The 71,894-nt window shown below is 47.8% G+C and overlaps 1 long non-coding RNA gene across 1 annotated transcript; it reads left to right on the top strand.

The window, feature by feature from the left end:
• The first annotated feature begins 23,963 nt into the window (after nt 1-23,963).
• On the top strand, nt 23,964-50,080 carry LOC147828263 (uncharacterized). Its single transcript, XR_015451056.1, has 4 exons — nt 23,964-24,069; nt 27,991-28,203; nt 29,518-29,608; nt 49,091-50,080. It is a non-coding gene; the product is annotated as an uncharacterized LOC147828263 (long non-coding RNA).
• Nucleotides 50,081-71,894: the final 21,814 nt, after the last annotated feature.

Raw genomic sequence — 71,894 nt, 5'->3', positions numbered from 1 at the left:
AAGCAGCACACACAGCTGGCATCTGGGACTGGAACCTTAGAGTGGCAGGTGGGCTTGAGCCAGTGCCCAGATCTTCCTGTGTGTTGGCGACACCTACCTCATGGCCTCCTGTGGCCTCACCTCTTCCTCATTTCAGACATCTGGCTATCTTCACTGTCACCACAGAGGCTTTTGGAGAGAGAAAAGGGCATGGGCTTGTGGCTGCGATGGCCAGTTCCAAGATGGATCCTGGGGGAAAAGAGGCTGGGGTTCGTCCATGCACAAGTGCAGGTGCAGTGTGTGCTCACGGTGGTGTGTGTGTGTTTGTGTGTGTGTGTGTGTGTGCGCGCGCGCGCACACATGCATGCGAAACTTACTGGACAGCGTTCTGATGCGTGGTGCGGAAAATGTCCACTAGAGGGCGTTGGCTGCCTGTGCAGAACCATCCATGCCCTAGGTGGGCCTCGTTCGCGGCAGCAGCCTGCTTTCAGCTGAGAATCTGTGGCCCTGCTCTGTCACGGGTCACGATTTCATGGCCAGTCAGTGAGCTTCAGCTGGAAACTGAAGCCATCAGACTCTAGCTGTGGTGCCCGGAGGCCTTTGTCACACCCTATCCCTGAGGTGGCAGCTGGGAAGCCCACGTTAAGGGCTGCCCTATTCTTAGAGGACTAGAGGTCCTGGGGTGCCTGGAGCCCTGCCAGGCCCCCTTCTTCCTGCTCCTGCCCGGCCTGTGCAGTAGGCTGAGTCTGAGTCGGGCCGGATGGGCTGGATCTCTGGGCCATTTCCCCTGTACTGCAGCCTGGTGATTGGTCACAGGGAGAGTGGCCGGACTCAAGATACCACCATTCCGCAGCTGCCTGGGGACCGGAGGAGCCACGGCTGGACAGGAGTGCCCATAGGTTGCCCTGTGCTCAGGTAGTAACTTTTGGGGCAGGGAGGTCAAGGTCAGCAAGGAGCAGGGCCCTTCTTTGGGGCAGGGCTAGATAGCTCCGTGCCAGGTGTCACCAGTCCCCAGGTCACTGCTGGTCACCGTGCCCATCTGCACATGGCCCTGTAGGACAGCTTGAGGTGGGGACAGTCCATGCATTCTGGTTGCACCAGACCAGGCCTGATGCCAGCCAGGGAGCTCGGGGACTGACCATCTCAGAGCCTCAGTTTCTCCTTCTGTACGGTGGGGTTCATCAGCACTTACTTCAGTGGTGAATGTAAAGATCAGGTGAGAGCCAGGCGTGATGGCTCATGGCCTTAATCCCAGCAGTCTGGGAGGATGGCAAGTACAAATCCAGCTTGGGCAACTTAGTGACTTAGGGAGACCTTGTCTCAAAGTAAAAAAATAAAAGAGAACTGTGGATATAGCCTAGTGCAGAGGCCCTGGGTTCAATCCCAGCACTCAAAAAAAATCACATGGGGCTTGAGCTTCAGATGTTCCTGTGCCTGGCAGGGATGCCTGGTGTCACACATTGGCTCCCGGCTCCTCTTGCACCTCACCCAGCAGCCTGTACCCTGCTGTTCTCAGGGCCAGTGCCTGTGTGCCATGTCACCCACTCCTGGAGCCGGCTGGGGCCACCTGCACACTGTGCCCTTCCTAGGCGTCCCTAGGGGACTCTGCCCACAGCTTCCACTGGACCCAAAGGCCTCCAGCAGCTCCAGGGGCCTCCAGGTCAGTCAGGTTGGGGTCTGAGCAGCTGCTGGGGCCCTGGGCTTACAGGGTGGCAGACCCAGGGACTACAGCTCTCCAGGACCCCGGCTGTCTGGTATTGAGCCTTTCTCTTGGTCCCCCAAGGGGGCCACAATGTACAGGTCACTGTGGCTGGGAAAGGGGACAGAAAGGGATAGGAGAGTCACAGGTGTCCAGTCTCCCTGGTGCCCAGGCAAGCAAGCCTTTCCTATCCCCAACTCATCATCCCATCTGTTTTCTTTGCAGAGAAGGGATCTGAGGCTCCCAGAGGTCAGGGCTGGCCTAAGGCTGCCCAGTCCAAACCAGAAGCCCCCATGTCTCCACCACCGGTTGCTGCCACACACACACCAACCGCTCAGCACTTCCTGATCTGCAGAGGCTCTACTGGGAACAGGGGACAGAACCACAGGAAGGGGCTCAGAGGACAGCCCCAGTCTTGGGGGGGGGGTCACTGGGCCAGCCTGGACCAGAGGTCCTGGAGAGAGGGATGGGTTGATAAGGAAGAAGCCCCCTACCAGGAACCCACAGCAGCAGTCACAGTCAGGAAGCCCTGGGACCCCCTGTGGGGGAGAGGTGAGCAGGGCCCACACCCCCCAGGGCAGGGAGAGGAATGAGAAAGGGGAAACACCCACAGAGTGCTGCTGTGGAGTCCTGGAGCCCACCCTGGGGTCAGGTGACTTCTCGAGCCCTGTGGATGGAGCACGAAGTACAGGGCAGCGCCTCCTCTGGGAAGTGTCCCCTGGGGGAGGCTGTGGTACGACTCTGGGAGAGGCTCATTCAGGTTAGAGAAGAGCTTTCCTGTAATTTCTTTACAGGACCTAGGGGACAGAGGCAGGACGCAGCACACCCTCCTGGCAGCCCCAGGAGCTTCAGCACCACAGGAAGCTGGGTAAGGACAGGGAGCACCGGGCTCCATCCGCAGTCCTCCAAATGAGTGAACCTTCAGTCACGAGGCTTAGGGTGCCCCGTGGGCAGTCACGGCTGGGTGCAGAGATGCCCAGCAGGACCGGGCTGCAGTCTTTCCCACGGAAGGGCATTGAGGCTGCTGCCATAGGGTGCAGGGACACTGGCGTCTCACTGAGCCCTGTGACAGCCTGCTCCTAGCCCTGCACCTGGGTGCATGGGCTAATGCTCCTGGCCTGGTGAATGCTCACCAGCTGCAGGACATAGTGCCCCCGATCATGGGGCAGCTTAAACAGAAGCTTCTGGCCTAACAGCTCTCAGGACTGGAAGGCTGATGTCAAGGTGACAGCAGGGCCAGTGTCTCCTGAGCCTTCTTCCTGGCCTTGGCTACTGTCATCTGTCTGCCACAGTTGTCCTTTCATGTGTGTCTGTGTCCTGATCTCTTCTCCTTAGAAGACACGCGTCATGTTGTGTCAAACTCCAACTGATAACATCATTCTACCCGATCGCCTTGGTGAAAACCTTCTCTCCAGTTACACTCCAGGATCTTGGGAGTTAGGACGTCAACATCTGGATTTTGTGGGGGACCCAATGTGGCCCATAACAGCATTCCAGAAATGGATTTCAAGGAACTGGGGAGAAGGGCTGGGATTTCCCCTTTCAGCCTGGTGGGACCCCAGAATGACCTCCAGGTCTCTCCTGGCTCCACTGCAGTGGCAAAAGGAGAGCAGACAAACGGGGTGAGAGGAAGGGTATGACTCCCAAGTTCTATGGCTCAGGCCTCAAGGTGGCTTAGGCAGGGTAACTGTGAGGCCAGCTTGGCTGTGCTGAGCACTGTGGACTTCTTTGTGATGATCACAGCTCTTGGAACATGTGGAGTCTCCATGGTTACTACCTGGTCAGTGTAGCCTGGGGTGGCATTGCCCCCTGGCATCTTCTGGGTCTTTCACTCTGGGTTTTATTCATGAGAAGGAACACATTGTGTGCAGGCAAGAGCTCAGATGGGTGTGGGGCTGTGTCCACTGCCTCCACAGAGGCCTGGGAACAGGACATGGTAGCGGGAATGAGGGCTATTGGGAAATCATAAAAACATGTGTTCTGATGATGTGGACTCTCCGCTATAAAGAAATCCAAGTGATGTAAGCGGAGTGCAGTCACAGGTCCAGGCCTTGCAATCCCACCTCTTCAAGAATGCTGACCTCTCACAGTGCCCAGCCAGGCCCAGCCATGGAGATGAACCCGATGCGGGGTGGAAGGTCCTTTTAACTTATTCTCCAATTGCATGCAAGATCGCTCATATGCAGGGAATGCAATCAGCATCTCAAGGATTAGCTGCAGAACTTGGTTGGTCAGAATGTAGGCCAGCTGTTCCCTTTTTGAGGGAACATCCTTTCTGAGAGCTTACTGAATGCCCCAGGTATGCTCTGAAGAGGGCCCCAAGACCAGCAGCATCAGCACCAGTAAGAATTTGATGCTAGGAGATGAGCCTGATGGTGTGTGCCTGTAATCCTAGCACTCTGGGATGCTGAGCCAGTAAAGGATGGAAAGTTTCAACCAAGCCTGGGCATTGTAGCAAGATCCTGGCTCAAAATTTAAAAATTAAGAGAAGGGCTGTGGTTGTAGCTCAGTGTGGAGGTCCTGGATTTGATCCCTGGTACTGTCCCCCACTCCAAAAAGGAAAAAGCATTTGATATTGGAGATGCACCATCTGGACCCATCCAAGAGGACACCCCCCACCCATCAGCCCCTTCACAGCTGATCCTGGCAGATGCTCAGATGTGACATCCACCATCCCACAGCCTGCTCAGGGCTGGGGATGGAGGAGCGAGCAACTGTGAATATACAAGTATGGCGAAGTATGAGGAGTGTGGCATGTGTGGGAGGGAAGGTGAGCAGGTAGGGAGGCAGGAAGAGCAGGTCACTATGTCTCTGAATACAGCAGCATGAAGTAGGGGTTTTCCTTGAAAGTTATGGGGCTCGGCTAGGGGTTTCGGGCTGAGTGGCACCATAACCTTGGGCCTTGAGGAGGACCATCCTGAGACCATCTTGGAGACAGGTTGAAGGGTCCAGCTCATGAAGGGGCTGGTACAGGGACAGTCTAGACTTTGAGGCTGAAGACCTGGGCCAGTGGACCATGGTAGGTGGGGATGAGCCGAGCTGGCTTTGAGCACCACTAAGCAAATGCAACCCACAGTGCTAACAATCAGTGGGGTACAGGATGAGGCTGGAGGCCCCTCAAATGATTCCCAGGTTTCTGGCCTGGGGACAGGAGAAGTGATGTCATTCTTTGGCTTGGGGGACGGAGTTTGGAGGAATCCATGGGTTCAGTTCGGGACATGGGGAGTGGGAGCGGGTGGAAACTCAGGTCTGGAGCCAGGGTGGGGGCTGGAGGTGGGGAGGCAGGAAGGGTCCCCAGAGACTGCGGGGGAAGCAGATGGGGCCCTGGCTGGGCCTTACACAAGCGCAACTCTGGAATCATCTACTCCACAGAACCGAGTCCGGCTTGAGGACAAGGACAGCAGAGAATCTGCCAGAGTGTCCGGGTTCCCCCACATGGCCACAGGGTGGGCAAAGGCAAGGCTTAGTGTGATCCAGGCGGCTGGGTGGCCAGAAGTTCACACCGAATCCCTAGGAGGGCATGAGGTCTCCTCCCTGACACCCCAGACCCCACGAAGGTCCTTGGAGTGGAGCAATCTCTGTGTAGGAGGGACCTAGATCCATGCACAGAGGGGTCATTCTCCCATAAAGGCAGGTGAAGGGAGGAGCATGGGGCTCCTAGGGCAGGTGGCCTTCATCAAGGGGTGTGCCAACACTTAGGGGGCTTTCGGACCATCCCTGAGCTCTGTAAGCTACCTTGGGGAAGTTGGGCTGTGACTTAGGGGATAACACAGAAGGGCCTGTTTTATCTGATTTCTCTGGCTGTAACAGAACACCTGAGACTGGTAATGCATAAAGAATAGAGGCTCCTTTGGGCTCAGGGCTCTGGAGGCCAGAAACTTGGCACTGGCATCTGCTGGGCTTCTAGTGAGGGTGCTATGGCTGGAGGGCAAGTGGGTGCATGCAGAAGAGACCAAGTGCCAGGGGCAGCCTCACTTTCTGATGGCCCATCCTCGTGGTAACTGATCCAGTTCCCTGAGGGCAAGAACTCCCTCACTACCATGAAAACTAGCCTAGTCCCACAAGATTACTCCTACTGACCAGGTCACCTCCAATGCTGCCACAGTGGAGTTAAGTCTCAGCCCAAGTTTTGGGGGAGACAAAGCACCATCTGGCTCTGATGGACCTCTAGGGACCCCTCTGCACCGATGTGCACCTGTCCAGGCCTCTACCATGCAGGAGCCAGAGAGGTGGGCAGTTGACAGATGCCTCGCCACTTCTCTGCAGGCAGCCCTTTCTGGACCAGGCATTGGGAGGGTTGCAGGCCCGATGACTTTTTCTTCCATCCACCTGATTTTGGACTACAGCTGTGGATCTTGGTGGCAGCTGCAGGGTCTTTTATGAGCTAACTTTGCACACTGGCCTGTTTGGGGATGAGGAGGGTGGTGCAGGCTGTGCCATCACAGGTACAGCTCGGAGAGGTAGCTGGCTGGAGAGACAGTGCATGGTCCAAGGATGGCCCAGTTTAAGGGCCCTGCAGTGGCCGCACCAGGACAGCAGTCCAGACAAAGTCTGAGTGTCACCTGATGGAGTGGGAAGGGAAGACCCTCCAGGCTGGGGTCCCCCAGAAGGCTTGGAAGTTGGGGCCACCACGACTGGCAGAGAGCAGGGCTGGGAGAGACAGGCTGGTGCTGAGCTGCGGATATCTGGCCTGGACCTCAGGGCAGCTCTGCTCAGAAGACACAGAGACCTGCAGGGCTCTATGCTGGAAGCAGCCCTCTGTGCAACCTAGCAAGATTGCTCTGCTGACCTGATGAGGGGCAATTAGGCCAGAGGGATGGGGCTGGAGAGGAAAGGTAAGCTGGGGGCAGAGGAGGTGGCGGGAGTTCAGGCCCACTGTCCTCGCCATGAGTATCTCAGCTCTGTTCTTGGGTTCCCTCACCATCTTATTTCCAAATCACAAAATTGAAAATAAATAAGCTTGTGGTTAAAACCCCCCAATTCATTGCTCTTGTTTTTAAAGAGACATTAAGTCCCCATTTCTCAGTCCTCCAAATAGCCTTTAAGTTCCTGTTGAAAACTTGGACAGGGACTCCTAACATCCTTGTCACCTGTCCTCATTAACTCAGCATTTTATTTAAATTGCACTTAGCACCTGTCTCCAATTACTCAGCCCCGGAGAGAGCAGAGTCTGATTAATTGAACCACTGGGCTTCTGCGCAACATGATCCTGGGTGTAAGCATCATCCATCTTCATCAAACCATGTCCTCAGCAGATGACAGCCATATCTGGGAGGAGCACAGTGGCAGCCCATGGTGCCCAGGGACCATTTGTACTCATCACTGTTCTTCCTGAGCACTCTCCAGGCTCACGTGGGCCCCTGGTGCAGGCACTGACAGCAGCCAGGCTGTAAAACCGAGGCAGTGGAAGGTGAGCCTGGTGGCGATGCTGATGACAGTGACTATGAGCTAAGGTGGCAGCTGTTGCTCCTGATGTTGATGGGCCCTGCCACCAGTGAAGCCAGGTACCATGTCAACCACATACCCTGGTACTTCCTGTCCAGTTTGTCCCCATGACAGTTCCATGAGGTCATCAATCAGTCTCACTTTTCTCATCACAGAGAGGAAATGGAGACCCACTCATGGCCACTTAGGCTCAGTGGCACCATACGGTTCGGATGCCACCTCTCAGATGCTGGAGACAGCGACTCCCCCAGCTGGGCCAGTGGCTTCCTGGAGACAACCCCTGGCCCAGCAGTGCTGGCTTTTGTGGGTCACATGGAAGGAGGGGCTGTGCTCAGGGACTCTGCGGTCATGAGTGGTCATCTCCCCTGACTCCGCTGGGAATGGTCTCTTGGCTATCAGGTGGATTAAATGTAACCAGGTGTGTCAGTGCACATGCGCATGCATATGTGTTCTTACGTGCATGTGCATGTGAAGCCAAATGGTTAGAAATGGGATGTGGAAAGGCCAGGCATGGTGGTGAACACCTGTAATACTCAGGAGGCTGAGGCAGGAGGTTTGTTTAGGGCTCAAGGCCAGCCTAGGCTACATAGTGAGTTCTAGGCCAGCCTCCTCTGCGTAGTGGGGAAGAAGTAGAAATGGGATGCTGGTAGGGCGGACCCTGGAATAAGGGGGAAGCCTCAGAGTTCCACTGCCCAGTGAGGAGAACCTGATACTCCTAGAAAGGGGCCCGTGGGGTTTCGGGCACAGCCTTGCATGCCTGGCTCAGCTGCATGATGCCCAGATCAGAGGGAACAGGAAGAGGTTCATTGGCTAATGGACATTAAGCCACAAACCCAAGGAGAAAAGGAAGGAGCCAGTTGCCTGGGTGGGTGATTTGGGGGTCTTGGGAGATATCAGGGAGAAAGTCCTTTGGCTTCTGATTTGCACAGAGATTTCCAAGGAGAAGAGCTGGACTCTGCGTCTCCACAGCCTGCTGGTTTGGGAGTCCTAGAAGTCCCAGTGGCCCTGGCAACAGAATGAAGATGAAGTTTCACTGCCAGTTTGCTCTAAAACCTATATAATTTTGTAAGCCTCCTAGCAGGCAGGAACTTTCTGTACAGAGCCAGCTGGAACATGTTTTAGAGTTTGTAGGCCCTAAGTCCTGTCATAGCTATTCAATGTCAACTCTGCCCTTATAGCCTGGGAGCGGCCATAGTTGAGAAGAAATAAGGAGACATAGTTGTGTTCCAATAAAACTTTACTGAAAAGAAGACAACAGGCTGATGGTCAGGGCCGTGGGCCTTAGGATTTTAACCCTGTTTCAGAAAACAGTAGGCACTCATTTAATGTGAGGCTTTGTCAGAGGAAGCTGGGAAGGGTGATGAAGATGGGGAGAGATATGTTCAACAGACATGGGCAGGGAGATAGATGAGGGAGAAGCTAAGAAGGTCTCTTAAGAGAATCATCAGATGGCACCATAATGCATTTGCTCCTGGGTGCTGCACTGGCCACAGACAGGGCTGTCTCGAATTCTGCCCCCCACTCTGGGAGGCTGGTGTGTCCTGGGCCTGGGGTGTGGGGTGACCACAAGAGTGCACTGAGTGGGATGCTGCACTGTCTTGGGATGTGGCTATAATTATCTCCCTGAGCTGGATGCCACAGGCTACCATGGGAGTCCTGACCAGGGACAGTGGATGGGGCATTGACTGCTGGACTGTCACAGGATGCTGGCCTTGCAGTGATCACGCTTATTCTGGAAGAGGCTATGCACATTGCTCCCCTCCCTGGGCCACGGGAAGCTTCAGGGCAGTCCTCAAGGGCTGAAGCCATGCAGAGCCTCGTTGTGCCCAGTGAACAGCCTTTACTGCTGGTGCAGCAGTTGGAGTCACAGACCCAGCTGAGTGCAGGGCAGGGGAGAGGTCCTCTGTGTCATGAGAGGGACCTCAGTGAAGGGGGAGGGGAGCACGTGCCCCATGCCTGGACATCACCATGCGCATGTGCAGGGAGTGAGCTCTGTCACTCACCTGGCCCCTGCCCTGTGGGGGACACAAGCAGAGACAACCCCTGCGCTAGAACTGAGGCCTTCAAGATGAGAAGGCCAGGAAGCAGTGTGGCAGTAAAAGCTGTTCATGTTCTGCTCCTTTCCCTGTGTGCTTGGTTTTTCCTATTTCTCAGAATCATCATTGAATATGAATCTGCTTATAACAGCAGAGATGTAGATGCTCAGAATTGTTCTGAATGTTCCCCTGGCCATAAGTACTTTCCCATCAGCAGGAGCTGTTGCCTAAAGCCCCCTCTCTCAGTCCCTGAAACTGGGGGACTGAAGACACTGGTGCTGCGGTGCTCAAAGCGCTGCACCTGCACCTGGCTGGGCAAGACTTGTCACTGCCCCTGTCCATCCTCTCAAGGGCAATGCGCGGCACTCACTTTCTCAGCCTGCACCCTGTGCTATGCTCTCCATGGAATGGGAACAGTCCCTGTCCTCTCCCTGGTCCCTGACCCCAGCATCTTTAATTAGCTCATGACACCAGCACTCCATAATTTCCGCCCAAGCCCTGCTTTGATTTCTGAGCACAAACATTACTCCAGGCCCATTGATAAGGCAGAGATGGGCTAGGCACAGAGCCCGACAGCTATGGAGGCCATGGTCAAGGCTGTGCAGGGCCCACACCACTGATCCCCTAATGAGGAATAGGGTGACCAAGGGCAGGGGCCAAGGGAAGTGGGGGCCGCAGAGGCACAGCCAGCTGCACAGAAGCCCCAGGAATGCTTTACACTAACAAACCACAGCGATCTCAGTGCACATGGAAACTTGCACTAATTATGGGCAGAGCAACTCGGCTCTGAAAAGGATGCTCCTGTAGTCTTGTGGCCACTGGTGATATGTTTTAGAGCTGTGACATTAGCATTAACAGGCCCTGGGTAGGTGGGCAGGGTGAGAATCTGCGGGCCCCTGCAGCCCAGAGGGATGGGTCCGTATTAATAGGATTCTTCCAACTGTGGCCACTCCCTGCCCCTTGCTAGGGCTGGAAGTTTTGATTTCACCATTCCATCACTTCTCACAATGGCCCTTTGCACCATGTACCTCTGATCCTAACTTATGGATCCGGAAGCCTTGGGGAAGGTCACCCAGCCGATAAGGGGCAAAAGTGGCAGAACCTGACCCTGTCTGGTTCCAAAACCTACCAAAGAGCCACTGTGAGGGCACAGCTGCTTGAATTTCATGAGGAGGCCACATCTGGGTTGAGGGACCAAGCTGGAGAGGGAGGAAAGGAGAGGGAGAAAATAAATAGAAGGTTAGGGCTGGGGAAAAGCAGAAGCCAACTGGTAGAATGTATCAAAGGTCAAAAAACCCTAGGGCTCACAGGTTGAGCGAGATGTGTCCTAAAAAGAAGACTTCGGCACAACCTGGGACCCACAATGACTCCAGGCTTAAGGCTCCTGAGCACTGTATAGGGGACCAATCAGAAAGCATATTCTCAATTTGTCGTTTGAATCTGGCACTGTTCACAGGACCAATTGGGAAGTGATAGTCAGTCTTTCATTTACATATGGGCACAGCCAATCAAAAGCCACTGTTCTGATCTTGATTTATATCTGATGAGAAGACAAGGGAGTTTTTGATAGGACAAATGTCCCAAAACCATTATTGCACGATGTTGAGGCCAATCTAGGTATTTTGGGATCCTGAAGCCCCCTTTCCCTTTATCCAGGGAGCTCCTGTGAGCCTTTTCTGTGGCCCACTTTCTCCTTATACCATGTACTTCTTTTTCTGCCTTCAATAAAACTACACATTCGCTGCCTTTTCTGTTTGTTTCTTGTTGGGGACACCAAGGACCTGGAAAGAAGTCCTCTAGGCCCCCCATCTGGTAACAGGACATAGAAAGGGAAGAGGAAGAGAGGGGGGCCCTGAAAAGCTTCTGCTAATGCAGGCAGATGCTACCCTTCCCCGTTTGCTGAGCATGGCCAGATGGGCAGGTAGTTTTGGAGGATCCCAGGGCCCAGGCAGATAGATGCAGTATTACATGCGTGGAAAGTGTTTTCTACAGTCTTTACCACACGGCATATTTTATTTTATGTTTTTATCTGGATTTTATTAAGAGGTTAACTTATTTCTTCTTAACAAAAAGATTTAAAGTATATTTTAAAAATCTAAGCCCACTTGCTGAATTAACTCTGAAGACTCGTTGAGTTCCAGCGCTTGGATGACACAGGGCTTGTAGTTCTATTGGCACAAAATCACCATTGTGACGCAGACGCAGGACCTGTGTTTATTTATTTTTAAACTGAAACAGCAAGGGCTTAGGGGGCAGGTCAATGAGAGAGCTCTTGCCTAGCATGTGCAAAATCCTGGGTTTCATTGCTATTATTCAAAATAAATATATAAAAAATGTAAAAGCAAGTTATTTGTTGAAAAATATTTCTGCTTCCTAAGATATTGTGGTTTCCTCAAGTAGAGTGGACATTGTGTCCCAGCAACAGTTTCCTGATAAAAGAATGTTGGAGAAACTCTTTCTTCTCCATGGAGCCAATATCTGGATCTGAAGTCCTCTACCAAAAAGTGATTCCTGCCTGTCAGTGAAATCCAGTCCCTGGGAATCAGGGTGCATTTTCAAAAGGGATTCCCAATAGCCTTTCCAGCAATAGAAAGGATTTTATATTGAAAATATAACCTTGGCTGAAGGTAACTACTTGAGAAAGTCCTCAAAACTCACCTGTTGTATAAAACATGGCAAGATGTTAACAACGGAGACTGGCTTGGTGCTGAGGCACCCCAAGGAGCCCTGGCCCAGGGACCTGTGCCCGCCCTTTCCTTGGCCCTGGTCATTGTGCCTGCTGGGAGCTCAGGGTGGCAGGACCATGAGAAGCACTAACTCCAGCTCTTGTTCTTATTGTCACTGCCATGCTGTCCCCATGGCTGCCTCCACCCTTCACGTCTTTTGGGTGCTGATGCTGCACTCAAGAGACCCAAACTATGTTGGTCCCTTCAGTCCCAGAGCCTGCAGCTGCTGGCTTTGTGCCATCTCTGCTGTGTGCTGTGCTGAGCGACAGGTATTTCTGAGAAGGTCTCCCCAGCCCCAGCATGCCATGGCAGAGAAGGAAAAGAATTTCTTCCTCTCCTTATAACGTGGCTCAACAAAGTCCTCGCCTTTCATGCACACATATACAGTTATGTCTGATCTGTCTAGGAAGTGGTGAGAGTGCAGGGCTCCCCTGGGCGGGAGAGCAGCACAGGGGCCTCCTAAAAGCTTGGCAGCAATGCCCAGGGCTGTGGCTCTGGCATCGGGCCATCTGGCAGGGGCACTGGGATGAGTTTCCAGTGATCCCCACACAACTCTCTGGGATGTTGGGGCAGGAGCAGGTGGACACTGAGCCAGCCAGCTATACCTGTGCCACCCTCTGACCCGGAGTCAGCTGACACTCACCGCCCTTACTGAGTGCCCACTGTGTGCAGGCCACTCATAGTGGCACTTTTGCCTTGATAGAGGGCACAGGAGGCCTTCACATTCCCAAGGTGGGAGCCCAGGTCCCTTTGGTTCTGTCTGGTATGATGGGCACACTCACCTGGGAGTGGCAGTGATCTTGCTGACAGCCTCTGGGACCGACCTAGTGTCCCCATGTTGGACTCCCTGGGTATGGGGGGCATCTGATGATCAGAAGCATCTTCAAGGTTGACCCAGATGGTTGGTATTAGGAAGAGGCCTGTGTGAACCATGACACGTTGTTAGATCTGGGATGTTGTGTTGCATATTTTTCACATTCCAGAGGAAACTGGGATGATATAAGGGCAGCTGTGCCAAGGCACAGGGGAGTAGAGAGCCCAGGGTGGGGGGTGCAGACCCCTGCATCTGCCCTCTGCTTGTCCATCCATCAAGACCCTTGGCTCTGTTACTGGCCTGGCCAGGGCGCTCATGGAAGTGCAGATCAAAGCACACAGCCTGCCTTCGGGAGACAGTGCCATGGGTCCAAGTGCCTGCATCCCTGTGTGTCTGGCTCCCCTTTCCCCCAGAGCACTTCTCGATTCAGAGCACTGACCCCCCGAGCCCAAGTTGGCTCCATGCAGCCACCTAAACAGGTGCTGGGCCAAAAAGGACAAAGGCCAAACAAGGCACAGCCTGGGGTAAGTCAGAGGTCAAAGTCACATCTCCAAATCCCAGGACTGAGTCCAACATGCTTCCCAGGCTGGAAGAAGGAGGAATGTGGGGCTGAGGACAGGGCAGGGTGGGGTGGCCCCACAGGACAGTAGGGTGAGCCACGCAGGCAGGGTCAGGCTCAGGGGTCCTGGGAAGCAGCCATCCCCCAGGCAGATGCCTTGCTCCTGACAGTGTTCAGATCTGGAAGGGGACCCCTGCTGAGGGAACTTCCCCAGGGAATACTAGCTCTCAGCCCCTGGACAGGGGAGGGGCAAACTGATGATCCAGGACCACAGCAGGCAGGGTCTCGTGTGCCCACCACTGGGCAATGTGAGGAGCAGGTGCCAGGAGGTCAGGTGTAGCTCGAGTAAAGACAATGTAGGGCAACAGGACAGGGTGGAGGTGACATGGTTTCCTCAGAGAAGCCTGAGGGACAAGAGCCAGGCTGCTGGAGGGATTTCCGGGTCCCCCTGGAACACTATGCTGGGGCATGCACATTAAGGAGAGAGGGACGTCTCTCCCGGGACTCAGAGGGCGGGAGTGGGTCCAGCTCAAAGCACACTCACTTCTGTACCCAGAGTTGGCTCCAGCCCACCCCTCCCCACAGGTACACAAATTGGCAGGCACTCAAATCCCACATGCAAACAGCCTAGAGTTCCCACAGACCCTGTGCTCAAGGCCTGCACACTTTGTGATTTTCTGGATGGCTTGGAATACCCAATACAGCTTGCTGTATGCTGTCATTTAGGGAATAATGACCTAGGAAAGCTGGTTCAGGTCCATGTTCAGTGCTGACATGATTTTGGTTTCTGAATGTTTTCAGTCTGTAGTTGGCTGGATCTGCAGGTGCAGAGTCCGAAGCTTAAAGGCAAAGTGGCTTGGCCATTAGGTGACACGGTGGCTGTGGGAGGCCTGCAGTGTGGGGCTCAGCAGAGCCCCAGAGAGCTGGCAGCCTGCACATCCTCTCCCCACCCTGGCGTCCCTATGCCTGGGCTGGATGTCGTGCCAAGCCCGGGAGGCTGGGGTTGCTGTGGAGGATTTGTGGGGACTTCTGCTTGAAGGGAACCGCTCAAATGGGCCACTGGGCCCCTTGGATACAAGGCCCCATTCCTGCCCCTCCAGCAGAGCCAGTGGGCCCTGGGGCAGGGCTACTGGAGCAGGTGGACAATGGCCTCGCACCCCAGGACTTGACCCCTGGCTACTGCCCTCCCAGGACCGTGAGAATGGATGCTTGGAAGGCTGCTCCTGGGAGACAGCTGGGGCTGGTCCTCCTGCTGCCCCGCGCCTCCTCTCCACTCGGCATCCTGAGCCATGGCCAGGGGTGGTCGGGCAGGGGTCTCTGATGGGAGCTTGAGACAGGGCTGGACCGTGTGCAATAGCAGTCAGGAACTGGGTATGTCTGCCTATGTGTGGAGGAGTTAGAGTTAGGGCATCCACATGTGCCGGTGGGGGCAGGAGGACCCAAAGAGGAGAGGGGCAAACTAGGCAGGGAGCCCTGGGGTTGGGACCGGAAGGAAGGCACCAGCAAAAGATGAAAGGCCTGGGAATGGCATGCACCCCAGTAAGGTGACCAGCAGGGGGCTCTGTGTCCCGAGTGGCAGGGATGATCTTCCAACTGCAGGAAGGAGCACTTGTGGTGTTTGCAGGTGTCTGTCTCTCCCCGGCACAGCTGGGTGGGTTATCCATTCCCGGTCTTAGCTAGCAGCCACCCTCTCCTAGTGGCCTCGGTGCTGATTTTCCATGGGATGTCACACAGGGCAGCTGAGATCTGGCCTGAGAAAGGAGAAAGGTTTTGCAGTCCAGGTAGAAGGTGCCTGGGCAGATGTGAAAGGAAGCAGGAGAGAAGGAGGGGTCTCAGCTCACCACCTGGACCTGCATCCACACAGGAAGGGCACGGGGCTTCCATGGAGGCCATGGTGGGATGAACCAGCTGCCAGCAGAAGCAGAGCAGCTCTGTGTGGTCCTCTCCTTCAGTGACAATGCAGAGAGGCCTAGAAACCCAGGCATGCACTTACTGGCTCCAGCTGGCCCATCTGACGGCCCTGACTCCTTTGTGCCCCGCTGTGCAGGTGATGGCAGGCAGGGTGCACTGACTAGCTTGGGACAGCAGGCTGTGGGGGTCTGCGGAGGGCAGAGCTGTGGCTGTGGGGGGTGAGGGAGAAGGAGGAGATGTCTCCTGCCAGCCTCAGGGTGATGGAGACTCTGGACAGGCGTTGGGGACACCAAATCTGGGTCACAATCTTGGTGCTGGGCCGACTTTGTCCCGCTGATGTGTTTTATTTGGCCTGCAGCATGCTTCTCAAAAATCTTTGAATTATATCTTGACATTTTCATTGAAAAGTTCAGATCTGCGGTTTCTCTTGAAAATGGAAGGGCCTGGCCACACCATGTGAGGGAGCTGCTAGCCCTTTACCTGGTAGAAGCATTGCCAGGGACCTCACCGTGCTCCTCAGCACCTCCCTTTGCTGCTCTGGTCCTTCCCAGGGCCCTCTGAGCCTCTAGTCAGCATCCAGCGGTGGTGCTGATGCCTGGGCTCTTGGCCTCCGCCTGGCTGCTATCCACCACTCTGACCTCTTGTCCTCAAAGTCATTGGTCTCAACAGCCTGGGATGAGTGTGGGCACCAGGGAGAGGGGGCTTCCCTGTCCCCAGGGCCTGCATCCCAAGGGCTTGAGCACATGCTGCCTGGGGCAGTCCTGTGTTGGGAGCTGGAGGGCTTAAGGTGTCCTTTGCCTGCATGTGGGGAGACAGCAGGCTCACCAAGGAAAACTTCCACCCCCAAGGAGACAAAGGAAGCAAAGAAAAGAGGCTACTGCCTTCCTGGAGAGACCCTACACCCCAGGACTGACAGCAGTCAACTGTTCCCTGCTCTAAGCTATGGGCTGCTCCTGCTAGGGGCTGGGCTGATCCTGGCTGGGGGCTGCACAGCTCCAGAGGGAGGAGCATGGGGAAAGAAGACAAGGGAGTGGGGGAGAAGGAGAGACAAAGCTGGGGGGAGAGGAAAAAGCGGGCAGAGAGCCAGAGAGACACAGAAAGAGACAGAGTTGGAGAGAGAGGGACTGGGTGGTCAGAAAAGGCAGCGGCTGGTCCCCAGGCTGTGGGTTCTCACTTGGCCTGGAATGTGCTACATCCTGCCCTCCTCTATCCCCAGCCATGGCTCTGGGCCCTGCAGTGCTGTGGAGCCAGGGTCTGGCCTGGTGCAGACCAGGCTGGCCCATGCGGGGCTCAGGGGCCTGGGACGATGCCTGTGTGGGCTAGGCTCTGCAAGGTGCAATGACATGGAAAGGGGTCTTGGTGTCCTGTACTCTGTAGCCTCTCTGGGCCACGCCAGCCTTGGTCTCACCTGAGAGCTGACCCCTCATCCTCCAGGCCTTGGGGCCCCCTACAGCCATGCACAGGACTGTGGGATGCACGGAGGGTGAAATGAAAACCACATTTTTCCATGTTGAAAGGCAGAGCTGTGATAAATTTGGAAAGTAACAAGTATCAGGGCTTTGGACATAGTTTCCCCCGCATCTTACCGAGGATGGCTTCACACAGCCAGGGTGGCAAGTCCCCAAGCTCGTGTGGCTGGACTAGGGGCTGCTGCAGCCATGAAGGCAGAGGAGACTGGGTCAGAAAGGCTGAGTGCATTTCCCAGGGGCTGGTGATGGTTTGGAAGCCCCTAAGTAGGCAGGCCACACGGGGCCAGAGCCAGGCCACCCCTTAGGCACAGTGCACTTTTCCTGCGGTTTCCAAATCAGTCCTTGCCAGATGGCCCAGCTTGTGGACCTCACGTACTGGCCGTTCATCCCTGGCCCTTTGGTCCTATGGAGCGAGCTGGAAGCCTACACTGGGAGCTGCCTGGCTGTGAGCGTCTGTATCAATCCCATGGCAAAGGCCCACAGGATGAGGGGCACAGAGAGTGGTACACAGCCTTGAGGAGGTAGGGTCTGCAGTCTCTCTCTACGCTCTGCATCTAATTCAGGCTCTTCCACGCCGGTGGCCTCTGAGGCACCCTGAGCCTGCACTGTGGGCTCGACCTTCCTGGCCTGCCCCTGGGCTGATGTCTGTGCTGCACATAGATCAGATCTCTCATCTGATCCCTTCTGGTCTTCCTCTCTCCTTCTGGTCCCTGCCCTTCCTGGGACTGGACCCAGGGCTCCCTGGACAGTGTAGACTTTTAGCACTGAGGTCCCTGAGTGGAGGCAGTCAGTTCTAGGAAGGCAGGCTGTGCAGGGCTGTGGCACGGCCTCACCTGTTCACCACTGTCTGAGCTTTGAGTGGTGGCCATGTTCAGGGGCCCGCCCTCCATGTACACAAGCTGCTGGCCTCCATGGAGGAGTTGTAGGTCTGCAGAAGTATATAATGTCCTTTTGGCGTCTTTTCCCTCCCTTACCTCTGTTTAAATAATTATACCTCAAAGTGCATGTAGTTTTCTTCACCTAACCCAACCTGTGTTGAGAGGGAAGACTGGAGAATAGCAGTGGTTGGATTTCAGGACAGATAATATTGCCCACCTGTGTTATAGTGGAGCAGGGGCAATTGTTCTCCTCATGAAGTCACTCACAGGAAGCACATGCTCACCTGGTGGCCCAGGAAAGCCCTGGGAGAGCAGGGAGCCTCACACGGTGCAGAATAGATCACCAAGGAAAGCCAGATGGTGAATGGGCCACTGCTCCTTTTCCTGTCCTGTGGGTCTTTCCAATATCCTAAGGATCTCGGCTGGAAGACTGGCATTTCCAATTAAGAATGTCTAATTAAGAATTTCCAATTCTTAGACATCTTCTCACTGGTTATGGTGGAAGCAAAGGCTCAGAGACTGTGCGATTACCTCACGTCAACACTCGAGGTGGCAAAGGGTGGTAGCACATTTCTGAGCAGGGACAGTGACCGAATTGAACCCAGGTGAGCATTGGCTGCCAGGATCCTGAGAAAGGAGGTGGGCAGGGCTTGTGTTTCAGTCTGCTGAAGCCATTCATTTTAAAGACAGGCAGGTGTGATGACATTGGTGGGGAGATGTTTCACCCCCAGGGCAAGGGTTTCCTTGTCTTGGTTTCTTTCTACAGGTTCATTTCAAAAGTATATTTTCTTCTGAGTGTGACAGTAGTCTGGGTACACACACACATTAAAAAGAAAGCAACCATCCTCCCTAATTGTACCACTGAGGAAGATTTTAGGAAATATCCTGGTGGATTTGTTCTAGTTGTAGATCCCTGTCAGCCAGGAAACACACGCACAGACTTTATATGTTGACATCATTACTCTCCTTCGGTCTTGCAACATAGTGGAAACAGTGCTTTTCGTACTCATCCATTTGCTTTGGGATCACTTCTGTCCACAGATTCCTGGAAGGCCCAGATTCACCAGGCCAAAGGGGAGGAGGGTGTGTTGCCAACTTGTTTTCGCTCAGTCTGCTCTCTGGAGCAAGGGAGTGCCTACAACCAGGCTTTCAGGGGGAATCAGGTCTGGAACAAACCAGAAACTAATCTTTATTTAAAATGAAATAAGAATCAGGATAAATGGAAAAATTTTAAAAAGCTGCAGATGTAAACATTGCCACACACACCTCCCTTGTACCTTCCTTTCTACATCTTGGCTGGGAACCTTATTTTCCTCTCCACATGACAATGATTCTCTAGAGTCATAATAAAACAATGACTTAGTGTCTTCTCTGGCAGGCTGGATGGTCAAACAATAATTTTTTTAAAATTTGCAGTTTAGAAACCTTTCCTCCAATTTCCTAATGAATGGGTGATTGCATGTAAATCATATCTATCAGTTTATTACTGACAGATTTGGAAGCATTTACAATATATTTCCATTATATCTGAGACATACAGTTTTGGGGCATTTGGGGGTTTTTGTATGTCATTTTACCTCAAATGTTCTCTAAATGATGTTATTCACATTTATGTCCATATTATAATGGCATTTATGCATTTTTCATTGTTAGTTTTTGGTTAATTTAGCAAGAAATTTAAACATCATTTCTGTTTATTTCATGGCTGGTCTTTATAACGTATATCTATTAACCTCTTATTTGAATTTTCTTTCAGTTCCTTAATTAAAAGTATAAGTATGATGAGATCATATTCCCATCAAAGTGAAAGACGATATATTCTCATTTGTTTTATTGCAACAATTCAAAAGACCTTAACTTACAGATAAAATAACATATTCCCAATTCAGCTTCTTAGCTCCATCTCTAAGTGACTGAGGCCACTCCCACATTAGGTGACAGGGATGTGGACAGTATTTGAGGTGGACCTTTCCACTATGAGGTTCTGCCCTAGCCCAGAACAATGGGGCCACCCATCCTGAACCGGAACCTCCAAACCCATAAGCCAAACTAAACGTCTCTTTGTAAGTGAATTAGTGCACATACTTTGTGAGAGCGGCAGTAGCAATAACACATAATTCAGAGGCACGGGCAGCCAAGCCACGGAGTGGGAGAAAGTATTTGCAAAAGACACATCTGATAGAGGATCGTTCTCTGAAATATGCAAGGAACTCTTAAAGCTCAGCAATAAGAGAACAAACAACCTGATTAGAAATGAGCAAAAACTCTGCAAAGTCTACATATTGTGTGATTGCAACTATTTGACATTCTGGAAGAGATAAACTGATGTGGACAGTAACAAGGTCAGCAGTTTCCAGGGACAGGGAAGGGGTCAGTGAGCACAGCACTGTATGGGGACTTGGGTCCTCCCGGATTTGTCCAGAGCCACAGAGCACGTAGCAATGTGAACTGCAATGTGAACTGTGGGCTCCAGGTGACTGTGATGGCTCACTGTGAATTTCATAAGTTGTCACAATGTGATACAATGGTGAGGGAAAACCGGGGACTTCTGTGAACGCTGTGCTTTCTGCTTAAGTTTCCTGTGAACATAAGCTGTTTTATTAAAGTCTTCAAAACAATATATTCAATACATTTATTACTCCCATTAGTAGTCACTTCCTTGGGATCCACTGGATACCTGTTTACTCACCCCTGCCCAAAGCTACACTTGCCCCAGACCCTGAGGTTGCAGTTCAGAAACAGGCAAACAAGGTTCCTATCATTACACAATCAGTCCCACTAAGGGGCTTCTCAGCAGTCCCTGTGCCATGGAGCCAGGAGCAGGGCCTCAGACCAGAATGGAGGTTGAGGGGCTTCTCTAGAAACATCCCTGAGACAGTGGGTGCTAGGTGGTCAGGCAGAGTGTCAGAAGAGGCCAAGCCAGAGAAGGCAGGTGGGGATTGGGTGGAGGAAGCCACACTGTGAGCAAGGGCTGGAGACTTCCAGGGCCGGAGCTGATGTCATTGCAGAGCCTATGAGGGGCCAGGACTGCAAGGCTGGGGGCCCCCAAAGCTGGGCCTCTCTCCAAATGCATCCCAATGTGTGAAGTGCTTCAAGCAAAAGAGCAAAATGGTCAGTGGTGTGTCTAATGCCTTGCCTCTCCTAGAAGACAGAATGGACACAGCGGGGACACAAGTGGGCCTAGTGACTGGCTACGGGCTGCTGCAGTAACTCATGGGGTCTCACGTGGGCCTGGGCAGGGGTGAGCTGGGGATGGAGCCGGGAGGCTTCTGCAGGCTGAACTGGGGGACTCAGCGCCTGGTCAGATATGGGGCTGAGTGGAGGACAGTGTCTGAGGACAGTAGAAGGTGAAGCAGGTGTGGGGGGCAGATGAAGGTAGGTTAACATAGATGCACCCGGAGTGGGGGTTGAGAGAAGCACACAGGGTCCTGCCTGCATCTGGAGCCTGCACACTGCCTGGGCAGGAGGCATAAATCCAAGGCAGGGGATGGAAATCAGAGCCATGTGGCAGATGAAATCATCTCAGAGGAACATGGGAAGTGAGGGGATCAGGGCCATGACCACTTTGTCTCTGGGCCGGGAGGACAGAGCAGGACACTTCTCCGGGATAGACAAGGAGCTAAGCCTGGGTTTTGTGAGGTCTCCAGCTGCCAGGGCCTCCCACCCAACAGGGTCTCCAGGGCTCTCCATCCTAACCCCTCATCTCAGACAGGGACCAGCGTGGGAACCGCAGAGGCTGGAGCTTGAGTCCAGGGTGATAATCTCGACCCCGGGAAACCGTGGTGATCAGATGTCACGGCTCATTTACACAGCACCAGGCACGGCGCCTGACACATGGCTGTTGGCTGTGAGGGACTCATAAATAACACCCCGTTATCCTCCTCTACTCACATCCTGCTGAGAAAGGAGGCAAGGGAAGTAACTGGCAGGCCTGGCTTGCCTGTGGGTGGTGATGCACTGGCCATGCAAAACAGCGACCTAAGTAGCCTGCACAGTGGGGAACACACTGGCCCCAGACCCCACCAAGCCTGTGTGCCTGGCCCAGCTGGAGGAGGTGGCCCTGTGGTACCCTAGGAGATGTTTTGCACCAGTTTATGAAGGCTCCTGGTCTCTCAAGAGCAGCAGGCCAGCCTTCCAACTCCAGTAAGATAGGCACACAGCGGGCCCAAGGTGCAGGGGCTCTGCAGGGCCAGGAGTCCCATGAGCCTGACCCTGGGGGCATCACCCAGGCCTTTCACACAGAGGTCCCACTGCCTCCTTATGCATGGACAGCAAGCCAGGCCACGTCTGCTGTCCTTGAGGACCAATGGACTCTGCCTCCTCCCAGGACAGTCTCTTTCCATCACAGCTTCTGTAGCCTCCTCCTTTCTCCCTGCCATCACAGCCCCAGAATATTGAGGAACAAAAGCCAGGAGTGAGAATCATCTCCAGGAAGGTTCTGTCTGCCCTGCTGTACCCTCAGGAGGAGCAATAGTGGTTGACTTCAGCCCTAGAGCAGGGTGGGGCCAGGGATCCCCCGAAAGCACATCTCAGTCACTCACCCTACCCAGTGACACTTGTGTGGCCCACACTCGATTCCATTGTTTACCCTGTGTCATCTCTATGCTTCATAAACTGGGTCCTTTGGGGTTGGGGAGAACCTGGGGGTCCTGAGCTTCAGGATCAACTTTCCACATCAAGGACCCACCAAGGTACCTGCTGAAATGGAGAACATAGTCTACTAGTGCAGAGAAACTCCCTGAAAGATCTCTGTTTTGAATATAAGAACTGCACCAATTCCAGGACTGCAGGGGACTGGAGCCTGGGGCTGGGGTCTCAAAGGGGTTCTTCCAAGTTCACTTCTCCAGTTCCTCTTGCTGCTAGGTGGGCTTTAGTTGTGGCTTTTGGTTTGCCTGGGCCTCTCTGATGCTGAGACTGACATGTTCCTCCCTTCCTGAACTCCCTCCATCTCCCCTCTTGTTCTGCCTTTGCTTCCTACCTGCAGGTCCCACACTGGCCTGGCGCTAGGGCTTGGACCTTCAGATTCCCAGTTCCCACTGAGAGGTCCATGGCCTGGCCTGGGGTGAGCAGATGGGAGGTGGGACAGGCACCTTTGTGGTGCTTCTCCTGAGCACCTTTCAGTTGAAAGACGGCCGAACATTCTACTCACCTTCCCAACAATCCTGTGGGTACTCCCGACCTTATTTATTCTAAAAGAATCTTGCTGTTATCCCAGTCTAGTTGTATCTGAAGAAGGGAAAAGTAGAGAAACATAGAAAAACAAAACAAAATAAAAATCCCACCTTCTGCCACATAGCAGAGGTGTAGTGTGCAGGAGAGCAAAAACGCCCATGGATTTTATAGATAATAAGTAAGACATCAAAAGCATTTCCAGATGGTAGTCCTTTTGGTCCATGCCCCCAGAGCCCAAGTTCTTATGCCCTCATCAGAGATAAATTGGTTAAACAATCAGAAACATGCTCACTTCACTCACTGAATCTTTTCCTTGTTGTTTCTTTGGTAATTTTTAAAAAATGTATGTTTATCAGAGTTATACATGCTCATAGTTTAGAAACGCATAGGGTTCTGTCAGGCTTATAATGAAAACCAGTGGGTCCCTTCCCACCCTGGGCCCAGTCCCCCAGAGGCAAGCACTAGGAATTATTGCTGTTTCTTCAGGCTTCTCTCCTCCTTGCTCTAAGACAGCAAGCTTACGTTGCCATTTCCTGATTTCTCGGTTTAAATGTTATTTAATGAATTCCTACAATGGAAGAAGAGGATTGAGCTCCTTAAGCCTCCCACCTCCCCCTGGTGCATATGTGTGTTCCTGTCTCCTGGCCTCGGCCTGGTCATGGTAGTTAGAGTGTAATTTTTGGCCAAATCAATATTCAGTATTTACATAGTTATGACTATGTCCGTATTATTCACAGCTAAGCCATGTAGTGCACATTTTCTATTTTGTACAGTTTTATGTTTTACTTGGAATAAACAGTTGCCAAGTTTCCCCTTTGTTTAGTGCTCCATTAACTATTCATTCCTGGGCCCTGGGCTACAGGGGCTCTCTTCACAGCCTACACAGTGCAACCGCTGATGGCTCAGCCTGTCCCACCTGGGAATTTCTCTCCAGGGCCCGCTGCTCCTGTGCACACTGGCTGCTGTCTGCCTGTTGCGCCACTGCTGCCTTGGGTCCCTGGGAGGGCCCTGGGCCTTCCCTGCATTGGGTCCTATTTAGACTCCTGGGTCTCCTCTTGGTTTTCTTCCTGGCTTTGGCCCCACATCTCCTAATGGCTTCCTGAGATGTGCGGGTGGGAGGAAGCTATTTCAAGAGCAGTGTGGACCTGGCGAGTTACTCCTTCACATTCCATCAGCTGCCAGCTTGGAGATATTTGACCTTCAGACTCTGACCCCACCATCTTCTGACTCCCAGAGATTGATAGCTTTCTGGTCTATCCTCCTTCATACCAGAAACTCTCTGAAATCTTCCACAATTTTCTTTCTATCCTTGAGGTATCATTTTACATGAGAGTTCTCAGTGGGTCTTTTCAAACTGGAGACTCATGATCATGACAATCTGGTAAATATCCTTTTATTATTTTAATATGGATCCCTGTCTATATAAGTTCTCTTTCTTAAAACTTTGTTTTGCAATTATGGACCTCCTGGGAAGATTCTCTCCTTTTTGTAGCCTTTCTTTCCTGTTTTCCATCTCTTTGTTTGAGTTCTATCTTTTGGAAGCTTGCCCTAGACCTTGCCGTTGAGTTGTTTTTGTGTGTGTGTGTGTGTGTGTGTGCGCTGTTGTTTTGGATATCTGCCACTTTAATTTCCAAGGGTACTTTTGAAATTCAGAGGGATCCTTTTAGCATTTATTTTATTGCTATTTTAAAAGCAACTGGTTTTTATTTCATGGATGTAATATCTTCTTATTTCCTGGAGATATTACTTGCAATTTATTTTAGCATTTTTTCCTTGCTCTGGGTTTTTTCTGCTTCCTCCAGATTCCTTTTTTCACTCTTGTAGTTTCCATCTCTGATCTCACATAGCCAGGGAGACTCTTGGACACTTGTACTTTGGCAGCTCTGAGTCCTGGGGAGGCTTTGCTCTGGAGGACTGAGCTGGACCCTTCTCCTGGGGTTGCTGGGTCCTTATCAATTCCACTGAGCTGGCCAGGGTCCTCAGAGAAGCATTGTCCAGAATCTTGTCTAATGACTGTAGGATTGGCTGGTATGTCTCAGGGTGAGGAAGGCTGGGACTTAACATCTTCTGGTTTTCAGCCCAGAGTCCTTGCCTGCATCAGTGGCCCTCACTCAGGAGTCCAGAGTCCCCAGGTTCCCTCCCCCTGGAGAGCAGAGCTCTGCCTCCCACCGGGATTATGGAGAAGTTGCTTTTCTACAGTGCAGTTTGGGGCCAGGGACCCCATAATCCCCAGGCTCATCTCCAGCCAGTCCCATTTCCAGCCCCATCCACTCCACTGCTTGCAGATGCCTGTTACTCCCAATCCCTGTCCCCTCTTGGGGCCCCTGCACACTCTGCTTTGCTTTCAGGCTCCGGGGCCCCTGGTTAGACTTTAGCCTTCTCAGATGTGCCCCATCTTGGCCGCTCACTAGCTGCTTGGACCAGAAGTTTTGTTGCTGCTCTTTCCTCTTCATTCTCTTTGCCTGTCAAGTTCTTTGCCCACTTCCCCCTCCTTTGCTGCCCTGTCAGCAGGCAGAAGATAAACATTGGGGGTGGGGCAGTGCTGGGAATGTGCAGGCCTTGCTTTCTTTGATCCCCATCTGGAGGGTCCTCCCATGCCAGGTCCCGGGGACTCTGCTGCTTCTCTGCCTCCCGGGCCCTGGCCTCCTGCTCCTTCTCTCTGAGCTTCTCCCCCAGCCTGGCTCGGGCAGGACTGGTTTCCCAGCTCAATGGCTTCCTGAGCCACACAGAAAGCTTGTGTGTCTCCTGCAAAGTTCTCCTTTGGTCCCTCCAGGGGACAGGGATCACAATTTGTGGACTTTCCTTGACCTGACATTCACACCTCTACAGGGCTATACTAATATGTCCTGTGACAGTAACTCAAAGTGTGACATGGTCCTCTTGAGGATGCAACTCATGAATCCCCACTCTTCCCACCCCAGAGACACATCCAGCCCTGCAGAAGGAACCAAGGATAGACAAGGAGGCCTATTTCTGGGATGGCTCAGTGGATAATCCGGGATAATTCATCTATCTCAAATCCTCTAACCCGTCACACCTTCGAAGTTTCCTTGGCCACGGGGTGCAGCACATATACAGATTCCGAGGATAGGGAAGTGGGCACTTTGGAGGGGCTGCTGCTCCTCCCACCAGTTTTCTGTCTCCCAGGGATCACTGTCCTTATTGCTGGATGTCTCTGTCTGGTTCAAGTGTTATTTTGTCAGTAATACCTGTCTGGCCCTTGCTTCTGTTTCTTGAGTGATACTGGAGATGCTTCCTGAAGAATCCAAGTAGAAGATCAAGGTGGTAATAGCTGTGATCCTAGAAGGTGACCTTGTCCATGCTTGAAGGATGGATCCAAGAGGGATGAGCCTGCAGGGAAGGGTCTGTGTTGGAAATCTAGTATGTTAGTGCGAAAGGAGGAAGAAGAGGCCCTAAACAAGGACAGGGCTGGAGAAGAGGGGAACCATGGAAATTAGAAGGTGGCTCATCCACCACCACAGAAAGTGCACACCTGGTGTAGACTCCACAGTAACAGCAGGTTTGGAACTGGTCTGACTATGAGATTTGTCTCTTCTTTCTCTGTGATGTTGGGAAGTTTATTTGGCTATTCTGAGATTAACCATGGCTTATTGAGAAAGTGGGAAGCATGATAGAAACTTCCTGCTGTTCTAAGAACCATCGCCCCACAAAGTGTGCAAATCTGTAAGTACAGCACCAGGGCCATCCCCTGGCTTGGCGGTGCTCAGTCATGAGGGTCCTCACCGCCTCCTACCCCCGCCCATCTGCTCTCGGTGCCTTCTACCTTTCCAGTCTCAGACCCCATGTCAGGCAGGACAGGTGGGTGCGTGCCTGGGCCATGCTCATTTCTGATTTCATCCCCTCCTGCCCCTTGCCTGGTGTCCCTGCTGTTGGTGTGTGGTTGCAGATTGAAGTCCAGGCAAACCAACCTGCCCTGGCCTCCACCCACACACAGGAAAGACAGCCTGGGGCAGGGCTGTGGCCATCACAGTGTCTTGCTGCTTTTGGGCTAAACTTTACCTGCCGCCTGCCCCTTGGTCCAGAGAGCCAGTGGCCTCCTCCTCTGCATCCTCCCCTGGGCACTGAGCCACTGCCATGGTCTCCCCAAATGGTTTCTCAAGCACTGCAGTGTGTGGCTCCTGCTGGCTTTGCCTGCTCTCCAATCCACACTACTCCTTCTGTTTTTCTAATTTCCCTATGCTTTATTCATGTTTATTATGCAGATACAAAAATACAGTTGCAAAGATTCAAATAGCACTGAGGTTTGCTGAAAGCACATGAACATTTCTCTTCACACAGCTGCTCCTTACATGTATCCATCCTCACAGTGGTCACCATCAGCAACAGTTTGACCATTCTCTAACTAATTTTCTATGTTTTGTTTATATATGTAAATAATATATACATACAGCTGTACATATACTGTAAATTATATTATACATTGGATATAATTCTGTGCTTTGCTTTTTGATTTCTACATCTTGGGGATTTTTTCATATCCACAGATACAGACACTCTTTTTGCCAGCTGTGTACTATTCTACCTACAGGTGCACTCCGACTGTGTTCCACCACACCTCCTTAATGGGGTTGAAAACCTTCCCAGGGAGACCGTTAGACTGAACAAATCAAACCGCAGAGCTTTGGTTCATGTGAAAGGAGAGAGGAGCCGGGTCTAGACAGAGGAACAAAGCAAGATCCACCAGACACAAACTGCAAGCTAACTTTGACCCTGCTGCCCACCCACGCCTGGTGGGCTCTCCATCACTCTGTGACCTCAAGCACTCCCTGTGCATGGTTGGTCACTCTCTGAGCCAACACATGCCACCAGCCATGCTGTGTCTAGAGTCTCCTTACCATGTGGATTAAAGGTGAGCTAACCAGTGATAGCAAACCTTTTAGAGCTTTCAGTGATAATAAACAGCCGGCTGTGGCACATGCACCATAGGTTCGCCACTGCTGAGCTCTCACTTTCTAGTGAGCAGATGTAGAGACCCTGACACCCATGTGGGAAAACACATAGCAGTGCAGTGCTGGAAAGTACATGTTTACTGCAATTCACCTAGATCTGCAATTTCCTCTCCTGTGGGCTCTGTAGTGCTGCTCGAGCTGTTTCCTCGCTTCCTGACCCACCTACATGTCGCCTACCTACCCCCTCCCCTGCCCCAGCCACATTCATGTTTTGGGGGTTACCAATGAGGAGAAAGGTCCAGTGCAGGGCATCAAGGACCAGGCAGAGGACAGCTTCTTTTCCCCCATCACCCCTCTGAGGTCCATGCTCTGTCTGTCTTCCCTGCATGTAGGTGGAGTCCAGGGCAGGTTGTTCTACCTGGACATCAGGCTGCAATCACACAGCCAAGAGCAGCAGGACAATAGATGTTTGGGCTGGAGGCGTCACTTGCCCTCCATGTCATGCAGTTCTGGGGGAGCAGCCTGGACAAGTTGGGTGCCACCTTCTTAACCCTCTTTGGACTCCAGCGAAAGCTGCATGTCACCCCCAGCTGGACTACAGAGAGGTAGGCTGGAGCACAGGCAGCCCTGGGGTTTGCTGGGCCCTGGGCATCTAGTCTGATGCTCTCTCAGGAATGATGCTTTGAGGGTACATGGGGGCCCCTTCTGCTATGGGCTCTGAGTGCTGTTCTCTGGGCAGAGAAGTCCTCTTCTAAGAGCCACTTGTAGTGCCCCCTTCATCCTTTAATTTGGGGTCTCTGAGCAGTGGGACCCCCCTCAGCATGTAACCTGCTTCTGCTTGCGCCCTGCTGGCAGACAGAGCTAGATCCTGTCCCCTACAGTCTGCTCAGGGAGACCGTCCTCCTGAACCCTCTTGGAGTTCCTTATATCGTCACTGTAGTTTGGCTTGGACTCTTGCAGGCCCCAGCACTATGTGTGTATGTGTCTGTGTGGGTGTGCCTGTGTTTATGTCTGTGTTGGTGTATATCTGTAGGCTGTGTCTCTGTGTGTGTCTGTGTGTCTGTGTGTGTGTGAGTATGCACCCATGTGTCTAGGAGGAGGCTCAACCAACTCTCCCGAAGCACTCCTTTCCCCCGCGCGTCGCCAACGTGACACCGTGACAGGTCCTGCAGGAGAGTCCACAGCAGGACTGGCTCCTTGGCAGGTGCAGTGTTATCCAGGCCTGGGGTCCCTACCCAGCCCAACCAAGGCTGCTCAGCTCCAATCACTGCCCTGACCCCTCCCTGGGCTGCTGTGGCTTTGTTTTCTTTTTGTGATTTATAAGCACCATTTTAGGCTCACAATCCCTTGTCTGTTCAGGAATGTCACATGTTATTTGGTTTTTAACTTCATGATGTGTTTTGATCCACAGAAGCGAGTGATTTTTATGAGATTTAGTCTGTCCGTTGTTTCCTGTCTGCTTCTGGGTGTCAAATCTTTCTTCCTGGGAAGGGAATCCACACCCTAAAGTTATACAAATAATACCTTTTTATCTCCTAAAGCTTTTAGGGTTTGTTTTTATCTCCTTTACATTTTAATTTTTATGATGAAAATGCACGCTAGTGTAGCAAAAGTCAACACAGAACGTGTGACTCAGCTAATGGTCTCCTCTTTCCCCTGCAGCCAGCTCTTTTCCTTTCTGCTCCTCCAAATATGATTTCAAATATACAAGGGTTGATTTTGTTTCAGATTACCAAATAGCAAGATCGTATTTTAAAACCTCTGAAACTACTTTACCTTATGACATATTTTATTGGAAGACTCTTTAAAATGTTTTTTACATGAAATTTTATTGAGATAACTGTAGCTTTACATGCAAATGCAAAAAAAAAATAATGTTGACAGATCCTGTGTAACTTTTACCTGGTTTCTTCCAACAGTAACTTCTTGCAAACTGGAGTGAAATACCACGTCTAGGACAGAGACACTGATACAACCTAGTGACCTTAGCCCCAGTTCATCAACCCCTGTGTGAGTCTCTGCACAGTTTTATCACACATATAGGCTCCTGTGTGCACCTCATTGACTCTTCACAATCACACCAATCTTTTCCTCCCCTCCCTCATCCACATCTTTGTCCACCTTCCTCCCATCCCTAGCTTCTGGTAGCTACTGACCTGCTCTCTAGTTCTATCATTTTGTCATTATGAAATGTTATATAAGTGGAACACACAGTGTAGAATACTGTACCAGGACTGGTGTTTTCATTCCACACAATTCTCTGGGAATTCATTAAGGCTATATGGGTGTCAACAGTTAATTTTTGTTTATTGCTCAGTAGTAGTCCATGCTACGGATGTACTACAGCTTGTTTAATATTTAACACTTAAAGGACATCTGGCTTGACTTTTGTAATGGGGTATTATGACTATAGCTGCTTTGAACATTAGTATACAAGCTTTTTTTTCTTGATGAACCCAAATATTATTTTTCTGGAAAAATACCTCAAAATTTAATGTCTAGGTCATATAGTGATTGCATATTTAGTTTTCTACTAAATTGACAAAACATCTTAGAGAGTTTTAAATTTTTTTTTGAGTTTTGTTATAGACCAGACATTTGTCTTCTGCTAAATTGCACTTGTTGAAATCCTAGCTGCCAGTGTGATGGTGTCAGGAGATGAAACTTCAGGAGGTCATTAGGTCATGGAGATGGGGCCCTCAGCAAAGGGACTGGTGCCCTCCCAAGAAGAGACAGGAGAGGTGATTTTCCTCCTAGCTTTGAGGGGTACATTGGGAAGAGAATCACCTATGAACCAGGACAACACAGTCCTCACACAACACATCTGCGCTCCTTGATCTTGGACCAGAACTGAGGAATAAACTTATATTTTTAAAGCCACCAGCCTCTCCTATATCTGTGACGCTGGCCAGAACTGACAAAGATAGGTTCGTAAACACCGAGCTCTCTTTCCTGTTTGGAATAGCTCTGTAACAAGTCATCATAACATGGAATATTGGAACTAATTCTACCAATTCGTGGATATTTTCATTTTTATTTTTTTTTAGTATTGCTAATGAAGTGGCAATAGACTTTCTGCTACAGAAGTTCTTAGGTATCGCTGGCTTGGCTTCCATAGGCTAGATTTTCAGAACTGATAATTTTAATAGACATTGCTTATTACTTTCCAAAAAGTTGTAGTAATTCATATTACAACTAGAAATGTATGAAAGTAGCCCACTCCCCACCTCCTTTCTGGAAATGCAAATAATCATTCTTCTTAGTTTTAGTGTAATATTTTATAACTTGTTTTTTTCCTTAAATTCTTTTATTGGTACATTTTAGGTATACAATACATTTACATTTATCAATGGGAACTTGCACTATTACATGATGCATCTTGGTTCTTATTTTTTCCCCATTCCCTGCCCTCCCTTCACCCTCTCCTCCCTTACCTATTTATAAAGACTTTGTTTCCTTTTTTTCCACTTTTCATAATTTTTCCTGTCCCTTCTTTCCTTTACCCCTCCCCTCCCACTAACCCTACCCCTTTGGACCTTTTCTTCCTATTTCAAATTATCAATTATTCATTTTAATCTTTGGTACATTTTAGGTATACAATATAATGACATTCATCATTGGAAATTTGCACCTTTACATAGTCTCTCTTGGTTCGTCTTTTTTCCCCTTCCTCTGCCCTCCCTTCAACCCCTCCATTCCTCCCTATTTACAAAGACTTTGTTTCCTTTTTTTCAGTTTCTCATATTAATTCCATTCCCTTCTTTCCTTTCCCAAACCCTCCCACTTCCCCTTACCCTTTTCCCCTTTTCTTCCTATTTCACATTACCTATTATACCTTTTAGTCTTTATTTACACTTTCAGTTTCTCGCAATAGAGAAACTATTTGGTATTTATACATGTGTGTCCTCTTTATTTCACTTAAGAGTATCTCCTCAATGTATATCCATTTAGCTATAAATGTCTCTAATTTCTCATTTTTTATGCCTCCATTTTATAAAAAAAACACATTTTCTTTATCCAGCCTCCAGTTGATGGGCATTTGGGCCACTTCCAAGTTTTAGCTATTACAAATTGTGCTGCTATGAACATGGGTGCACATATATCACTGTGGTATGATTCTTTTAATTCTTTCGGGAAGATCCCCAGCAGGGGAACAGCTGGGTCAAATGGGACTTCCACTCCTAGTTCTTTGAGGTATCTCCATATTGATTTCCACAGTGGTTGCACCAGTCTACACTCCCACCAGCAGTGGAGCAGGGTTCCTCTTTGCCCAGAGCCCTGCCAGCATTTGTTGTTGGTTGATTTCATGATAGCAGCCATTCTTTCTGGAGTGAAGTAGAATCTCAGCGTTGTTTTCATTTTCATGTCTCAAAGGACCAGTGATGTTGAACATTTTTTTCATATGTTTATTTGCCATTTTTACTTCTTTGTCTGAGAAATGTCTGTTCATTTCAGATGCCCATTTTTGGATTGGGTCTTTAAATTTGGGAGATCTGATCTTTTTAAGTTCTTTATAGATTCTAGGTAGTAGGCCTTTGTCTGAGGAACAGCAGGTGAAGATTTTTTCCCACATTGTGGGTTCTCTCTTCACACTGCTGGTGGTTTCTCTTGCTGTGCAGAAGCTTTTTAATAAGAATAGATCCCACTTGTTGATTGTGCTAGTTTATGGACAACTGAGGTTTTGTTCATAAAAATCTTTTCCTACCCCAATGTCTTCAGGAGATCTATCTAACCTCTGTTCCAGCCGATTCAATGTTTCTATCTTAATATTTAGATCTTTAATCCATTTTGATTTTAGTTTAGTCCATGGTGAAAGATATAGGTCTAGTTCTAATCTTTGGAAAGTTAAAACCCAGTTTTTCCAGCACCATTTATTAAAGAGGCTATCTTTCCTCCAGTGAGGGTGCTTGACTCCTTTATTGAAGATGAGATGGCTGAGTGTGTCTGGTGTTGTTTCTGCATCTTCTAATCTCTTCCACTGGTCCTCAAGTCTGTTCCTTTGTCAGTACCAAACTGCTTTTATCACAGTAGCTTTGTAGCAGAGTTGCAGGTTGGGGATTGTGATACCCCTGCCATGCCTCTGTTACTTAGAGTTGCTTTTGCTATTCTGGGTCTCTTCTTGTTCCAAATGAATTTTTGGATTGTTTTCTAAAGGTCTTTGAAGTATGCTTCTGGGATTTCAATTGTGATTGCATTGAATCTATATAGCAGTTTTGGAAGTATGGCCATTTTCACTATGTTGATTCTTCCTGCCCAGGAGCAAGGGATGTCTTTCCACTTTCTCATATGATCTTCAATCTCCCTTTTCAGAGTGCCATAGTTTTCAAGGAAAAGGTCTTTGATTTCTTTTGTTAGGTTGATTCCTAGGTATTTCAGTTTTTCAGATGCTATTGTGAGAGGAATTGTTTGCCCTACTTCTGTCTCAGTGAGTCTTTTGTTCATGTAGACGAAAGCTATTGGTTTTTGTGTGTTGACCTTGCATCCAGCTACTCTACTGAATTTGGTTATTAAGTCTAGAAGACTTTTGGTGGAGTTCTTGGGGTCTTCTATATAGAGTGTCATGTCATCTGCAAATAATGACAATTTGACTTCTTGGTTTCCTATCTTTATTCCTTTTATTTCTCTTGTCTAATTGCTGTGGCTAATGTTTCCAAAACTATATTGAACAAGAGTGGTGATAGTGGACATCCTTGTCTTGTTCCTGATTTTAGTGTGAAGGATTTCAGTTTTTGACTATTTAGTATGATATTGGGTGTTGGTTTTTCATAGATGGCTTTTATCAGATTGAGGTAGAGACCATCTATGCCAATTTTTTGTAAGGTTTTTATCATAAATGCAAGTTGGATTTTGTCAAATTCTTTTTCTGCGTCTATGGGGATAATCATATGGTTTTTTTCCTTGGCTCTATTGATGTAATAGTGTATTACATTGATTGATTTGCATATGTTGAACCATCCGTGCATCCCTGGGATGAATCCCTCTTGGTCGGGGTGTATGATCTTCTTGATGATCTTCTGCATTCTGTTTGCCAGCATCTTAGGAAGGATTTTTGCATGTATGTTCATTAGTGAGATTGGCCTATAGTTCTCTTTTTTGGTTGGATCTTTCTCTGCTTTGGGAATCAAGGTGATGTTTGCTTCCAGAAATAAATTTAGGAGTATTGCTTCCCTTTCAGTTTCATTGAAGAGTTTAAACAGTAGTGGCAGTAGTTCCTCTCTAAATGTCTTGTAGAATTCAGCAGTGAAGCCATCAGGACCCAGGCTTTTCTTACATGCTAAGTTTTTAATTACATTTTCAATTTCATTGATTGATATTGGGTTGTTTAGAATTTTTAGGTCTTCTTCGTTCAACTTTGGTAATTCATATGTATCTAGGAATCTGTCCATGTCTTCTGTGTTTTCCATCTTATTGGCATATAGTTTCTTGAAGTAGGTACTGATGATCCTCTGGATTTCTACTGGGTCTGTTGTAATTTCACCCTTTTCATTCCTAATTGCATGGATTTGGGCCTTTTCTTTCCTTTTTCTGATAAGATTGGCTAAGCGTTCGTCAGTTTTGATTATTCTTTTGAAGAACCAACTCTTGGCTTCATTGATTTTTTTTTATCATTCTCTTAGTGACCATTGCATTGATTTCTCCTCTGATCTTTATAATTTCCTCCCTTGTATGAGCTTTGGGGTTGTCCTGCTCTTCTTTTTCTAGAAGCTTGAGGTTCAGCATCAGGTTGTTTAATTGGGCTCGTTCTGTTTTCCTAATATGCATATTCACTGCTATAAATTTTGCTTGTAAGACTGCTTTCCTTGTGTCCCATAGATTCTGATATGTTGTATTGTCATTGTCATTTAATTGAAGGAACTGTCTGATTTCTTCTTTAATTTCCTCGGTGACCTATTCGTTATTCAGAAGTGTGTTGTTCAATTTCCCTGTGTTCATGAATTTTTTGAGTTTCTTTTGCTATGGATCTCCAATTTCATTGCAGTATGGTCTAATAATATACAGGGGATAACTTCAGTTCCTTTGCACTTACTTAAACATGTTCTATGAGTGAGTATGTGATGTATTTTGGAGAATGATGTGTGTGCAGCTGAAAAGAATGTGTATTCTAATTTTGTGGGGTGGAACACTGTAAACATCTGTTAAGTTCATTTGTTCAAGAGTTCAATTGAGTTCTAGTATTTCGTTACTTATTTTTTGTCAGGTTGATCTATTTGTGACAGTGGGGTATTGAGGTCCCCCACTACAATTGTTTTAGTGCATATATGACTTTCAGTGTCCGTTAGTATTTGTTTTGTATAGTTGGGTGCACTAGTGTTTGGTGCATAGATATTTATGATTGTCATCTCTTCCTGTTGGATTCTTCCCTTTACAAGGATGTAGTGTCCTCTGTCTCTCTTAATCAGTGTTGGTTTGAAATCTACTTGATCTGCAAAGAGGATAGCTACTCCTGCTTTTTTTTCACATTCCTGTCACATGGATTATTGTTTTCCACCTTTTAACTTTCAGTCTATGAGTTTCATTTTGAATTAAGTATGTTTCTTATATGCACCATATTGTTGGATTTTGCTCTTGACCTATTCTGCCAGTCTATTCCTTTCAATTGGTGAATTGAGACCATTAATATTAATGGTTATAAGTGATACATCTTGACTTATCATTGTTATGACTTTTTCTTTTTGTTGAATTCTCCCCTCTTTCATTTAATTTCTTGTTGCAGCCAATGCGTTAATTCTGCTGTGCTTCCTGGAGTTGTGATCCTCATTGTCTTTTCCTAGGATATTGTCTAAAATTTTTTGGAGTGCTGGTTTCGTATTCATGAATTTCCTAAGGTGCTCTCTGTCATGAAAGTATCTTATTTCTCCATCAATTTTGAAAGATAGTTTTGCAGGGTACATCGATCTGGGTTGGAGGCTGTTTTCCTTTAGGGCTTGAAATATATTACTCCAAGCTCTTCTTGCCTTGAAGGTTTGCATTGGGAAGTCTGCTGTGATTCTCTTTTTTTCGGTACCAGGTATCAAACTCTGGACCTTGTGCTTGCATGGTAGGCGCCAGAACCACTGAGCTAATTCCTTGGCCCATCTGCTGTGATTCTTATGGGCTTTCCTTTGTATGTGATTTGTTTCTTTTCTCTAACAGTTTGTAGGACTTTATTCTGTTGGGTTTCTGAAATCTTAACAATTATATGCCTATGTGCAGATTTTTTTTTTGATCAAGGCTATTTGGAGTCCTATATTCCTCACTTATCTGTATGTCAAGTTCTTTTCCCCTGCTTGGGAAGTTTTCTGCCATTACTTCTGTGAACAGGTTTTTTATGTCATCTGCACTCTCTCCTGTTTCTTCTTTGACTCCAATCAGTCTTATGTTATTCTTTGTATTGTCTAGCAGCTGATGGATTGATTTATTGTGGTCTTTTACAATTTTAAAGCAATTTTTCTTTTTCCTGGTCATTAATTGCAATCTTATCTTCTATATCTGAAATTCTGTCCTCACATTGGCTCCTTCTGCTGTGTAGACTTTCAATGGAGTTTTTCATCTCCTGGAAATCTGTTTGCATTTGTTTTATGGATTCCATTTGTTTCCTATGTTGGCATTCCATCATGTTTCTGAGCTCCTCTCTAGATCTATTAATCATGTCTTGTGCTATGAGCACAATGTCTGGTGTTATCTGAGAAATTATTTCTGATTTGATTTTTTCCAGATCCTCTTTTGTTGCCAGTTCAGGGAGTCCAGGCAGTTGAGTATCATAGTGTTCCATCTCATTTCCCTTTGGGGTTGCTGTAGGTGATCTGGAAGTCTGGTTTTGAGACTTGTTTACGTGTCTTCTCATTTTCACCCTTGGAGGAGGTGCTGCTCACCTCCTCTGAGCTGCGAGTGGTGAGATGGTGGCTCAGAAGCCCTTTTCTCTGGGACAGGCAATGTTTTATAACTCTTAAGCTACAAATTTAATTCCTTTGAAACATAGTATATAAGAGGGGATTAACTTCCTCTTCCCCCTAAATTGTTCTAGTTAGCCCTTACTGCATGACAGCTACCCCAAGCCTTAATTTACTCCCATGCCAAATATTTATTTTTATTTGTACCATTGCATTTTGTGGCCCTATGGATTAGGAATTGAGACAGAACTTGGCAGCGATGACTTGGTTTTGTCTGGACACTGGGCAGGGGTGACCCAGACAGCTGGAGAATAGTCAAGGGCAGGATGGCTGTCCATACTGCATGGCCTGCTTGGGGTAAGCAAGCTTCTCCCCTGGCTGCTCAGGTGAGGGGAAGAGGAGGGACCTGCTGTCCCTGTAAAAAAGTAGGACCAGAACATGCAGTGGCATTCCCACTATATGCTATCACTTAGAGAGACCCCACCATGGTACTCCAGCTTCTTAGCTCACCCACTGTGACCATAACTTCTGCTGCAGCTAAGTAGGCCTCTGTTCACAAGCTGACAGATGTCCCCAAGTGTTACTCCAGTGCCTGCTCCACCCTCGGCAGCCTTCTTCCCCTTCCACACAAAGGGCCTGGGCCTGAGAGCACCCTTGGCCCAGGACTCTATCCTAGCACACTGGGGAGGGCATCAGGAGGGGTGCGGAGGAGAAGTCATGGAGATGAAGCTTGGGCTCCTGTGCACATGGAGTCCAGGGTGGCATTGGTGACCATTGTTTCTTTTCTGCAAAGAGCTGGTAACTGGAGTGCTACTTTGGTTTTGATTTTCCACAAGAAGGAAAAGGGCAAGGACACTTTGTTTGCTCATAGAGCTCCTTCCCACATCCAAGAGCCCAGGGGGATTGGTGGAAAGATTGATGTGTGACATTTATGTCTGGGGTGTGGAAACTCATTGTTTATTTCTATAAATCCATTCTGCTGCCTATTGTCTCAATAGACAAGTGTTGGTTCCGGGAAGTTAAACTGTAAGATGACTTCAGGCAAAATCCTCTGCCTCTAAGGAGGAGCCTTACAACAGGATGTAATAGAATTTGTGTGTGCAAGTTTTCTTGAAAGACAGAAAGAAGATGAGGTACTATTTCTAGGTGGTTTGAGATCATGTTATAATAGAAAGTAAATTTCAGCCATGCTTCTCTGAAAATTCAGCACAGTAAGTCAAGTCACTATGTGCTGGACCTGCCTGTGCTCACTTTAAGGGGACAACTGAGTGGATGCTGCTTAACCAGAAATAAGGAAAGATGTCCAAGTCTGCTGCCTGTTGAGGCAGAGTATGGAATGGGGAGGCCTTGTGCTTTTGTGCACACTGGGCACTGAGCAAGGACACAGTTGTCACTGGTTTCAATTTGTATCTCTCTAGGTGGGCTAGAGATGATGACCACTACTGAGGTAGATTGGCAGTCATCAGTGGGGAACTGGACAACTTCAAAGACAGCCATACTTACCAAGTTATTATCATGTGGAGATGCAGGTTAAAGAAGATGGCTCTGCCAACCTTTTCAGACTCGCTATGAAATGTCAATGCAGCTAATATTATAGACAGCTAAGTTAGGAAAATATTATAGGCAATCAGACAGGGCTAGACCCTTGAAGGGGTCAGTGCAGAAGATAAGAACACATTACAACTGTGGATGGAGGTGCATTTATTGAAGGCCAGTCCTCAAGATAAAGATGGAATGACTAGGCCTACGTATCTCCCTGAGGGATAAACAATATACTATAATCAGTATTACCTGGTCCAATAAAGTCTAGAGAGACATTAGTTACCCAGTGGGGGACCAGGACCTTCTGACTCATCCTTTCCAAAAAAGGTCCTTGTTCTTTCCATGCACACTTGCTATGTGACCTGCTTCCACATTGGCTCAATATTAACTAAGTGGCTATACTTGTAATCCTATTGTTTGATCAAAGTTTTGCTCAACATTGTACTCACCTTGTGATTTTATACCCACCTTGTGGTTTTGCTCTATAAAACTTCCTCTGTAGAATGGGGTCCAAGCCAACCTACTTGGGCCCCCTCCTGTCTCTCAGGAGCTAAATCTCCCGGCCCACTCAATAAATATCTCCCACTCTTAACCTCCACTGTTCCTTAGAATTCATTCTTCAATTCTGGGGAACTCAAACTCGGTGTATGTCATCATCTAGCAGATTGGGAGTTACTTCCCTTACACTAGGAGGCCCTATATCACTAGGACATATTGATGTGGTGGAGTTAAGCAGAGCACAAGCTTTTATTCCCCTTGGCTGTGGCTAGAGCCAGGCAGCAGGGCACCCGTCGGGCCCATGGGCATCACACTTACCAGGTGTGGCTGCTTCCATGCAGGATTTATTACTATAGGGTGTTGGGGAGACGATGGGAAGTGGGAACACCTGCCCTGTTAAACCTACAGCCCCACACCAGTCCCATCCCCTCTGTTGTGGCCCCTGCCACTACCTTCTTCATCCCTCTCTCCTCAGGACAGTCACACCTGCAGATCCCTCTGTCTACAGTGCTTTTCCTCATATTTGACCCAGCTCATGTCTCTCTGCATGTAGTGCTAGGTCACCGCTGAAAAGTCCAAGCATACTACAAACCTGTATGCTTTGCTTGGTGCATCTACCCTGCTGTCTCCTGCCTCTAGGTCTCAGGTAATCCTGGGCAGTTTCCCTGACTCCTGCATCCATGGACATTGGCCTGTGATGCTGAGTCATCATTCCTAGGGCCAGGTTGAGGTTTGGCTGGTTATGGTTGCAGGTGCCTGCTGTGGGCATCTCTAACATGAGACGCTGCACTTTGTTCCCCTTTCAGAACATGGCCTGCATGCCTATGAATGTTGATGACTTCATAGCTCCTGAGGTCTGTGCTCTTTTTGTTGCTTTGGGAATGAGGGCTGGCTGGGCAGATTCCTAACGCTGTGCATCATTGCAACCTGGGGTCTTAAAGCAGCCGGCATTTGTTCTTCCAAGTCCTGGAGGGTGAAAGTCTACAATACTGGTTTCACAGGACCATGTTCCCTCTGTGACTCCAGGGAGGCATCTCTCTCCTAGCTTCTGGTGTCGCTGACTGTCCTTGACATACCATTGCTGTGCAGTGACCTACTGTGCTCCCTGTGTGTCCACCTTTGTCCCCTCTCTGTTTCTTATGAGGACACCAGCCTTATTGGATAAGTGCCCACTCCACTGCAGCCTGACCTCATCCTAGAATTACACCTACAACAGCCATGTTGGTAGATAAGATTGCATCCTGAGGTCCCAGGAAGAATGTGGATTTCTGGGACCATCTGACCCAGGACACCTAATAAATCACCCTTTCTGGCTTCCTTTAGCAGTTACCTGGGTGATGTCTTTTGCATGACTCTGCTGCACAGATGGATCCATTTGGTACTCCCCACCCTGTACCTCATAATCTATGGTAGAAACTTAATAGGTTCTTACAGAGAGGGTGAGCACCCCACACAGGGACCAAGACCTGCACCAGCTGTCCAGAGGAAAGGGCTGAGGTCTAGATGCCCTAAAAGTCAAGAAACTCTTATTTCTTCCACACGAGCTTCGAGCCACAGTTGCATCTATGCAGATGCATGGCCCCTGAGCCTAGGGGTGGCCCTGAGATCTTTAGGACCACCATGGAGCATCTCCATCATGGGCCTGCACTGTTCCTCTGGTCCTTCCTGAATCACAAGGTTTGAACAGCATCTCATCTGCATGAGTAGATCCTTGGGTGTGGATGTGTGACCTTGGGCAGAACACATGGGTCAGAGAAGGGTGATTGGCCTCAGACAGGCTCCGATAACACTTTGGGTCAGATGTGTCCTGGGGCAAATGTCAGTCTCCATGTCAGGCAGATAAGGAGACATTAGTGAGCCTGAGAGACAATAGGGATGAATCCAAAATAGCACGCATTGCCAGTGAAGTAAAGAATCAAAGAGTTCAATGTACCATACACTTATAATTACTTAGGTCTCAGACCTAAGGTGACTCCACAGACCACAGTTACGTCTTAAGGTTATACATTGTTCCCAGTCCTGATTCCTGACCACCTGGCCCTCTAACTCCAGAGCAAGGCACACAGCATTCCTGGCTGCCACAGCCTCCCAGTGATATCAGGAAGGGAAATGTTCTTTAAAAATGCCCCTGCCTTGGGCTGGAACCTGGTTTAAATTAAGAATTAATCTTTGTAAGTTTCTGACATAATTAAAGCCCTTGAAAAAACACTGGCCATCTAAAAAGACAGTAAGATACTTTATAATTCCAAAGTAACTTCTAAGTAAAATTATTCATAATTACCCCAGTTCTCTGAACTCTAGTAGCAGCTCTTCCTTACATAAAAAGATACAGTGGACCTTTGACTCAGTTCTTCCTGAGGGCTGGAACAAGTTGATCAATTGAAGGCTCAGGCTCCTCTACACCTTCAAAGTCTCTCTTCTGTACACAGGCAGATCTCAGTGTCCTTAAAGAGACATTGGCCCAGGATTTCTCAGTTAACCCCACACAGGAAAGGATGCTATAATGTTCCTTCCAGAACTCTTTAAGGGTTAAATCTGTATCTGAGATCTTCTGGAAGCACAAGTGGCCAGCATTTGAGTTGTAACTCAAGACTTTGTTTGTAAGTTAAAGCTTAAATTCTGGTTGTAACTCAAGTTGTTCGTGTGCCAGGCCAGTTGTAACTCAAGGGTCCATTATATCCAAATTTACCCTCTGTACAAATGCCTTTGTGGCACTCTATATCTACAAGAAATTCTACCTAGACTTCTGCATGCCCTATGACACTTGCCTGGATTCTTTCTGCAAGAGCACAAAGACTCAAGGACCACGAAGAAAGGGGTCACGTTTCCTGGTGACACCCAACCCTTAACAGACACCTGTACCATGCTGTGCCATTGTCGGAGGGTGGGCAGGGTGACTGGTGTCCAGGAATTGGAGAGAATCAACACTAAGAACTGAAGGACTGCAGGGTGGTCTGAGGAGTCAGGTCTCAGAGTCCCATTGTTACCTGATTAGGAGGTTCTCGAGTCTCCTTCTGGATGTGGTTTCTAGGTTCTTTCTATCCTGAGCAAAGAACTGGTCAAGACAAGCACAAATGGTAGCAAAGTTTTATTAAAGATAGGAAAAGGAACAGGTTCTGGGGAGTGAGTTTGGGCCACGTAAAAGTAGGAAATGAAGCACACCCCGCAACAGGAGGGTGGGCTACCATGCAAGAGAGAATGCAGTGGCACAAACTGAATGTGAACTGTCCTTTTTGTATCACCCACTCCTCAGGCTGATGTCAAGTCTAGGCCATACCATTAAACCTGCTTGGGCTCTCATGAGAAGTCCATGTGCAGGACTTTGGAAACTGTTCTGCACATGTGTTCCAGAATCTTGACATGCCTCCTTTCCCAGCCAGTTTTAGCCATGCCCTACCTTCCTGTCTCACCATTGGATGGCAAGCACTGTAAATCTGTAGCAGGCACCCAGATAGGTAGAAGGACTAAGCTTGCTAATTGAAACCCCAGGTATTCTTTTTTTTAAAGACAGCTTTTAAAGATATAATTCACACACCATATAATTCACCCCTTTAAAGGACACAGCTCAGTAGGTTTTGGCAGATTCACAGAGTTCTGTGTGGCCATTAGCTTGGTCAATTTTAGAATCTCTTCATCACCCCAAGAAAGACCCTATACCTCTCAGCTATAATTCTCCCAGCCCCTCAGTTGTAGGAGACCACTAAACCACCCCATGTTTCTGTAGATTGGCCTATTCTGGACATTTTGTGTAAGTGAAACCATAAAATATACAGGCTTTGGGGACTTCTTTTACTTATCACAGTGTTTTCAACGTTCACCCTTGATGTAGTATGAACTAGGACTTTGTTCCTTTCTACGGATGAATAACATTCTATGGTATGGATGGACCACATGTGATTTATTCATTCATCTTTTGAGGTACATTTGCTCTGTTTCTGTCTTTTCAGTATTGTGCATAATACTGTTGCTGACACTCATGCACAAGTTTTGTGGACATGTGTTTTTTATTTCCCTTGGTTATATACCTGGCGTGGAATTGCTGGGCCATATGTTGACTCTGTTCACCTTTTGAGGAATGACCAGGCTGTTTTCCAGAGCAGCTACACCATCTGACCTTCCTGCCAGCAGTGCTTAGGGTTCTACTATGGCCAACACTGACTATCTGATCTTCCAATGATAGCTGTCCTAGCGGACAGGAACTGATATCTCATTATGGTTTTAACTTGCATTTTTCTGATGGCTAATGACTCTGACATCTTTTCATGTGCTTATTGTACATTTGTGTATCTTCTTTGGAGAAAAAAGATTTAGATCTTTTGCCTATTTTTAATTTGGTTATTTGTATTTTTATTATTATAGTAATTCTTTATATAGTCTAGATATTAGTTCCTTTATAAGATATATGATTTGGAAATATTTACTCTCATTCTGTGGTTTTATTTTTCATTTTTTGACACTGTTCTTTGAAGCACAGAAATTTCTAAGTTTAATGAATATTTCATTTGTTGCTTGTGCTTTGGTGTCCTAGTTATGAGTCTTTTGAGAAACCCAAGTTCATGACAATTTATGTGTGTGTTTTCCTCCAAGAACTCAATGGTTTTAACTTTTTCATTTAGGCTTCCATGGTTTTTGATTTATAAACCACAGAGATTTTACATCAGTGAGATATTTGGAAGGAATGATCTTCATGTCATTTGATCAATGACAAATTTATAATTTTTATGGATGTATTGATTGCAAAATCTCATTTCTATGTGCTCCTTTATCTACTCTTCCATGATAATAATAATAATAGCAATAAAACCATAAAAGCCCTTGAGACAACATGTTAAATGATGGACTGAGTTTAGCAGACAAATACTGGGGACATCACATGAGTCTCATGTAGTCTACATTTTCTTGAGACCAAAGTCCCATCTTAGGGTTGAGATCAAAGAAACCTACCAGAGTTCTGACCTACCACATCAAAAAATATGACTGCAAAAATGCTAGGCAGGAGATATATTTCCTTTATAACTTAGGGAATCTTAGAGGCAAAGCAGGCCTGAGCAAAATCTTATCTGAGGAGTTTGGAGTAGGGGAGGGTCCTAGAAGCATCTAATGCAGCTGAATTAGGGAGGGGAAATAGTGGCCAGAGGGTGACATCCAGGAAGGGTGGGATGGAATGCGTCCCCTGTCCAAACTCCCCATGCACTTGAGAGAAGTAGGAATCAACAGTGTGTCTTGGGACTGACCACTTGCATTATTTTGGAGACCCAGGGAAAAGTGAAAACTCTCATCCAAAAAGCAGAAAAAGACCCACTACAGGAACAGAAATTCCATTCTTCCATGCTCTCTCTTCCTTCTCCTCTTCTTTCTCCACCTTCTCCTCTTCCTTTCACTGTTTTCCATTTGTTCTCCAATGTCTTCCTCCTCATGGCACAGAGATTCTCAGGATAAACCCAGAGCCTCCCAATTTGGGACCCCTCCCCAGTCACTGGAACAACACACTGTGCCCTGGACTGCTGTCCAGTCCACAGTGGATGAGAAACCCAGGGCACTGTAGTCTTGAAGTTCTGGGGTTAGTGGCAGGCTTGTGCTCTCAAGGTCACCTACTGGGATGCCATGGTGCTGCCAGTCCCACCTGGAATGCACAGGACACCCATACCTGACCCCAACTATGCCCAGTACCCTGTCACAAGGCAAGGGGAAGGAGAGGAGGGATGGGATAGGACTCCATGTGAGTTGAGGCTCTGAGTCCCATGCACCCCCCAGTGTCCCTGACTTCACTTTTGGAACACAGGATGAAAAGCTATGAAAATTTTGAAGATGACAATCTGCAGTCACAGAGCATGACCCCCAAGTGTGGGTCCTTCTGCCTTGGCTGCCCACTGTGAGGCCAGTGCTAGTGGCCTGAGGGATTTTTTGAGAGGGAGTGATTAACTTAGTCACTTTCCCTTTGCTTGGACAAAATACTAGACATCAAAAATTTAAATGAGAAGAGGTTTAATTTGACTTGTGGTTTCACAAAGTCAGTCCACGATCAGGTGAGTCTAAGCCAGTAACAGTATAGCCGAGGGCTGTGATGGAACAAAGCTACTTAGTTCTTGGCAGATGAATAGCAGAGGAAAGGAACAGAGCCAGAAAGGAATGGGTGAGGGACTAGATACAGACCCCAAGATCACATGCCCACAACCCACCCAGACATACCCAGGAGCATGCTTTACTAATCTACTGAGCTTCTCTTAATCCAATGAAGTTGAGGGTTCAAGATGAACTGCCACAGAGATGAAGTGCCACCTACTAAGGAGAGGCACCCCCCCCACCCATGGTCACTACCAGATCCTCCCAACCTCACCATCTCAGGCCCCACGGATTTCCTTATCAAGGGTCATCCAAGGGACAGGAAGGAAGTGACTTGCCCCACTGGGTGGGACATGGCCCCCAGCACCCTGCTCTCCAATGAGGGTCAGGAGGAAGGGGAAGGAGAAAGAAAAAGGGGGAAAAAAGTCCCTGGATTCCCCACAAAGGTGTATTTACTTGAAAAAGCAGAGCCTTAAGGTACAAGAGACTTTGCCGCTGTGACTTGGCCCTATCACATTCACAGATCTCCAGAAGAACTGCAAGGCTCTGCTTTAAGTCAAGTTCACTACTATGCAGCCCTTAGCTCCATGATGGAGAGAGCTGTGTGTCTTTCCTAGTCAATCTTCTAATAGGATTCTGGGATGAGAGTGCTCATCTCCCTTGCACCTCAGGTGAAAAGGTCTGCACTCCAGGGAACAGATTCCTGGGGACACAGCACAGGCATTTATGTGTCACTACTGTCCTTCCAACATGCTGCACACAGCCTTACAGATCTGGGTCCTTCAATCTCTTGGTCATCTTTCCTGATCTCTCATTAATAAAGCTGCTAACTGACAACTGCAGACATGCAGCCTCACTGGGTGGGTATTTCCAGATCCTGAATGTCACATGCAGCCCATGTTCATGGAAATTTAAATCACTGGAAATGGCTGTGAGAAAATGTTAATGACTGACTCACAGCAGCTATGAATAACATTCAAAGACAGCTCATTAACTGCACTGTGTCAAACTCTACAGGAATAAAGGTACGTGGGGACAGTCTTCCAGATGGGTAAGGAAGGAGGAGAGGGCTTCTGAAGCCTGGGGTAGGGAGGAGAAGGGCTCCCTCATTTGGGGTAATAATGTACAGGGAACTTTGACTTTCACCACCTTTTGCTAGCTGCTACTGTTTACTTCTGATTCACACATGTACACACTCACATTCAAACACATAGTCATGCACATGCGCTCAGATATGTAATCACACAATTATACACACTCACCGACATTACACACAGTTGCACACACCCACCACTCAAAATACTTCTTCCTTATACCTTCAGAGGGTCAATTTTCACTTCTTCTCCTTTCTTCTATTTTGAGCCAGGCTGGATAATAAGGGGACCCCTCCCAGGTGACACAAGGACACACTATCCATCATGGTGAGACGTGTTTTGTATCTCTCCTCACTTGTTTATCAGTACTTCAAGTACATGCAGAGTGAAGAGCATGGTGCAATGGGGCACCTCCTCCCAGATGCAAGGATTATTTACATTTGGCTATATTCACCCACACATCTCACTGGCTACTTATTTATTTTTGTTGAACTGTTTGAGAGCTGTGTGCATCAAGCCCCTTCATCTCTAAATGCCTCAGCTTGCATTTTCTTAAAATATTTTCCCATTATAACTGCCACAACATGAGCACACCTAAAAAATAGCATCACAATATTGTTTCATATCCATCCCATTGCAAATTTCCCTAATGGGTAATTCGCAATTTTCCAAGGGGGTCTTTAGTGTCTTTGAATCCAGGATGTGCTATGTTACATTGAATCTTATGCCTCTTCAGTCTCTTGGTCTAGGTCTCTCCTCCTTCAAAGTCTCACTGGTTTCCTTTTCTGTGACACTGACCTTTTAAAAAGCATACAGGCCAGCTCTTGTACTATATGATGGATGTGGGATCGAAATGCTGGGGCGGGGGTCCTTACCCTCTGGGTCCAAGGCCGCCACTTACTTCTGCAATAGCTTCCAGACCCCTTGGGGTGATAGTTCCCATGCAACCAAGGTTTTGTTCATAAAGGTTTTTCCTATGCCAATGTCTTCAAGTGTTCTACCTACCCTATCTCCTAGCAGATTGAGTGTTTCTCTTTTAATATTTAGATCTTTGATCTGTTTTGATTTTCATTTAGTGCATGGTGAGAGATATGGGTCTAGTTTTAATTTTGGGTATACAGAAAGCCAGTTTTTCCAGCACCATTTATTAAAGAGGCTATCTTTCTTCCAGGGAAGGTGTTTGGCTTCTTTGTCAAAGATAAGGTCTGTCCTTTAATGATCAGATGGACCTACAGTTCTAGAACTTTCTAGAATGGCTGCTGTGATCTCACTTGTTCCCTGACAAGGACACACCCAGAAATAAGTCAGTGCCAGAGTTGTGCCAGGCAGGGAAGTCTCACTCTCTGTGGAGATAAGGGCCCCCGTGATGGCCTGCCCAGGACACCTGGAGTTGGGCAAAGCAAGCTAAGGCAGGCTGGGTTTCCTGTGGGTCAGTGTGCACCAGCCACATGGCTCTTAGCAAGAGGCTGGAGCAGCAGAAGGCTACCAGGAGGACCAGAGGAAGCCTTGCTGAACCAGCATCCTGTGGCAACTCTGCAGGAACAGAACTGGACTTTTCAGGGCACCTAGAACCAGCTGAACACAAGGGATTGACTCAAACTGAACAAGCTCTTCAGATATTGATAATCATCATGATCATGATCATCCTCCTCCTCATGGCAATGGTGATGGTAATGATAGTAGCACTCATTTTGGAGCTCCATTGTGCCAGGACCAGACCAAGCACTTTGTGTGGATTTACCCTATCAGTTCTCTTGACAGCTCCATCAAGCTGGTCCTACTTTATCCTCATTGTAGAGATGAAGAAACATCCCACGAGAAAGGGAGCTAGTCACCCAGGTCACACGGTGTGTAGGGGGGAACTGTCATTGAGACCTATGGGGTCTTGTCAGGCCCCGAGCTTCCCACCAGGCCTCCTGCTTCTCATTCATTGCTGCCATCGCCACCCAGTTGCTCAGGCCAGGTTCACTGGGTGTCATCCTCTATTTAATTCTCAGACACCCTGAGTCAGATTCATCAGCGAATCCTGTAAGCTCTGCCTGAGAATGGACCCTGAGCACATCACTTGCTATCATCTCCAGCTGCCCCTACACCAGTCACAATGAGCTAGGCTGGTCTTGTCACAGACAACGCCACACTCCTTGGGGCTTACAATGACAAGGTCATTCCTTCTTGTGCTATGTGTGCACTGCGGGTCAGAGGTCTGTCTCTTCAAGCAGCCCTGGCACAAAGACCCACTCTGGCTATGCCCTGTCACCAGGTCAGGGGAAAGAGCGCTCCCAGAGTTCTCCATGCCTCCTGTCCTCTTGGCCAATGTTGGTTACAAGGTCACCCCTAACTTTAACAGCAGTGGGAAGTGCAATCCTCACAGATGCAGGTAGCCTCCCTGGGGACACAGGTGAGCAACATGAGCCACTGCCACACCCACCATAGATCCATCTCCATTCTCTCTCCCACAGCACTTTAACAGCTCAGGCTGGTATCCCTGTGTCCTCTTGCCCTGTAACCCCTTCTCCAGTGAGCACCAGAATGATCTTCTAAAACATAAATCTGAGCCCTTCACTCTTAGCCGTAACACCTAAAATGTCCTCCATCTGGTTAACAATAAAAGTGAAAATCCTCACCCAAGCCTACAAGGCTCCAGAACAAGGCAGCCAAATCTGGCCCTTAGCCTATCTTTGTCAAGACAGTTTTATTGGAACTAGGCCTTACTTATTCATTTACATATTTATTAGCATGTTGCTTTCATGCTACAATGGCAGAGCTGAGTAGATACAACAGCAGCAAGACAGAAGCATCTGCCAGCTGGCCCTTTTCAGAGACAATGCCAACTCTTGCTCCTCCTGTTTCTCTTCTTCACCCACATCCGTGGATCCTCTTCCTCGGCTTTCTAGCACAGCTCATTTCTTCCTCCCTTCCCACTTTGTTCTCCAGCAACACTTCAGGGCCTCCCTGATCCCCACCATAGCACCTGGCCTGGGCACTAACCCATCTGCAGGGGCCCTCCACTCACAGTGACATGGCAGCCTATGGTCATGTGTCTCCAGGATTTCCCCACACTAAGGCTCATGAATCCAGAATTTGGGACCAACAGACTCCAGGTGGTCTCAAAACCTTGAAAAATCTTCTAAAACCTTTGCCTTCCAGTGTCTTCTTCCAAGCTGACTAGTGACCTCTTGGGGAGGACATTTTCATTTTTTTTTAATCTCAGCTCCAAAGAGACCACGGGAGTTTTCAAAATTATTTCATGCTTGAGGATTTTTAATTTTTGTGTTTGAGGCTCAAGGACAATAGCGGCATTGTGATGCTGTGTGTGTGTGTGTGTGTGGGTATGTGTGTGTAGAAGGCTGCCAACATCTTTGGGTTGGCCCCGGGAGGCAGACTTTGAACATCTCTGCTGCCCTGAGAAGAACAATCTTCTATAGCTTTGAAGCCGACCAAATGGGATTTCTGAGAAGGAAGTTACAGTAAATTGAGAAATATCATCAGAGCATGGAGAACGGTGGGCTCGGAGGCCCGTGCTGGGTGAATCTGAGACAGGGGCCTGTCTGACTGGTATATCCACGAGGTGGCACAAACATGGTGGCCAGTGGACCAGGGTTCAGAGACCACCATTCAGGAAGGGTGAGCAGTGAGCACCTGTTCTCAGGTAGACAGTTCAGGTGGGTAGAGATGGCACAACCGACCCAGTAAGACCCCTCACCTCTTTCTGAACAGAGGTAGTTGCAATTCAGCAGGCACAGAGTAAACACAAATGACAGGTGGTGGGTGAGAGGGGAGGGTGGCCCAGGGCCCTGGCCACCTGATCAGGCTCGTCCCTGCCCTCTCTGCCTTCCTGCCAATAGGACCTGCTGTCCAGCTGCTTCCCAGACATGGCCCCCACCACCCCACCCTTGGTGCAACTGCTCTGGGCCCTTCCAGAAGTCTCCAGAGTCTTCTGTCCTGGGCCACCCTAAATGCCCTCCTCTGTCCCTACACAGGAGCCACAGCTCAGTGTGGCATCCAGGCCACCTGCACCCTGGGCTCGGGGTCTCCTCCCTCCTGCATGTGCCCGCTCTGTGTCCAGCTGGTGGGCATTGGCTATTCCTCAAGGAACCTAGCTTGGTCCACTCCTCTTGGACCAGGCTCTCCGCATCTCCCTGGGCCTCCTCCTTTGGCAGGGGACAGGTCTGTGCTCCCTGGCTAACTCCAACTCACCTCCTTCCGGCCCTGCCTAGGCTCCTTGCAGGCATCTGTACCCCCACCTGAGCATACCCAGAGCTGCAGCAATGGAAACTCCTTCCTCCAGGAGCCTCGGTGGGACCAATGTGCACCTTCTTCCTCTTCATCCTTCTCTACCCTGGGGTTCCAGCACCATGTTCAACCAAGAGGATAGGTTGGTGTTTATCAAACGAATAAATGTTCTGAGAACAAGACCAGTCCTCTAATTTACACTAAGCTGTAAATAACAAATAAGATTTCCTGGGTGGTCCTTTGAGAAAGACCTGGCATCCCTGAGGTAGGATGAAGGTGGTGGAAAGGGTAAGAAATTTACACCTGGGAAGACTCAGACCATGGCTCTGGGACAGGCTGGACTGCTGCAGGTACTGATGGGAGTTACTGACTGGGGTCAGGGGTGGGGATAGGATCATCTCCCTGAGCCCTGTGCAGGGGACTGGATGTCTGGTGGCCAAGAGGAGCACACAGGAGTAGCACATCTTTGGGAAAGGGCTGAACTAGAGAGAAGGGGAGGGTCCATGCCAGCCTGAGGGATGGGGTGGGCTAGGCCTTAGAAGAGGCAGGGGCGAATGCCCATGCCCTGGCTGCCACCCCTGAAAAGTTTCCCTAGCCGTGGCTCTGATGACAGGCAGGCACTGGCAGGTTGCCGGGCTCCTGCTCCCAGCACAGCAGACTGTGCTGCCAAGCACTATGCCTGCTGGGGTCGGCACAGAAGAAAGGCCCAGCAGGCCCTGGAAGCCCTCAAAGGCTGCCGCTTCTATCTGGCGGCTGCACACAACACATCAGTCCTTGAAGTTCTATTAAACTGTGGAGCCGACTGTGCAGAGGGAAGAAAGGACCTGTCATGAATGTCCCAGAGGGGCAAAAGGGCAGGGAAGGAAGGAGTCAGATGAGCAGGAGGGATTGTAGTGTCCAGGTGAGGGTGGGGTGAAGCAGGAAAGGGCTGGGGCACTGAGATATGGCAACTTCCTGTCTCAGCACAGCCCCCAGCTCTGCCACTGTGGTGGGGAAAGTGAGTCTAGGAGTAGAGGGTCCTTCAGGAGCCAGGGCAGTAGAAGGGACAGAAGCATCACAGCATGGAGGGGTAGCTTCCCCTTTCCTGTGGACAGTCACATCTTCCTGTGCATATGGGCAGACTCTGGTGGGCCATGGCACAGCTGTGTAGGAGAGGTTAATGGTTACTGTAGAGGGCAGTGAGGCCCTCCCTTCCTGTCGGTCCTTCCTCACCACAGTGGCATTCTGTAACAGCAGCCTGGTGTCTTCCCAGGCCTACCTGCTCACACAGGTGTCAACTTGGCATCAGGTAAGTGACTCTCAAATCATTCTCAGTGGCCCTCTTTCCAGTCTCTCCCTGATCTTCTTACTTCTCACTCCCTCTCTCAAGAGTGCCCCCTGCTGTCCCCGCTTCTGCCAGCCAGCTCTACCCTGAGCTCTTCCTCAAGTGGTCATATAGCTCAGGCCCCCAGCACCTCACTTTATTCCACTCTAGGAACACATTATGTGCTTTCATGACTTTTGTTGGTGCTTTGTGCAAGCTGTTCCATCTGCCTTGCTGGAATAGTATTCTTCTGTTCTCCTGCCTTGGGCAAATGCTGTGTGTAGGGAGGAAGTTGGCTCTCCAGTGAGGGAGTCTGGGCTGGGTCCTGCTGGGCAGCAATCCTCAAACTAGCTTGTGCAGCACAGCTCCTGGAAGTCATGAGCTCTGTGAAGAATTCCATGGCTTTCTGGTCAGTTGCATCCCCCTCTGATAACTGGAATGTACTAACTAGATCAAAAGATTGTCTCCACTTACACAAGTCACATCACGTGCCCGCTGGTGTTGGCACACGTAAAATGACTTAAATAGATCATATTTCCAAGTATTTCATGTAATGTGATTTTCTACTTGCTCAATAACTTTCTGATCTGTTTGGGTTCACAAATGGAGCGTGTATCTGTGCATATATCCTTACCTTGGAGAGTCTTGGGTTTCTTTTCCTGGAAGATAGGAATGAGACCTCCTAGAAAAATTTCAGTGAACTGAAGCCCCTGGAACAAAGGGAGATATTCAGGATGTGCCAGAGGCCTTGGTACCCACCTCTTTTCCCATATACACCCCACTGGATCCTCTGCTTGGCATATGCTGTGGCCCATGGCCCCTGGTTAGGACCCCAATCTGTGTCCACGGCATATACTATGTTTAGTTATTTTTCCCTTCCTAATGCCACCTCACCATCTTTATGGGGAATTTATCTTTTCCCTGAGTGAAGGATTCAAGGAGGTCAATGCAGCTGCCTGCCTCCCATTAGGACCACAATATGCTTCCAAGTGGGGTTTTTGAAGGAGCCAAGGCTATTTCCAAAGTCGTCACCATGTAAGGTTCTCAGATGTACCTTTTCCCAGTAGGATAGATGCTTGTGGCCTTGTCATTAGATCTGTGGAGGTGGCTGAGATCCAGGAATTCTCATGGCTGCCTATTACTGTATTTGTCATCTTGACCTTGCCAGTGAAGTCTTAGAAGAAAGTGGTGGAGAACCCTGGGTTCCCTCAGGTGGGTAAAATGCTGAAAGGCTAAGAAGAAAAGGATTATGTAGGTCTTGGGCTCTCTACTGCCACCCAGGGAAGAAGGCCATTTCTTGGACCGATGTATGGTGCATCCCTAAGGGGCATAAATAAACGCTCCCAACAGGACAAGATCCAGCCCTTCAGAAGGCACATGAACATGTCCACAACCATGGTGGGTTGGGGGACCCTGGAGAAGGAGGAGCTGCAGCCATGTGAGGCAGAGAGAGACAGGTGGCTTTGGAGCCTCAGTGTCCACCACCTTGGCCAGTGTACCATCTGTTCTAGCATCATGTTCTAGCTCAGATCTAGGAAGTCCCCCAAATGCCCATATGGCAAAGGGTTGGTCCCCAGGCTGTGATACCACTGGGAGGGGCTGGAAAGTTTAGGAGGTAAGACTTAGAGGAAGGAAGTTGGGCCATAGGCCTATGTCCTTGAAGGGGCTCTTGGGACCCTGACTCTTTCCTGTCTCACTCTTTGTGGCCTGGCTTCTGTGAGGTGAGCAGCTTTGTCCCACCCACCTCCCTTGTGCCACTTTACAACAGGCTTGAAAGCCACTTGGCCAACCAACTGTGGACAAAACCTCTGAAGCTGAGAGCCAACAAAGACCTTTCCTTTTCTAAGTTGATTACCTCAGGGATTTTCCCCAGTGACAGAGAGCTGAGCACCACACACCACTGGGTGTGTCCCTGAGCCTCTCTCCTTATCCAGTAAGTGAAGATGACATTTGTCTCTTAGGGTTGTCATGGAGATTAAAGGCCATGATGTGGAATCATGCATCAGAAGCTCCTGGGACACTGTGGACACTTGATAAATGTGATCTTCTTGTCCTTGGGGCAGATTCCAGCAGAGGCAGAGGGAAGAAGGCTCTGCCATGGAGGAGGGTTGGTAGCCTCTACCTGAGCCCATGTGTAGAATTTGTAGCAAAGAGGAAAAGCACATGTGGCCAGGGCTCTGATGAGGGCAGGACGGCAGCAGAAGAGCAAGGACTGAACCATAACAGAAGACCACAGGCTCGGAGCTGAGACCATGCACCCCTCCCTGCCCCATGCTTGGGGCTCCTGGTCCCCATGCTGGTCTCTGTGAGTTCAAGTAGAGACTGTAGGGTGCACACTGTGGAGGTGTAGGGTGGGCATGTAGGGGTTGGGGATCAAAATAACACACACTGGAAAATTCTTTCCTACTTAGTTGTTTCTCTGAACTTAACTGCCCAGCAAATGGAATTTGGGAGTTTCTCCACAGTGTGATTGGGTTACTCTCTAATAATCTCCTCTGAGCTACCCATGGAAGAAGGCTAAGTGGACAGGGCTTGTTTGCAGTAAGGATATACCAAAGCAGGTGGGACCTTCTGCTCCCAGGTGGGGCCTGGACAAGAATGGCTCTGTGGTTGGATTGGCACCCATGCAGGGAGAGGAAGGCCCTCATCACGGTCCCATATGGGCCATCCCAGTGCCCAGTTCTGAGGATGAGGACACAGATGGCAGGCTAGACTTCTCCTGTTTATTTTCTCCTCCCTAGGAGGCAGCATGGCCTCACTCCCTGCATCTCCCCTTCTGAGGACACAGCCCAGTCTCCCAGAAGAGGAGAGATGAATTTCTAATGTAAAACAGAATTTGGCTGACCCAAGCCCAAAATGGGTACCCAGTTCCTGGCTGCCATGCCAAGGGACCCTGTGGTATGGGGCTGAGGGTTTGAGGAGGATGGAGAGGACGCAGCTGATGAGTCATGTCTCTGCTGCCCTTCCTCACCTGCCCTTGTCATTCTGCCAGGGCTCCTCTCTCCTGCCAACCTTGAAGGGGCCAAGGTCTCTGGACCCCATCTGAACCTCATCCTAAATGGGGCTGCCAGTCAGCCTATGGGACAGGCTGTGGAGATACAGGCAGTTGGCCTCCATCCACTCCGGGGCACTACTCATCCAGGGACACAAGAGAGGCTGCCATGCTGGAAGAGACACCAACAGAGATCTGCCAGAGGGGACACAGAACATGTGTGGGGACCCACCATCCTCCCTGCTTCTGGTCTCTGCCACTCCTCCCAGCAGTGCTGCAGCTTCTTCCTGGTGAAGGTGGGAAAGGAGACCTGAGCAGGGGCCATTAGGTATCAGTGCTCTTTGTCTCTAGCAAGAAGGACAGACTCTGTCAAAGCACAGGGAAATGCTCAGAAGAGAAGCAGAGCTGAATATCATCTAAGCCCTCCCCAAATTGTCAGGGACATTTGAAGCTCAAGGGTCTCCCTAGCTGAGGTGAACCCAGGCCCAAGACCCTCATGTGTGAGAGAGTTACACACCAGGGACCAGCTACACCTCACTTTATAACTCTGCAGAAAAGTCAGCCCCAGACTGTAGCTCAGAGGAGATGTAAATAGACTTCAAACTGTGCAGGAAAAAACCTTAGGGAGAATGTACCTATGCTGTATGACAACACATAGAAATAACTGTCTGTATCAGCACATGCAAGATTGAAACATATCAAGGCATCTGTGCTAGTTAGTCTTTTTTTTTCCAATTAACTTTATTGGTACATTTTAGGTATAAAATATAGTTACATTCATCATTGGGATCTTGTACCATTACATGAGTATCTTGGTTCTTATTTTTTCCCCTTCCCCTGCCCTCCCTTCACCCCCTCCACCCTTCCCTATTTGCAATGACTTTGTTTCCATTTTTTTTCTTTTTTCATATTTTTTCTTTTCTCTTCTTTCCTTTCCCCTACCCCTCCCACTTCCCCTGTTCCTTTAGACCTTTTTTCCTATTACACAATATCAATTATACATTTATAAAGTTACAATATCAAGATCTAGGAGACATTACCACAGATTTTACAGATTTTAAAAGGATATAGAAAGCATATTACAAAAATCTGTTTTGAAATAAATTGGACAACTTCTAAGAAGTACCTTGGAAGACAAATTAATGTAACTAACTCTGGAGGGAATATAAAATTTGAATAGCACCTATTAAAGAAAGTATATTCCTAGCTTGAAAACCTACCTATATGACAACAACAGGCTCATATACATTTTAACTGATAAATTATATCAAACATTTAAAGCAGAAAAAAAGAAAGAACACATCTCCCCTCATTTTAGGAAATCAACATTGTGCTAATCCTAAAACTGGATAAAGATAATAGAAGAAAAAAGTATGAACATAGATAAAAATTTGTTTAACAGAACAAACTATAAGAAGTCAGATCTGGCAGTATGTAGCTAGTGGTTTTGTTATAGGGATGGCAGTGTTGGTTCAGCATTGGAAGATCCACCCCCAAAAGTCATCATTTTAACAGCAGAAAGGAAAAAGCCATATGATCCTGTCACTAGTTGGAGAAAAAGTATTGAACTAAATTCTACAGCTGTTCATGGTAAAAGCTATCAGGAGACTAGAAGTAGAATAGAAACTTCTCAACAGATCAAAGACATGTACTCCATACTTCCAGCAAAAATGCCTTATATGAATCGAGAAGATACAATGCTTAGTCCCTAAGGTGGGGAACAAGGGCAGATATGCCTACTCTTCATCTGTCCATTAAACTTTGAAACACAAGCCCAAACCAAAATAGTCTGGCAGTAAAATGACACAATTAGGATAGGATTGGCAAGGTAGAAGCAAAATCTTTATATGTAGATGAAATGATCATCTACAGAGAAAATATTAAGAAATCTCTAGGAGCCCATGGAACTTGTATTTGAATTTAGCAGGATTAGAAAACACAAGGTATATATAAAAATTCAGGTCTGTGTATACTTGCTATAAATGAAGAATTGGCTATTGAAATTTAAAAGTTATGTAGGAGTACAAAGGACCTAGAAAAGTAAAAAGAATAAGAAAAAAAATAGTGTTGAAAGATATTTAGTACCTAATTTTAAGACTTCCTCTAAAGCTACAGTAATCAAGGCAGTGTTGGTGTAAGGAAAGACATATATATCACCGGAATAAAACAGAGAATCTAGAAATAGAACCACTCATATATGGTCCACTGAGTTTTGAAGATTATTTAACATTAACATTTTGTAGAATGTAAACTCAATTCAAGAGCAGAGGAAAAAGATAGTGTTTTCAGCAAATGGCTCTAGAACACCTGGTATCCATATATAAAAATTAACCTCAACTCTTTATTTCCATACATGAAAATAACTTGAAAGGATCTATGAACCTAAATATGAAAGACTAAAACTATAAAACTTTAAGAAGAAATTATAAGGGAAAATATTTATGAATTCAGGGTAGGCAAGAACTACCTAGGATACAAAAAACATGATGTATAAAAGAAAAAAATTGATAAATGAGATTCCATCAAAATTTAGAACTTTAAATGACATCGTTAAAATGAAAGTAGTCCTTAAACAGACCATATTTCCAATGCATATAACCTATGATGTGCTAGTTAATCTTAACTGTCAATTGGCTTGGATTAACCCACTAATGCCCGAAGCTGAATGTGAAATTAGGAGATGGGGCTAGTTGCAGCTAGTCCCTGGGTGTGGGCCTTTGAAGAGACTATCTCTCACTGGTGCTCTCCTCTTGTGCTCTGCTTCTTCACTACCATGAAGTGAGCAGCTTTGCTTTGCCACACCCTTCTGCCCTGATGTTCCTGCCTTGGTGCCAGCCAGCCATGGACCGAACCCTCTGAAACCATGAGCCAAACTAAACCTCTTATTATGTTTAGATGCCCCCTCCCAAGCCTCATGCAGTTTTAGGTGGGGCTTTTATAGAGGCAGCTGGATCTAGAGTATGTGCTTTATTCATGGTACAATGCTAGGATTAAGGGTGCTAGGATTAAGGGTGTGTGATTACTATATCAGTCCACTGATTGGTTTGGCTACCCTAAACCAGGTAGCCTAGATAGAATATAAAAAGGAGAAAAGGAAGCTGCTAAGGCCACTTGGACTTACTGCTTTGCTACTTTGTCACTTTTGCTGTCTTTTGCCTGCCATAAACTGTTTCTCCTTTGTGATGCCTCTCTGCCATGCCACCTTGCCTTGCAGCCAGCCAATTATGGACTGAAACCTCTACAAATTGTGAGCTAAATAAACTTTTCCTCCTTTAACTTTGGATATTTTGTCTCAACAATGAGAGAAAAGTAACTAAGACAGAATTTGTTACCAGAGAGATGGAGTTGATGCTGTGACTGTACCTGACCATTTGGTTTGGCAGGCTTTGAAACTGGCTTGTGGGAAGGGGGAGAGTTAGGAAAGCCTTGAAGATGCAAACTGAAAAAGTAGAGCTGGAATGCCTTAGGCAGTACTTGATGGGAGACTCTGGTCAGAGATCAGATGACCAGAATGCTGATAGAAGTGATGCCAGTAAAGACCAGGCTTGGGAGGTTTCTGCTGGGAAGAAGAACTGCATTGGCTGTTGGACTCCAGAACATATGTGTTATGTCTTGGCAGAAAGTTTATCTGCAATATATTCATGTCCAGAGACATTGCCTGAGACTGAGATTAAGGGCAGCAGACCAATTAATCTTGTAAAAGAAATTTCAAGACAGTCTAATGTTGAGGCAGTGTCATGGCTACTGTTGGAGGCTTTTAGCCAGATTTATGTTGAGAATAAAGAGAAAAGAGACCAGCAGAATAGTTCAAAATGTTGTGAGTTTAGCCCTAAAGAAAACTCCAGTAAACTTGGGGCCTACAAAGATGGAACAGAGGAGAAATTGGTTGCTGAAAAGACTAGCAAGGAAGAGCCAAGTAGTGCAGAAGAAGACAACAGAAAAGATGGCCTGAGGACATCACAAGAACCAATAGGACTCCAGCCTTTGAAACCTCAGAGTTGCAAAGTGAAAATTGCAGAGTGAAAGAATTTGCTCAGAGTTGCTCAGAGTTGCAGAGTGAAAGAATTTGCTATGAGAAGAAAGCCCCAGAGCACCATGTTCCAGAATGGTGGCAGCCTAAAGAATTTGTTCCTCCTCATTGGATTCAGAGTGCTCAGTGATCCAGGTACTTCTCCAAAAGAGAAGGAATCCTGGTTGCTGCTCTAGCTGGTGGTAGGCCTTGGCTTCATCCATGTGGTGCTGGTTATAGGTGCATGCAGAATGCAGGAGTTATAAGGTCAAGAAGGCTTCTACCCAGATTTCAGAAGAAGGCCTGAGAGTGTGAAGGCCTGTGTGTGAAGCTGTGAGTGTGAAGCCAGATATGCATTGGAGACCTCAGAAGTTTGGAGAAGCCAGGAACATGGATCATCTGGGTAAAATTGCAAGGAGGGAGTAGAGCCAGCCCAAGAGAGAAGCCATGGGAGCTACCACCACCACCACTACTGGAAGTGCCATAGGGGCCACCCAAGCTTTCTGGAGTTCACATCTTGCCACAGATTGCCAGGCATGCTGGACTTGGAACTATAGGACTTAATCCCTGATCGATTCTGGACTTGCTTGATCCCATTCCTTTGTATACCCCTATGTATACCTTTTGAAATGGTAACGTCTATTTTGTACCATTTAATGTTGGAAGTGTTTAACTTCCTTTTCATTTGTAAAGGGGCTCACAGCTAAAAGTTTGCCTTAAATCTCAGAGGAGACTTTGGATTGGACTTTTCAGCAATGCTGAAACTGTTAGGACTTTGGCAACTCTTGGACTAAATGCCTTTTGCATGAAGGGATGTGCATGAGTCTGTGGGGTGACAGGGTGAAATGTTATGGCTTGTGTTTGGATGTTCCCTCAAAGCCTCATGTGGTCATAGGTCGGGGTTTTTCAGAGGTGACCAGGTCTAGAGTGTGTGATTGATTCATAGTGCAATGCTAGGATTAAGGGTGCTAGGATTAAGGGTGTATGATTTCTATATCAGTCCACTGATTGGTTTGGCACCCACCCTAAGCCCAGTATCCTAATAGAATATAAAAGTGCCAGAAAGAAGCTGCTAAACTGCTTGGGCTTGCTTCTTTGCTATTTTGTTACTTTTGCTGTCTTCTGCCTGCCATGAACTGTTTCTCCTTTGTGGTACCTCTCTGTCTGGCCACCTTGCCTTAGAGCTAGCCTATTATGGACTGAAACCTCTACAAATTGTGAGTTAAATTAACCTTTGCTCCTTTAACTTTGGGTGTTGGGTATTTTGTCTCAGCAACAAGAAAAGTAACTAAGACATTTGTCCTCCATTAAGTTAACAAAAAGTTAATACAGTATCTATGAAAATATACTCTGGTCAAAGGGATAAAAAGGGATGGCTAGAAGAAAAGAAAGAAAAGAGGGAAAGTAGTTTGCAAAAGATAGATGATAAGGATATTCTGAAAGAAAATGCAATCCTGGAAAAAAGAAAGAAATTTCCATGAAACACATCTTAATTTAATGCTTATTGAGCACTTCCCGAGGCCCAGGTTGAATCAGAAGTCAGACAAAAGAGTCCTTATTACATCGTGGCTCCTTGGGGTGTGACCAGTACCACGAAGAGTGCTTATGATGGCGGTGATGTGGGCTGCTCTGATGTTACACATGAGCCTGGTAGAGAAGGAGGAGGTAGATGGAGTGCTAGCATGCTGGGAGGAGAACCAAGGATGCAGAGAAAGGGCACCCGACAGTGGTGGTGCCTGTCATGGGGACAGCTGGCCCTGCTTCCTGGCTGTTCAGAGAGAGTGGGGCTGAGTCTCATATCCAGAGAACATGCTCATCGTCAAAAAGGCAAAAGGCACCAGATATCACTTTTATACCATTGTGATGACTTGGCTTCTTAAAAGAACAGTAATGATGTACAGTTTTCATTATGTGAATATTGGATTAAAGAAAATGCCAACTTTGTTTTCTCTTTAGTTTCTAGGGGAAGGAACTTGTGTTCTGAGAGGTTTTGTATTCCCCTAAAGTCATTTCAGTTGTGGCTGATGGTGCAAACTCTGAAGAGCATTAACTGCCCATTTGTGATTTTATCACTCAGTTGTGTGTTGCTAGGTTCTATGAATTAATTCTATCATTAATTTTTGTTGATGTTATTCTTATTTTGTAAGCAATCTTATGTTCTAATTTCCTGAGTTTTCTTGCATTTAAGAATATCTTCTGATTGCCTTTATAATTTAATAACAACGTAGCTGGCTATGTGAGTTTGGCAATATAGCCAGTTCCCCCAGCACTTTGTAGAAATTATCCTACTGTCTTCAGCAGTTGCTGTGGCTGTGGGAATGGAGATACAGTTTGCCTTCTTTTTTTCTTGGCCTAAAGTATTCTGTATTTATCCTTTATCTACTTTCTTATCCAAGATCTGCCTAGATTTGCAATTATTTTTGTCTCTTACATGATATGGCTTTTTAACATGCAATTAAGATGTTTTCTATTGCAGAAATTTTTTTCTTACAGTATATCTGTTTTTATATCTGTTTTTATTTTGTGACTCTTTGAGGTATAAACTCCTGTGTTGTAATTGTCTTTATTCACTTTCTTCTCCCTAATACTTTTAGCTACTTCCATGCAAGTCTTTCTTACATATCAACAGTTTCTTTTTAGGTGAATGCCTTGTGAACTTCTGATTACTACTCTCACAAACACTCAAAAGGGTATTATGATGCTGTGTGCACAAAACATGACAAAAATCTTCTGTGACAGATATCTCAGCATGTTACCAGAGAACAAGAAAGCATTAACAAAGTTAAAATTCTGCCCCCAATTTCAGAATTCAGCATAAAGCCTAGCAGAAAAGGTGGAGAAAATCTCCTAGTACATGAAACAGTGATGCAGGGAAAACCTGAAATTTATAAGGGTGCAGCAGAAAAACAGTCAAGAAAACATCACTATTCCTTCTAAGAAAAAAGGAAATAAAGCAGCAGAATAATGCATACAATGCCTTAAATGACGGCTGGATAGTGGCCCTCAAAACGAATGTGCTTGACACAAATATGATTAAAAGCTCAAATAGCCTATGAATATGGTTTAGAAGTCAAGCAATCCTCCCATTAAAGAAAAATTAAAGGCAATCAGATTCTCTAGACAAAACAAAATGCTCTAAAGGAAAATTATGGCACAAATATGAAACAAGTCAAAATTTGGCATAATCTTAAGAGATTAATATCATTTAAGAAAGGGAATCTATTTGACTTTAAACCTTGGAAATTCTTAGTAGAGCAGCAGATATTCAGTGATCAAGTAAAATACCCTCATATTTACAGAGCCATAATAGAAATACATGACTGACCCAGAGGAAATTGACATAACCTTTGTAGGTAGAAAAAGGTTGAACATAAGGAAGTTCATATGAGCAACCGAGTAATAATCACATTATAAAAAATTCAGGGCCGGAGATTTAGCTCAGTGGTTTCGCTGCCTGCTGCGCAAGTGCAAGGACCCGAGTTCGATCCCTGGTACCAAAAAAAAAAAAAAAAAAAATTCAATGTGTTGGCTTTTTTTTTCAGAATCAACATATAAACAAAAAATGGAAGAAAAAATTGTAGTTGACAAGCAACTATAAACAGTAAAAACTTAGGAAAAGTCCTGGTATTTTCAGAAGATGGAAGAGTGAGGAAGTTTAGGGCCACAAAGTTACTTACTAGAGAGGAATTTGATATTTATTATAGGATAGTGATTATATTTTATAAATCAAGAAACAAAGAATAGTATAAGATAAAACAAACATGTAAATATACTAATATTGAGACAGGATTTCCACTATAAGGAAAAGGAGGTATAAGTACAAACTAAAGAAAACTCTTCTTCTATTAAATTTGAATTTGATATATCCTCTAAATTCATGACTCACCCATCCATCACCTATCCATCCTAGCTCTGTCTGTCCATAGGCCTATCTAGGGACCCAGACCTGGGTTTCTAAATATTGTTCTCCTCTGCATGAACCAGGTATCATTGGAGAAATGGCTGATGCCAGGTTTGGGGCAGGGAAATCACCAGACGCTCCTGGAGCACCTGGTTATATCAGAAGATAAGGAAGTATTTGGAGAATAATGGGACTCTGTCAGAAGGACACTGGACCCAACTTCCATGGGTCCCATTGACCCTATTTTGAACAATTTAAGTGTCAAGAACAGTAACACACTGAATATATGTTATGGTAATATGAGAGACAAGATATATACATATATAGATAGATAGATATAGATATAGATATATACATAGATATAGATATAGATATATCTCCAGTGTCATTACCAACAGAATGGATAGATGTGGCTTAGTCACATAATGAGCCCTTGTAGACTTGCTTTCCCCCTGCAGTAGTCCAGGTCCTCCCCCATGGTGGCTTCTCTCAGTACCAGGGAGGAGTCCCTGCCCAGGACCCTGATCACCAGGGTTTGTTCCCTCTTCTGCTGAGCTGTCCCGGACACCTTGGCAAGTGGATCTCTGTTCTCCACCAGCAAGGACAGGTCAAACCAAAGAATGTTATGAATTCTACATACCAACTAAGTCTGTGTTCCTTAAGTTCCTTCCCTGTAGTAGAACCACTCCAATGCTCAAGCCTTACCCCTAAGACTCAAGACTCTAATTCAGCTTACAAAACTGCCCCCAAATGAGTTAGGGTTTAGACAGAATGAATCAGAAAAGGGTGACAGAGTCTGAGATGAAGAGATTTGGATTTGTCCAGTCTCAGCAGACAAACAGAGCATGACACAGTGTCATGCTGGAGCAGTGGAGAGGAAGTATTCACCAAAGAACCTTGGAGTAATTTATGGTTTAGAGCTAGAAGGTCCCCCAGAATTCATATGTTCAGAAGCGGAGTTTTCAGAAGGTGATTAGACCACAGTTCTGTGCTTAGTGGATTTATCCACTGATGATTTTAAAGCCGAAAGTGCTGTTAGGAGGTGAGGGCTGATCAGAGGAGGTGGGTCACTGGAGTGTCACTTTGAGGGATGTTTTCTTTTCCCCAGATCCTCTTTTCTCTCTCTGTTTCTTGGCTGCCATAATGTGAGAAGCATCTTCCACCATGCTTCCCCACCCATGCTGTTTCTGCCTCAGAGTCAGCTGACTACATATGGACTGAACCTTCTGAAACCAGAGCTCCCACAAAACTCCTACTTTAAGTTGTGACATGGGATATTTTGCCACAGTGATGGGAAAGTGACTAATACAGGGTTCAAAACACCTTTCACTGATTCTAGGTAAAGTTCTCATAGTAGCTAAGATTTGTTAATATTACATATTTGATGATGATATAAATCAACAGTATTTATTGAACATCTGTAATATGTTAGCCATCATTTAACCATTTTACATGTATTTACTCTTCAGGTCAAAACTGGTTCAAAGAAAACTGACCTCAGTTATAACTAACATTTGTGCTGGGTCAGATCATGTGACATTCTACCCTTCAATCACTTTTGTCCTACAAAATAGCACTTTCACATGTTTCCATCTAGACTACCTGGCATGGTCAGTGCCAGCCATGCTGATGCCTGGGGGTCCAAGGAACCTGGGAGAGATCCAGAGTCAGAGGTAGTGGAGAGTTTGGGCCCAACCTGCAAAGCAAGAGTATCAGGTACCAAATGAACATGGGGCTTTGGGATCCTCATCCCTTAAAATTGGTTCCAGGGCCTAGACTGCACTAACAGGAAATGCAAGGTTTCCTGGAGAGGGAAAGAGACTCCGCATCTCAGAAGAGTCTATGGAGGGGGAGCACCAAGGGCCACCCTATCATGAACCTGGAACTCACTCCGTGAAGAGAAGAGAGTCCTATTTGAAACATGTAGGATTTGGCTTTGTCCTTGAACAGCAGCAGGTCAGAGGTTCCCCTGGATGGGGTTGTCGTGTTTCTGCCTTGTGTGAGGGTGCTGGGGAAGGTGACTTGTCTTCAGGCTTAAGCTTACCAGGCTATGGAGTCTTACAGATGCCAGAAGGAGAGGGTTGTGCATTGTGGAGATCAGGACTTTGGGCTGACTATGGCAAGTGGTGGCACTTGGGGGGTCATGTCCCTCCAGGAGGGGAGACAATGTCCTGTGGCTCTAAAGACATGTGTGAATGCTGTGCAGTGGCACAGCTGAAATGCAGATAGAAAAGGCAGAGGCTGCTCTGGGTAGTCTGGCCAGAAACCATTGCTCCTTCTTCTTTCCTAGCAGCACCTCATTTTATTTGGGGCATCAGAGACTACATTTTCTCACCTCCTGTGCACACTGGAGTGATAAAGAGACAGAAACATTAGTGATGCTCTCATAGTGGAAGACAGACCAGCAGTCCTTTTCCTTTGTCCTGCCAGAGAGAGGCAACTGAGTATCAAGGTGGCACTGACCTTACACAAGTCCGGGTGCTGTATGGCGAGCTTTCTCAGGACACTCCCAGTGTCCCCAGCCCCCAGGCTTCCTCTGTCTGTCCTGTTCCCTGGATCTTGCTTGGATGCTCTTAGGCTCCATCTGGGAGCCCACTGGACAGGCTACAGAATAACCAGGAAGCAAGTTTGGTCTTTGCAAAGCCACCACCTGGGTGTCCAATGTCCTTGCTCCTTGGCAGGTCAGAGGTCACTTCTTCCCACACCCTCCGGGCTGCCCACAGCATGCAGGGCTGTCATCCTCTGACTTAGGTTATAGGAGGGAACATTTCATCTCTGGCCCCTGGAGGGGTTGGCTTTTCATGGAGGTGATAGCTCATTGCTGCTCGATATGATGTTTCTCCAGCCCTAATACTTCCTAGAGTGCAGAGAAGCACTTTCTTGGACCCACAGCCCAGCTTCCCTTTAAAGCTGCCCGCTGGTTTGTTCATTCCTTATTCCAGAAGCTTTTCCAGAATATTCTGCATTAAGAGCCATTATCACTCCCAGCCTTTGTTTTTTGGCAGCTTCTCGCAGCTTGGCAAAGCAGAGATATGAGGAAGGTGGTCTGTGGGTGCTACCAGAGGCCACCCTGGCTCCTGGGTGCTGTCTCTGAAGGCTCAGCTCCTCCTACTCCAAGCTCTACTTCTGAGCCCTTTCATGGCCAGAGCATCCTGACAGAGTCTTGCAACCCTAGGCAGTTGGATCTGAAACTCAGTCCCTGAGAACAGGCAAAACCACTGCCAGAGACACTGAGGCTCCACTCCAGGTGGACTTTGCTGCTGGTGTGTTCCTTGCTGTTGCACACCCCAGGTCCCTGTGGACAATGGCGGTCTCCTCATCCTCACAGGGGTCTGCCTGGACCTCTCATCTTGCTCCAGGCTGCTTGTCTGCTCCTGCTGTGAGCTGTATGTTTATGGCCCCTCAAATTCATGCATTGAATGTATCCCCACTGTGATGGTTTTAGGAGGTGGACACTTCAGGAGGGGGTCTGGTCAAAAGGTTGGAGACATCGGAAATGGGATTAGTGCCCTTATAAAGAGGCCCCAAAGAGTCTATCGTGCTCTTCTGCCACATGAGGACACAGATAAATCATAGTCTATGCAGAACTGGCCCTCACCAGACATTGAATCTGACAGCTTTGATCCTGGACTTCCCACTGTCTAGAATCATAAGAAATAAATGTTGTTCTTCTATTTTGTTACTACAGCCTCAACTAAGATTTGGCTCTAGCCCTAAGTCTGCTGCTAAGATTCCCACCTCTCCCAGCTGAAAGTCTCTGGGATACCATTGGGTGATTTCCTGATTTTTGTCTTTGGAATACACTTCAGAGACAAAAGAGCCTCGAGGTGATATTCTGTCCTATTCTGAAGGCCTAAATGTTCCTGAGGCAAGGGAGGAGGTTGAGAGAGTGCAGGCCCACGAGGACCCCTTGGAGCCAGAGGAAAGGAAGGATGTCTCCTGATATGCCTCAAAGACCTGAATGTTGGGGCCCCTGTGCATCCTGATCCCCAGGATGGCACTTCAGGGCCCTCCCTGCTTCTTCCTAGGTAGCTGGAGGAAACAGGCCACCCTGTAACTTCTGGCTCCCTCCCCTCTCTTCACATGGAGGGAGTTGCTGTGCCATGGGTGAGGCAGTGAGTTGGAGGCCAGGCCTATGGACCTGGGCCAATCCTGCTAGTGCCACAGAGGTGGCTTGGGACTTTTAGGACTCAAAATGGGTAAAAATCAGAACAGCAAAACCTATCCCTGAGATGCTTGTCTCAGAATGCAATGAGAGGACATTTCCAATTCATTTTGGTACAAAAGCATCCTGACTATTCCTTTCTTTGGGTGAGAAACAGCCACACTCTTGGCATTAGAACTTCTTCTTTCAACAAAAGTGATTTATTTGGGCCGGGGATTTAGCTTAATGGCACCATGCGTGCCTTGCAAGCACAAGGTCCAGAGTTCACTCCCTAGTACCACCAAAAAAAAAGTGATTTATTTAAGTTTTCAGCACTATTTGTGTTTTTGCTGCTCCAAGAAATTGGTATAGATCTGTGGCCAATTAAAATTGTTTAAAAAATTATATATAAATGAATCCTGTTTGTTGCTCCTGGCTATACAACGTTAGCACTGTCTCCCCTGATAATTTTTACTCTTATATAGTAGCTTTTCTGAAGTGTTATAGATATATAAGAAAGTGCATGTTTACAGCTTGTAGTTTGAAACATTTTGATGCACACACACACACACACACACACACACACACACCAGTGGAATGGCCACAACACTGAGATAAAGATGACAATGACACCCACACTTCCAAAAGCTTCCTTCGGCCCTTAGGGATCCTTCCCAAACAATCTCTACCCCAGCCCAGGCAACTGTTGACCTGCTTTCTGTCACTATTCACTGATTTGCATTTTTTACAGTGTCCTATTAATGGAAGGGTATGTATTCCCCTTTGTGTGGCTTCTTTCACTTCACACAATCATTTAAGGTTCATTTGTGTTGTATGCATCTAGGCCTCATTCTTTTCTTATTGATCTCATATCATATTTTGGCACATGAGATCAACGGTGTAGAAATATACCAATGGCTTCATTCTGGAAAGTCCTACTATACTTCAGAAGACAGATTCTGGACATAATCTACATGGTTTTGGTTGACATGTTCCAGCTGTGTCACCACAGTATCCTCTGGGTGGGCCTTAGCACCCTCTCCCACAGGACAGGAGTGTCTTGAGGGCTGGGTTCACCAGTGTTTGTTCATGGACTGGGCAGTGAGGTCCCCTGACCTTCACTGCATGTGATGATCTTGGCTTGTGGATGAGCCTTCCGTTGGCTCTGATCCTGTGGGGGCTCTGATGGCTGGGGTTTGTCCAAGGCAGGGGATCAGGCAATCAAGGGAACAAGGGCCATGGGCCCTATGAAGCAGAGTGGAATGCACTCTGAGAAGTTCCTGGAGGATCTCAGCAGTGTCACAGCTGGAAAGCTGATCTCCAAGTGAGAAAGGGGCACAGGGAAGGTGGTATGAAGTGATTCCAACAGGAAGCTGCACCTGCTTCTCAGCAGGAATGAATGTGGGGAGCACAGAAAAGCTGCTCAGGGCCCTCTGGTGGGGGCATAGAGATCTGCCCAAACAGCCCCTCCCCTGTGGCACAGAGAGACTGCCTTGCAATGAGAAGCTCTTCTCCTTCTCCCAGCTCATTCCACTCACCTCAGAGCCACCACTGGGTCACTTGCCATCTGTGTATCTTTTGTCCAATGATGTCACCACACCTCTCATCAAGAAAGGCCATCTGGGATCTCAGTCCTTGAGCCAGGCTTTCACCAACAGAATGCAGAGGAAGTGACACTATGTGACATCCAGGGCTAGGTCACAGCAATGTCATGTGCTTCTGATAGGTCCCCTGGGATGCTGGCTTCTGGAATCCAACCTCTGTGTTATGAAGAAGCTGGAGCAGTCTGTGGAGAGGCCATCAGGAGAAGCAATCCCAGGCCTTTGTGGCCTGGACTTGGAGTGTCCCCTAAGTAAAGTCTTGGTCCCCATGGTGGCACTACTTGGGGATGTGGGGGCTAGTGAGAGGTCTTTAGGCCCCTGGGTTTATGAACCCCTTTCTGTACAGTTTGCAGGACACTGCAGCTACAGAGAATATTCCATGAGAGCTCACCAAGGGTTCAAGGGAACCTGTGTATTGTTTTGCCTAGTGTTACAAATGAAGACACTGAAGGTCCGAGAATCTAAGACAGCCTAGGAGAACAAGACAAGAAGCAGTGTCTGTCTCAGTAGCAAATCCTTTCATAGAGCCAAGAAGGAGCTTTAGTGTTAGACTGGGGACTTACTTCTTTTCACTTGACTGAGAGATCAGAATAGGAACATACATCTTTGGCTGCCCCATTCACTTTGGCATATTCTAGACAACCATTTCATTTTTGCCCTGATTGATTGATTGATTTTTTGGTATCAGGGATCCAACTCAGATCCTTGTGCTTGCAAGGCAGGTGGCGGAACCACTGAGCTAAATCCCCGGCCCTCCCCTGTTTTTAAATTATAAAATGCACATCATATAATTGTCTATCTCAGCCCCTTAAAGTGACAGCTCAGTGGCATTAAGTACACCACACTGTTTTCCATTCATTGTCACCCTCTTTCTCCAACATGTTTCATTCTCCATATGTGAACTCTGTACCCACCGCATGCTGACTTTTCTTTCCCTCTTTCCCAGTCCCTGGCAACCACTATTATTTCTGTCTCCATAAATCTGACTTCCCAAATACTTCCTACAAGGTGAAAACATGTGACTGGCTTCTTCCACCTAGCAGTGTCCTCAAGCTCCATCCATGGCGGAGCATGTGTGAGTTCATGTTCTTTTTGAGAAACCTCTTATTTTCCCAGATGCACCATTTTACCATCTTCTAAGTCTAAAACCTCCCACACTCTAGAGTTACTGCTCTTCTCTGCTTGGCCTGCACAGGTGGGTTTTTCTTAGCTAGGAACAGATGTAGGAACAGGGACATGGCCACCCAAAGTCCTCCCAATACTTTGCTTCTGTCTTCAGCTCTGAACTTCACCACCCAGTGTAACTTTGATGGTGAGCCTTCAGGCTGGTTGAGTGAGGTGTTTTCTCTTCCCTAAGGAGCTCAGAGCTCCCTCCATCCCACCAGTATCCCTTTCCAACACTCATTAGCTGGTGAAGGTTAAGGCCATGTCTTCACTGACTTTGCCTTCCTAGAGCCCACACAGGTTGGTCCTCTGGAACTGTGTCCTAATTCCTCCATCCAAGGACTCTAGAGAACAGGTACTGTTGTTGCTCCCATTTGTGGATGAGGGAACAGGTGCACTGTGAGACCAGGCAGCTTCTCTGGATCCCCCCTGACCTCCTAGAACTGGAATCTCTATTTCTGGCTGCAGTGGAGAAACCCAGCCAGGGAGGTGCATAGGACAAAGTCAGCACTGTTCTTCCACCTTTTGCTCACACAGCTGCTGTGGGTCTCATACAGTGCCTCTGGGGGACCTGGGGTCTGATGTCTAAGGAGCCTCAGATGATGCCCAGGCTGCTGGCCTCTGGGAGGAGCAAATAATGGGGGAGAGATGGTGTGGGCCACTGGGGACAGTTGTCAGGTTGCTGGAGTGGAGAGAAACTTAGGCAGGCATGTAGAAGCATCTGGCTATTTAGCAACCTTCGGGCATTGCTTTGGTTTCCTGTGTATTTTCTATAGGCTGAGCAGGAGTGTCAGATAAAGGATGGGACTGATGACTGTTAACACTTGGGGGCCCTTTCTACCCTAAGATTGCCCAGTGGGGAGACTGGATATATTCATGGGTTTAAACTGGAGCAGGACTCTGGCCTTGACCCCTGACCCTACTCAGCATGGCTGTTCCTGTACTCTGGGACTAAGCTAGGAAGCATGTCAGGGACAGACCCAGCCTCCCAGCCATCAAGCAGCCCTATCTGGAATGCTAGCAGGAGGAGCCAAGCATGCAAGCCAACAGTCCTACTCCCAACCCTTACTAGCTCTCGACCTCAGTGACCTCTCCCTGTGGACTGGAGTTCCCTCTTTGAAAAACAGTGGTGCTACCCCCTCAAAGGTCCCTGGGATGATGGAAGTATAGCAAGATTACTTAACAGAATGGTTAAAATCTACACCTGCCTAGTGAGGGAATTAGGGTCCTACTACTTGGGGATCCAGGGCATATGTATCTCATTTAAACAAGCTTTCAAAATAGGAGTGGACAGTCTCTGCTAGGGTTTCAATGAATCTCCTAAAAATTCATGTTTTTTCCACTTAGCCCCCAAACACATATGTCAATGGTATTTGGAGGTGAGCCTTTGTTAGGTAGTGAGGATTAGAGAAGGTCTCAAATGTGGGTCCCCGTGATGGCGTTAGGGTCTTTGGATGTAGGCTGAGCCCCCTGCTTCCTTCTGTAGCACAAACGCTGCTCTATTTCACACTTGTGTGTACAACAAAGAAACCAGAGGCCTCCCCATATTTCATGGACTCTGCTTGTTCTTGAAATTGGCATTATAAAGAGAATTTCTGAGGTCCCAGATGTGTCCTCCTGCTGCCACAATTCCCCAGCACCTCAGCAGGACATCTGCAAGCTTTGGATCATATGTCATGTTCTCTGACACTTCCTGTGACCAGCTTCCAGCAGGATCTTTGGCCTCCCCTGGGAGTGTCCCAGGCCAAGTCTCTCAGGCCCCTTCCACTGGGACAGTCCTGTCCCCGACTCCCTGGCCTCTAATGGGCTCTTTGTCCAGACCTGGGTTCCTGGGGCTTTACCTCCCTGGAAGAATGAGGGGTTTGATCACTCCATGGCCTCGGATCTCCACCCTGTCCCCCTCTCCTTTTGAGTCATGGATTCTGTGTTTTATGAAGTGTGGTTATTCTCAGTAACCTTTCAATCATCCTGTCATTTGAAAGCGTGTTTGTTCAGGATCTGTGGACTGGCTTATGGAGCTTTTTTGTGGTCAGATCTGTGTGGTTTCCTATATACTTAATCAGAAGGTTACTGCGGCAAGGAAACTAGAAACCAGGCAGAGATTTTGCTTTTTAGGCTGCATTAAAAACATAGTAAAAGGATTTAGCTGTTTGGACCAGGTGGGGAAGCCAGAAATAGAGCTTCCCTGTTGGGACAGAGGCCTTGGGAGGTCGATTGCCCTCACTGAGACTGATCACCATTCTGTGCTGGTCACTGGGCACATATGCGTTCTGTCTTTTATCTCTTTTAACCTTTACATAAACTTTTTATGTGGGTCTTTATTCTACTATAAGAAACAAGATCAGAGAGGTTAATGAGATGCCAAGGTCGTACAGTTAGAAGTTGGGGGGACTGGGCATTGAACCTGGTGCCCTGAGCCTGTTCCCAGGACCAGCTGCAGCTGTTGCATGATACATGCATCCTGCTTGTGCTACCAGTTGCTGCTGTCTTCTGGCCATGAAAGATGGAAGTCCATCTCCAAGACTCACTGCCTCTCACAGTGGGGAATCTGACCCTTCCAGAGCCTAGGTCTCCTCACTGGGTAATGGGACAGTGCTCTTGCTGCAAAGGGTTTGCCAGGGTGTGAATATGTCCCTCAGAATTTATCCTTATGGCCACAGAGTTGAGAACAGGGAAATTTAAGATGTGATTAGGTCATGATGGTTCTGCCCTCACATATGGATTAACATGGTGACCCTGAGGGTGGGTTTATTACCATGAGAGTGGGTTTGTTTTTAAAGTGACATTAGCTCCCTTACTCTCTCTCTTGTTCTCTTGATCTTCCACCTTCTACCATGGATGACACAGCAAGAAAGACCTTGCCACATGCCAGCCCCTTGATT

Source organism: Heterocephalus glaber, unplaced genomic scaffold (genome assembly GCF_053883595.1).
Source record: "Heterocephalus glaber isolate CG9 unplaced genomic scaffold, H.glaber_assembly_v1.0 deba00001150, whole genome shotgun sequence".
Lineage (NCBI taxonomy): Eukaryota > Metazoa > Chordata > Mammalia > Rodentia > Bathyergidae > Heterocephalus > Heterocephalus glaber.
Note: the sequence above shows the minus strand (reverse complement) of the source record. Positions and strands in the feature narration are given on the sequence as shown.